Below are 51142 nucleotides of genomic sequence, written 5' to 3'. Positions count from 1 at the left end.
TTAAAGCGCTCCGCTTCCTCTACATGTACAAAAAAAATAATTTTTATAGCTTCATATTTAATAGTGATTTTTAGCCGGGACACAAGTGTTGATGGACCTTCTATACAGAAACTAAAAATTAATAGTCGGGGGCAAAAATCATATTAGTCACACAGTTTTAATGATTTGTCGTTTGAGTGGTCCGTTGTACACAACATAAATGTGAATTTGATGATTTTTTGATGTTAACTTTACGGATGAAACTTAATATAACAATTTGAAATATTAACCGAGTAAAATTAATAAAAATAAAACAAGAAAGAAACAAATTATTAAAATATTAAAATAGGAAACCGGAACAATTCCAAACTATTTATAGATTTAATGTAAAATCTGAATTTTTCTACTTCTTTAATTTTTTCAAAAAGTAATATCACGCGTGTTTTTTCAAGTTTTTTATATCTTCATTGCATGTTATTGTTTTGGGTAAACATTACCCATTTCCTATTCCAGTCGCCACCACTGCTTATGCTTGTTCTCTAAATTGCCGACAGGTGGCTCCCGAGTATGTATGTTTTGAAATGTCAAAAACATATGATCAGTTTTCGGTTTTCGGTGATTTATGGATAATTCTGTACAATTTGAGTAACTGTCATAGATTTTTCCAGTGATATTTCATGACTAATCATGGAACAAGAGGAACATTTATTGGCACTAAAAGGTGAACATCTCCATCAAAACGTAAGCATTATTAACTTAATGTTATGTTTTTCAGTAATGCGACTGACTCGCCCCACATTAGCTTGTTCTCTTCCTGTAACATGTGATAGTAAAGACTTACCAGGCAATTTATTAAACGCAGCACTCCAACAAGATCCCACTTCTGTAAAAGGATCAGAAACACTTTGCACAGGACAATTTCTGCTTTTACCTCAAAGTCCAGTAAACATTTACTTGGGAGAAACATTTTCTAGCTATATTTGTGTCTACAGTGAAACTCAACAAATTGTTAATAATGTGACTGTTAAAGTTGATTTACAAACGAGTTCACAGAGACTACCTCTATCAGTTAATCCACCAACTCCACAGCTGGGAATTAATGAGACAGTTAATGTGATCATTCATCATGAAGTCAAAGAAATCGGAAATCATATGTAAGTGAAAAAAAAACAACGAATTATTCATTAAATATACAGAGCGACAAAAACTAATCATTCGTTTTATAATATACAGACGCTCAGTTTATCTACATCATGCGTTCCACAAACCACTTCATCCAATTTCAAGTAATTTTTTTCATCCAATTTCAATAATTGTTTGAATACATACCTTCGAGAACGTAATGCTTTATAAATTCTCAGTAAATTTTAAAAAGAATGCCTTAGTTTGTAATATACAGAGAGTTAAATTTTCGATTTTTTTGCTTGTAGATGCAAAGTCTAAAAAAATTAATTCTAGAAATTTTTGCAAGACAATTATCGAAATTGTATTGGAGAGATATAGTAGCCAATTAAATACAATTTTTAAGGAAAATTTGATTGGCATTAATTGGCATTACTTGACACTAGGTACTTCAAAATGTCGGCTGAGTAATAAATTTCAAGTTATCTGGAAGTATGACATATTTTATTTTTTAAATTTAGGGTCAAAATAAAGCTAAACGGTTTTTTCTTGCTTCTCTATAAAGTAGATTGTAAGCAAACGTTTCGTTTAGTCATTCCAATTTTTTTATACTGACAATCAATATATCATTTTCTTCATATTTGGTCTATAACTTCGATTTGATGAATTAATACAGTACGTATTGAAATTAAAATAAAATTTGATTTTTGTGAGCAGATACATTTTACAATCGCTAATTTGTTTTCAGACTTGGAGGTAACTTTGGATTGTAAAATAGATATTTACATAACAAGTACGGAAAATGACCAATTTCGCACGAGTGTGAATGTTGATGCACGAGGCGCCAGCCAACTGCAGATATTACACGAATGCAAGAAAGACACTTCTGTCTAGTTATGTGTACTATTTTTCTTACGACCTCTTATCATCATGAAGAAACCATAAGTCTCGACAATACTTCACTTCTGTTTTCGTATATTATTAATGAAGTGAACATGTTCTCCAAAATTTTGAATGTATTATTGGATCAAAATGCATTTATAAAATTATATATTTCTGTACAGCATTAATACAGAGTATAAACAGTGTCATAATTTAAGAAAAATTAAAATTTGTCATTTGGTCGCCATTTTGAAATGTACCAAGAAACATTAATGAAGTATTTTTTTTTTAAACAATATTTTTTGGCTATTACATCTCACCAATACATTTTCTGTTCTAATTTATTCTAATTTCGTCTTCTAAAAATTAAAGAATTTATTGGTCTTTAATTTGATACTAAATTTAAATAAAATAAAAAGTGTACTAGAGAAAAGTATCTTAAAACTATATTTTTTGACTATTGATTAGTTGATTACATATACATAATATACATATTTATAGTCGTGTTGTAAAATTTTCTAGTATTTATTTATCTAGTTTATGCATGGTAGAAATAAGGGGGCGTCCATAAATTACATGAGACGTTTTTAAAAAAAAATTGACCCCCCCTCCCCGTCTGGTGAGATGTCGTGAGATTTTATTCAACCCCCTCCCCATCCCCCAATCTCACGCGAGATTTTTTAAAATGTGTGTTTCTTATGTAAATGCGTTGGATTTGTAATTCTAAAAAAAAAAAAATTTGCTTAATAGTGCAACTTTGCGGCAGCCGCATTGTCTCCTTGAAGAATAATATTTAATAGATACATATTTTGTGTACGATTTGGCTATATTTTATTAAAGAATCATGTTTTACTTAATTTAAAACTTTTTTCTCGCAGTTTTGCTGTTTCGAGCAAAAAAAAAATTGCATCATATTTGCCGAGACCCCCCTCCCCCAAAATAAGATTAGATGAGATTTGACTCGACCCCCTCCCCCCCCTTGAACACCTCACGGAATTTATGGACGCCCCCTAAGAAATTTCAACACTCTGAAAACTAAAGTATTCTGTCGAGATTCATTGTCATGAAATTTATAAAGTATCGTGTCCTCAAAGATACCAAAGTTTCGTTGAAAATGGATAAAACATTTTTTAGTTAACCCAGTTTACATAGATTTAGTCTTAAATAAAAAATAATCGAAGGATAGCAATGAATACGGAAAAATAGAGTAAATTGTCAGAAATCACTTCTTGCAATAAAACTTTCAATATTCGCGTTTTAAAAAAACTTTGAAGGAAGTTGCCTATCATAAGTATGTTTATAAATGTTTCTAGCATCAAGGGTGGCTTTGTAATTCCCGTCGTGCACTACTTTGTCACTTTGTCTTCATAGTCAATATAACTATCTTGAAAATTATTTATAATGTTACTTACGTCAACGACGTTTTAGTTACGGTTTTGTGTCCAATTTTTTGATTTTCAGGTTTCAAACCACAACTAGAACAGTTTTTTTTTTTCTCTAAACTTACTTTGCTCTATTATGATTGACTACAAACTAACTACAAATGTCAGCTGAAAAATCCAAACCCACATTTATAATAAACAAACGGCAAATTTCTTTGACATTTCATAACCACCCTTGATGCTAGAAACATTTATAAACATCTTGTACGTTGCCTACGCAAGAACAGATAAAATGGACACTCTGTATTGGTATTTCGTATTTCAGCCTCGTTTGCGAGGTTTCTTACCAGAATGCTGCAGGAATTCTAAAATCATTCAGAAAGTTCTTCAAAATACAAGTCCTTAAACCCCTTGATGTAAAAACCAAGTTCTATAATGCTGAAAATGACGACGTATATTTGGAGGCTCAAGTTCAAAACATCACCACTGAGCCAATTTGCTTGGAAAAAATCGCTCTTGATGCATCCCACTTATTTAAAGGTAGAAAAAAAAACACAAAACTTCACTTATTTATACAAGACTTTTAGTTACCTCTCTAAATGTGACGGAAACTGGTGAAAATATCTTTGGAAAAACTACTCTTTTGAACCCTCAAGCGATTTCTCAGTTTTTGTATTGTCTGTCGCCGAACGACAAGTTGTCTTCAGATTTAAAGAGTTTGAGTGGTGCTACTAATATAGGAAAATTAGACATTGTTTGGAGATCAAACTTGGGAGAAAGAGGGAGATTACAAACAAGCCAACTACAGAGAATGGTGAGATGTTACGAAACTAGACATTTAAAAACAATATTAAATAGATGCAGATTCAGAGTTCTTCAAGCACACTAACCAAAATTAAGCAGTTGATTAAGACCTTACTTGAATAATTTTTCAAAATTCCGTTTTGTAAGTTGCACTCTTAATTGTATAAACCATCTCCAAAACCTTTACATCATATTGTGTGGTTTCAGGGCCCCGATTATGGAGACATAAGATTATCAATTACAGAACTACCAAACTTTGTAACTGTGGAAAAATTGTTTAGTTTTAAATGCAAGTTGGTCAACAATTGGTAAGTCTCTCGATACTCGCGATCTTCACTCTAACATTAAATTTTAGTGAAAGAAGTGTTGAATTGATGTTATATTTGGAAAATTCCAACGCTCTCGTCTGGTGCGGTATTTCCGGGCAAAAACTCAAAGTTTTGAGTCCGCACTCCACCGAAACTTTGGAATTTAAAGCGATTCCTCTCATCCCAGGTTTGCACACTCTTTCTGGAATTAGACTAGTGGATACTTTCCTCAAAAGGACTTACAATTATGACGACTTGGGTCAAATTTTTGTGATAGTAAATGAAAATAATGAACAAGGGAAAAGTATTTAAAATTGTAATTGTTGAGTGTTCGATATTTACACAGAATAAATTGTTTTTATATTTCAACAATATTTTCCGATTGTTCATTTAAAAACAACAGGCTGAATATATCGTTGTAGAAACTGGGATAGTATTCACAGGCCCGTTTACAGTCAGGTGTCCAATTAATTTCGAGAAGTTTTGGTTGCATTTCTTCATTATCCCATTCTAGCATTAAATCAGCGGCGTAAACTGCTCTTGATTGGGGGCTATCCGCGATTCCAATAGGAGGCCCATCCTTGGTTGCACACTCCAGAGATGCTCTAAGCATGTCTTTGATGCGTTTCTCCACGTCTATCCACACGTGATTTGGGTATTGTTCTCTCCATTTTGTTTGAAACTCCGAACAGAGCATGTGCTTCAATGTGACTTTCTCATTGTAATTCATTACAGTGAAGTGTTTCTCGTAATCGTCGAAATCGTTTAACTCAAACGGCTTGTTAGCAAAACGCAGGAAAAATTCCTTGTACACGTAAGCCTGCAATGGTCTCGCAGTCTTCAGGAGAACAACGTAGCGGATGTCGAATTTTACCTTCCCGTTGCATTCAGGTCTGAAAAACAGAACGGGATTACTTATGTATTTCTGAGCTATTTTAGGCCCCGTCGCCGGGAGTCTCATGATATAACTCAAATTATCGGTGATGTGAATATCGAGACTCCGCGCCAAATTGTATGGTTTTATAATCCAGTAGTTGTCGAGATTTTCATATTGGCGATGTTGGAAATAACTCACGAAATTCCCAATTTCTGTCTTTAAATTGTAAGTTACCGGGTACCATTTTAGAGGCTCCAATGAAGTCTCCTCAGGATTCAAACATTTCCGACACGTCAATGCGAGCAAGTCTTTTACTGTTATAACGTACTCAAATGGAAACTGATTGACGAATTTTTCCGGTGTCTCGCTCAACTCAGCAAAGTCTTTAAAGTGTCTGGTAAACCAAAAGATATCAGCTTCAGTCTCGTTGTCAACCACTTGGAATTTATCGTCTGTCAAGTATTGTTTTATCAGGTCGTATTCAGTGAAGACTCTGTAGGTGTCTCTAGGTGAACTTTTAGTGATGTTTGGTAGGGTCTCTTTGATATGACCCCCAAGATAGTAGTCAGGTCCAGGCATTTCAGGTTTGAAGCTCCGCTGGAAATCTTTAGGTACCCAAGGTAATAACGCGGCGGATCTCTCATCTTCGCCCTTCACTCCTTCAGCAAAATCAACAAAAACAAACTCTTCTTCAGCGACATCTTTAATAGGAAACAATAAAGAAAACGTCGTTTGGGAACCAACATCGAAAAACGGAACAATTCTGTAGTTAGGCTCATCACTGTGCATCAGGGCAGATCCAATCTCATCCATTACATACCACACAGGCAGGCGGTCTTCAATTTCACGCGCGTTTCCAATGCAGTAAGTCCGACACACTTTCCAAACATTGGTAAGCAGTTCTTGCACAGACACGCCATCATCCAGTCCGAGAATGTTACTCAGCCTCGTCCGCAAAGACTCCACTTCCAGCAACTGCCGTTTAGCATGCTCAACACGAAACGTCCAGAAATGGTCGACCAAGTAAACATGTTTAGCCTCAGACCTGTTTACATCAGTGATAGCTTGAAGGGCCCAAACCGGTTCGTGTTGTTCACGTTCTTCTTCATAATGTACTTTCAACAATTGAAAAGTTTCACCAGCGTCGAAGATTTGCCTGCGAATTTTCTCGCTGAGCGTCTTCCAGTAAATTTCCGGGACGCCTGAAGATAGCAGCTGGTCTTTGTGTCTCGTCAGAAAAAGATCCAAGTCGGACGTGTGCCCCATTTCGGTCACTTTGACGTTAACATAACCAAGTTGACAGGACTACACGTGCGGATTTGGTGATTATTGGCAACCCTGGTTGTGTTATCAACGTGAGATCCCGTCTTCTGATTGGCGGAGGCGTGATTCAATTACCGCGCCAGAAGCGCAAAGCTGTCAAAGTTGTATTTTTGAGGTTATAATCTGTAGAACAAAAAAATCATTTTGATTGTGTTTATTTTTTTAATTAGATCACATTCCTATTCAATCATGGGCGTAAGTTGACCCTCATTTTTCGTTCTGTTTAAATAATTCAGGTTTTTTAGCGAAAAAGCAGTGCGAAAGGTAAAGAAAAGCGTTTAAAACGTAAAGAGGAACAGATTCGGATTTTACAAGCAATGTCTGTTGTGGATAAAGCGAATAAACTGGAAGATCCTTTGGAACCGTTTCCAGTGTTTCGAGATTTCAATAAGAATGGGCTTGAGGTGAAATTGTATACAAAAAGAGTTGCAGACTTGGATGAGGCAACTAAATCTTGGATATTTAATTTAACTAAGAAAAACATGCAACTGAAGTATAGTAAAATATGGGGGAAACACAGATTAAGTTGTTTTTTTGTAGATATGAGCAATGTTCATGGGGCTGGAATGATGCTAAGAAACAGGAAGAACTTATGGACGAGGCAGCCTGGTACTTGATAGCAGAAAGTGCAACAGATAAAACCTTGTTAGGATTTTCACATTTTCGTTTTGATTTAGATGAGGGAATTGAAGTTCTTTATTGGTAGGTATACTCAATTTTTTCCCATTTAGCTTCATATTTTTTTAGTTATGAGTTGCAATTGGAACCCACAGTCCACAGAAAAGGTCTTGGGAAGTTTATGATGCAGATACTTGAACTGATGGCCTTTAAAAACAACATGAGGAAGGTTGTTTTAACAGTTCTCAAAAACAACCATTTCTCTAATTTTTTTAGAGCTCTCAAGTAATTATTTCATTTATAAAAACTTCTCTTAAATATTTCCATTTCAGTTATGTGTTAGATGAATCTTCGCCATTAGATAATCCCGAGGAATCATTTCCTTATGAAATACTAAGTAAAGTCAATATTAGATTGGCAAATCAGATTTTACAAAGTATCAGCAATAAGGAAGCAAATCATCGTCATAATGGGGGTCATTGTTGTCCAGGCCATCATCATCACTGATTTTTCTCTCAAGTCCAAGATTCTCATTGTATTAGATGTAAGTTTAAAGTGGTTGTCTGCTTTGATTGTTTGTTTTAATGCGATCAATGCAGATTTGAAATACATGATTGAGCACAGCTTAAATTGTTTCTCGCCCGTTTTTATTGTTACTCCATTTCTAGTTCAAGTTTATTTTAAAATCAAGATCAGGTATAATTTACCTACGTTTCATGGCTCTAAATTGCCGTAAAACTTCGAATATAAGACACACTTTTGTTCTCCGTTTTTACATCGCGAAAATTGAGGTGTGTTTTATAGAATCATTTATCGCTGAAAATTTCGTATTTAGTATTTGCCTCAAGAATCAAAATTTGAAATTAACTGTTGAAAAATCGTTTTCTTATATAAACTTATATTTTACAACCAATTCAAAAATGTAATAATATACAGGGTGCAATCAAACAAATATTCAAATTTCCAATTATCTAGAGTATTTTTAAGAATTTTACTTAAAAGTAAACCTCGGCTCCACCAATACTAAAAATGGCGCATTTTTATTATCAAGTCAAAGAATTTTGAAAAATTAAAAAAAATAAATTTGAATACTATGTTATTTACAATCATGGCTAAAATTTAAAATGGTTTATTTTCTACATTTCTAGGATCTATTAGATTAAATTATACATAATTTCAAAATGGAGAACATTTTTATAAAATTTTCCATGCTTATTTAAATACTTTCTATTTTTGTATAGCATTTTTTATTAAGAAGGTGTATCTTTAATTAAAAGAAGATAATTTGAATTATGTTGTATAAAAATTTCAAGTCCGAATCTCCATTTTAACAAAGGTAACATGGGGTTGAAAATTGAACATAGGAATTCCTATAGCCACTGTTAAAAATACCACACTGTATATATATTTTTAAATTTTGATTTTATTCAAAAATCGACCATCGAATTTTATTTTATATATCTGAGCGAATTCTATGCAACAAAAGCATGTGGAAAGAAGCGACCTTCTGTTTTTCATAGTTTGGGAGACATTGAACACTGATATTTCGAAAATAAAAATTAATTATCCGAAATTTTAATTGGCCATAGCTTAGTTATTTGTTGTCGTACGTGGATTTTCAGCACGAATTTGGATTCAGTGTGAAATTCTGCGCAAAATAAGCCGTAATAAGACAAGTTTGCCATACAAATAAACAAGATATTATCGACCGAAATAGGTCTTCATAGGGTTATTTTCAAGGAACTTTTTCAAGGTGAAAATGTCTTTGAGTTATGTCTCAATGGAAAGAGCAGCAGTTTATAATTTGGCTAATTACAGATCGAAAGGACAAGTAGTTCCCGAGATGCGCTCATAAAAGAAAAGTTTTATCTTAAAGAATTATGAATAATTTTGAAAACATTTAAAACGTAGACCTCGGCTATGTCTCGGTATATATTTTATTTTATTTACGATTTTGATCCATTTTCTGACTAGGGTGGTAGTTCAAAATATTAAAATTGCAAGCTTCGGCTACATCTCGGTTTGTATACTAATTTATTCACAATCATGGCTAAAACATTGCATATTGCATTTTGAAAATTCGAGTGCGTCTTATTTTCCAGGTGACTTTTATGACCAATAAATTAATTAAAATTAACTCTCACTAATCGAAATAGCATGGTACAAAATGAAGTTAAAAAAAAATCCAAATTTGGTGTCTTGAAACATTTTTTTTAAACATTCCGCCAAAACCTAGGGACTTTTTGCATTCATGTTTACTTCCCCAACTCGAAAGATAAACATCTGTCAATCGCTGAAAGTGCGAAAAGTGAGGTTATGGGGGTAGCATTCAAGAAATGTTGTATTTAAACCTGTTTATCACATAAACTGTTGTTATTAGTGCAAAATGGGCAAACACTGGTGCTATTTTTTATTTATGCTATGGTTCACATATTTGATAGTATCGTCTATCCTGTTGTTTTCAAGAGGATTTTTGCTATCAAAAAACGCTCAAAATACGAATAATACGTGTCTCCCGTTGTCGGAAATTCCCTGTTTAACCAAAGAAACCACCATTTCTTCTAGTCACGAAACTACATGTAGCGATAATGCGAAATTATCGAATATTTTACAAAATATTGACAGTGCCTCTAGTATTTGCTTACCTCAAAAAGCTCGTATTATATTAGTGATAATCGACGCACTACGCTACGATTTCGCCGTTTTTGATGATACTTTGACAAATCCTGACTATTTCCAAAATAAATTGCCTGTTATTGATAAATTGTTAAAGCAGTATCCTGACTACTCGCGGTTGTACAAATTTATGGCTGATCCACCTACCACAACCATGCAAAGGTTGAAAGCCTTAACAACGGGAAGTCTTCCAACGTTCATTGATGCTGGCTCAAATTTTGCCACTAATGAAATCAATGAAGATAACATAATCGACCAAGTTTGTATCAAACCCATCTGAGGAGTGTCATACTAAACTGTGATCTTTAAGCTCATCACACATAATCTTAGTACTGTACTAATAGGAGATGATACATGGGATGGTCTCTACCCAAACAGATTTTTACGAAAGTTTCCATATCCATCTTTTGATGTTTGGGACTTGGACACAGTGGACGATGGTGTTAACTTGCACTTACGTGACGAACTGCATCAGAAGGACTGGGATTTACTAATAGCCCACTATCTGGGAGTTGACCATTGTGGACACCGGTACGGCCCAAGTCACCCTGAAATGACCAGGAAACTAACAGAAATGAACACAGTCATAGAGTAAGGCATCAACGTGCTCAAATTCAAAATAATCGTTATCTTATAGGAATATCGTTGAAACTCTTGACTCTAACACAATGTTGTTTGTAATTGGCGACCATGGAATGACAGAGACTGGTAATCATGGGGGCGACGCTGACGACGAAGTAACTTCCGCCTTGTTCATGTATTCAAAAAAGTCGTTATTTTCTCTTCAAAACCGCACTGAAGAGGTGAGACAAATCAGTCTTGTCCCCACAATGGCGGCTATCTTTGGGGTTTCCATCCCTTTTTCAAACCTGGGGACGATTGTCTTGGACGCTCTTCCTATCATCAACAGCTCGTACATCCAAGAATGGCAGTTTTCACTCTTTTATCTGTGGGGAAACGTCCAGCAGATGATTACTTACATTGAAGACTACGCGGAGACTTCTTCTGAAACGTTCAGCCATTCTGATCTACAAGGCTTCAAAGATAGATTTACGGAACTAAGCAAACAGCTCGGGAAAATCAACGAGGAGAGTTTTCAAGGTTTTGCCAATGAGTGTCTCACCTTTTTGGTCCACATAAGAGAGCGTTGTGAGAAAGTTTGGATTCAGTTTGACGCCTTTTCAATGACGAGAGGCCTCCTGTTCTTGTTCCTGTCTCTATTTTTTGTCTACATGATCACTGATGGCATTCCCAGTGACCGCTTGCCTGAAATCTTCATGAGTTCTTTCCTCACATGTTCGTACGCAGCTCTTTTTATTTCCGCGGGAGTCGCAGTATTATTGTACTATTTTAACTTCGTCAATAATTTGATTTCAACAGTATTCTTTTTGACGGGATTAATCTCGCAAGTGATGTTAGTCATGCTAGTAATTCAGAACTGGGAACTGATCTCTTTAAACTGGTACGAGTGTAGTAAAAAAGACCGAATCGTTAAACTAATCTGTCGGTTACTCTTAATCCTCCACTTGGGCGGTTTGTTCTCCAACAGTTTTGTCGTGGAGGAGTCTTCAGTGTTGTTATTTCTCTTGGCTACACTGATTGTCGTGGGGACCCTAAGCGCCTGTCAGGGCGACTCGAAGAAAAAGTACAAAATCAAGTGGAAGTTGCTGTTCACAGCTCTCGCAGTGTTGGCTCTCGTAAGAGTCTCCATGTACTTCTGGCGCTGCCGAGACCGCCTCGAGCAACCCTGGTGCTACAACTCTTACAACGCCTTCACTGCGAAAGCCGCAACGACCAAACTCCAATGGATCATCACTGTTATCACCTTAGGTCTCTTTGTCACCGTCACGAAGACGTGGCTGAAGAACTGTGGAAATCTCAACGGGTTCTCACTTTCTGTGTTTGTTCTTAAGTACGTCCCTACCGTTTTGGTCGTGTGTACCAGTGGGTATTGGGTACTGAACCGACTTCCCGTTGATGGAAAACACAAGTCTTTTGCGCCGTGGCAAGCGAATGTTATGGCGTGGGTGGTCTACGGTTTGTCGTTTTTGGGAATTTTCATAACCATCGTCAAACCGTTGTATGTTTATATCGTACCGGGAAGTACCGAGATTGAAAATCAGAGCAATGTTATCCCAGAACTGTTCCATAGAGTTAAAAAACTGTTTAATGAACAAAGTGGAGATGATATTCCCGTAGTCTGTGGTCTGGGTACTGCGTACAGTGCCGTTTTCATAGCACTGGGAATCTTCTTGTCACACTTATTCGCACTACTGCATGGAGATGCTGCCGCGTCGTCTACCATCGTGATGTTTATAACATCAGCATTAATTCTAGTCGTTACTGCAATAATAAGACTGCAAAGGGCAAGTTCAATTGGTGAGTGGTACCACTAAAAGAGTGTCATTATAATGATTGTATTCTAGAACAACTGTTCGAAATCCCGAATATTTCCGTGTTCATCTGGGTGATCTTGGCTCAGTACTTCTTTTATGGCACGGGCCACCAGCCCTCGTTCCCTAACATAATATGGGACGCAGCCTTCGTAGGTACGTCAGGAGTTTTCAGGCACAATTTCATCCTAGGAAGTTTAATAATAATCAATACGTTTTGCTCGCAAATCTTGATGGGACTGCTACTGCCATTACACCTAATTGTGCCATTTACTCTTTCTCTTATGATGCCATCCATGGTTCACAAGAATGTCTTGGAAAAAGAAAACTTGCGAGGAGAAGTACTGTTGTATGAACGTGGTAATTTAATGATGACTGTGGCTTTTACCACGTCGTGTAAATACATGATTTGTCACGGAATTCGGGTACGTATAATCGAAAAAGTAAATTTTGTTAAGTTTGGTTTGTAGGTGTTCGCTACGATGTTAACGGCGACTATCCACTGTCGTCATATGATGATTTGGAAGATTTTCGCTCCAAAATTTATATTTGAGTCAGTTGGTTTGTTTGTGACGCTAGCAATGGTTAATTTAAGTTTCTTAGTCTTGATAAGAATTAATTCGAAAGTTGATGGACTTATAACGTCTTTGAATAAGAAGTTTACCTAAACAAAATAAATTAGAAGTCTGATTCTTTTCCTAAATTTTTACCTGGTGATTCTTAAAGGTCGGTCATTTTATCTTAATTTAGAAAGCACATCATGAGAGAGGCAGTTTCCACTGGGAGTGTACCGATTATCCGGTGGATTGGAACGTAATATTTTGGTCATTGTCACAATTAATCATTCGTCCTTGGGTTTTCAATTGTGTTAAAGTTTATTGCCAGCATAATTTTCAACTTGAAATTGGTGAATTATTGTGGTATATTTTAGAAGAACTTGGGTCATTAATTTGGAAAACATTTGTACTGGAGAAGTAGAATGGTTTTCTGATTCCGAATAAGAAGTCTGTTCTACCCCATCAGGTTCGGATTCTGACACATTATTGAAAAGTGTTTTTTGCAGTTTTTCTTTAAATTTCCTGATAGTGTTGTGGAAAGTCAATTTTATAAGCCTATAAAATTTATCGCTAGGGTTACTACTTCCTACTTATGATATTTTTGAAATTCTTTTTTTGGCGATTTTCATGTGCAATTAATTTTCTATATAACTCAAGAATTATAACATCGATTTTTCATTGTAATGCTTCATTGAAAAGACTGAGATCTTGTCTTTTGATGCGCTGACAAGTGCATTGTTATCTCTATCGTTTAGAAGTTGCGGGACAAAAAAACATCAAAAAATTGAAATTTTTGTAATTTTTTGTCTATTTCATTAAACAATCAATGCCAATGCTCACAAAATCGTAATTTCTAGGCTTATACATATTCAGTTTTAATATTAATTAAAGTTTACGCAGCTCTAAGTAATACATTTTAGAAAACATTGTTAATTTGCTTATGGACCAACAAATTTAAAGGGTGGAAATTTTTGAAGGAAATTGTTCTAAATTTTCTGGGAAACACAATGGATTACTAAACACAAATTATCGCTAATCTCTCGGTAAGTTAGCTCAAAATGATGAAAAGAAAATAATGAAAATTTAACCGATGAAAAAATCGTCAGTTTTATGAAAATTTTATCTGGAACGAAGAAATTATCTAGACTGAAAACTTTATCTAAATTATTAAAAACTCGCCTAACAACTTTTTAACAGTTGTTGCATAATTTTTATTTATGATTTTCCATTCTGACCAGTAAAATCATTTAGAAACGCGAGATTTATTTTATCTAAAAACTACAATTGAATAAAACATGTTTTTTTCTTTATTATTTAACTCCTAAATTATAATAGATGTTTAACACCGCGTTAGACAGCAGAGATCTCAACTTTTGGAATGATGTATTACATTAAAAAATCAAAGCACCAACACGGAAGTTACCCAAAAAAGAAGTTTTTAAAAACCGTTCGTTTTTCGAAATTTTTATCAGTTTTTCTTAAATTTCTTCCGGCAACTTCTAGCTATGGTTTGTTGGGAAGGTTATTTAAATACATTTTTAATAAAGTTTTATTATTTTTCAAGTTGTTAAACAAAACTGAACGCGGTGTACAAAAAAAAACACAAACTAATTTTACAAATATCTGTGAGTTCTGACTTGATAGAGCAAAATGGGCTTTGTATTCAGTGGAAAATAAAACGTAACGACGTAAAATTTAAATTCTTCCTGCGATGACCCAGTTCCGCCAAAAACATCAAACTCGAAAAACCGCGAAATTTAAAAAAAAAACGATTTGCCGAAAGTCGTGATAGTCTGACTTTTCTAGGACCTATATTGTGTCCTTTGATTGTCTTTTAATTTGTCTTTGCTATACATATTATTGGTAGATTTTTAAGAAAAAACTATAATCTACCAGTCGCGCCCTGAGAACTATAAGGTTCTAACTAACATTTGCATTAAATTGATCTGTGTTTACGTTATCAGTGATATGTCCTTAATTTATTAAGTATTTATTTAAAAAAATTATAGGATCTATTAATATCATTTTGGCTTGTTAAAATATTAAATTAGTTTATTTTTATACTTGATAGAAAGTGTTTAAAAAAAATCGTAAAACAAACAATTTGAATTTTCACCAAAATCACTTAGAACCTTATAATTCTCACGTCGCGCAGTTCTCCTTTCATTTTCTACATTTTTCTTGGATTATCTAGATTTTTCTTGAATTTCCTAAGTTTTCTTAAATTCTTCAAAGATTTCCCGATTCTATTTAGATTTTTTTTAGATTGCCTCAATTCCCAATAAATTTTTTTTGGAATTTTTTCCGAGTCTTTCGATTTTTCTTTAGATTTTTCTTAGATTCTTTATGTTTTCTGCAGGTTGTCGTAAAGTATTCCTTACATACCTAAAACCTAAAACAAATTTTTATTCTGGAAAATTTATAATTTCCGCAAATTTGAAAAGATCAAAATTTAAGTTTTAGTACAAATATATTAATTTCAAATTTTGTTAACTTTATGGGTTAACAGAAATTGGGAATCGTAAGCAATTTTTATTGAAATTAACTCGAACTGACGAAAATTCGGTTCTTGATCGAGGTCTATTGAGAATTTATTGTATTCAAATTTTGCTTCATAATCTTTCCAATCTTTAGGAAAACAATAAGTATTCAACAAAAACAAACAAAATCTATTGAAACTTTACAATGAAATTCAGTTTTCAGTAAACAGCAAGTAAGATCACGTCTACTATTTTTAATAAGGATAATAAATTAAAATAAAATTTTCGATTTGAAATGGTCGAAATATTACTGAAATTACCTACCACGATATTCTGTAAATGGGTGTTGATGTGATAGGTAAGAGCGGTTTCCAATTGTCGAGAGTCGACTGTATTTCGATTTATTCAAGCCAACGAGTATTCAAACAGAATTATCGATAGTGGCCTGTAATAATAAATACCAATTTCAATTGTTTAAACAATCACAGACGTTGTGCACAGAACCGCAAAACTTTTATTACGCAGTTAATAAGTCAACCAACCAAAAGTGCTTTTTAAGAAATGGAAGACACAAAATCCTTACTAATGATGGTTTTACATAAAATTTTTCAAAACCAACCAAAAACCATCGAAAATACATTCCAATTAATTCATAATTTTAATAACGGAAAGATAGAGAAGAAAAACTACGAAAAGGTATTTCAAATAGTTGTAAACACTTCGCTAAAACTGTTTCAACTTCAGACTTTGAGGGCAATTTGTGATTTGATGAACGACGAGCTGCCATCACCGATATTAGTGTATATTTTGACTTTGGTTGACATGCCGCAGGATTTTGATTCTACGTCTCCCATTGTGGAAAAAATGAGAAAAACGCACGATTTCTTCCCGGAAATCAAGTAATTTTCAACATCTAACAATAATAAACCTTCTTACCTCACTATTTCAGTATTAGACCGCACTTGTTGGAATATTTAAACAAAATAAAACTAACGAGAACCGCGAAACCGCGCAAAGAAGAACCGGAAGTTTTGAAACAGAAGGAGGAAATTCCTGTTGCGAGCGTAAAGATTAGTGACGGATTTCTGAAACCGGTCAAGATTGTGAGAAGACCTAAGAAGGTTTCAAAGATTATAGGTAACGACGGTCTTTCAAAGAATCAAATAAAACTCTTCTCAATTAGGTTCCCCAAAGCGCCTTTTGGACATTTGCGCCAGTTACGTCGTGTCGAACGAAAATATGTTGAAGCTAATGTACCGAAAGAAGCAAATTTTAGCGTGGCAGTTAATAGACGGCAATACAGTTTGCGAAAACCAATTAAACCAATGTTACGATGTTGTAAAAGATTTAAATAAGAAAACGAAATGGTTGCGGGAAATTGAAGCCGATAACATTTCCACCGAAGTGTTGGCTGAAGAGTACAAAAATAGTGAAGTTTTTTTGTTGGAACCTTCAGTGTTGCAGAGGGTACAAAGAGACCCTTTCGTCTTGTCCGAAGAATGCGAAAAATCCATCGATGCGTTTTTTAAAATTGATTAGTTTTCTTAATTTTTCAAATGTCGTGTCATTTTAGTAAGGTTGGCAACATTTTTCATCTTGTTATTGATTCGAGTTGTGATTGGTCGAATAAAAACTCATCCACCAATAAGAGAGCAGTTAGACCGTTCGAAAAGATGGCTGCTTTGCCGTCACCGACACAGGTACTACCCGAAATTATTGTAAATATTCAAAGAAGTTTGAAGTTTTTTGCGTTTTATTCAATTTAAAAGTATTGTGTATTTACTTCCGGACCGTGTAGTGCGTTTTTTACATCTCGTGTGCTCTAATTATTTTTAGTAATAAAACATTTCTTATCACGTCTTGATTATGGCAGTGGGCGGTGTTAATGTAAAATATTTTATCAGTAGTTTATATTTTTCATAAAATTCGCTGAGATTTTCCGTTATTGTGGTGTAAAAAGGTGGTCCAAGGTTTTGTGTTGTGCGTCGGAATTTTGGCACACCCTCATAACACAACATTCAGATCTGTGTACTTGTCAAATGTTATTTCCAAAAATTTTAAGTGATCAATTAAACGTTTAGTTAAACAGTTAAAAATCAGTTGTACTTAACAACCACCAACGAGTTTTATAGTTCCTACTTGTGTGCTGGTCTTCTGAAGAAAGTAATGACTGCATTGTTTCAGGTGGCTGGAAACCACTGTGCCATATATGAGTCCTATTATAACGTGGTGAGTAAAACCCATCAAACGGGAAGACGAAGTGTGGCTAAATAAAGACCAAACCAAAGCATAAATCAATAATCATGTGTTGAACTTGTGAATAAAAAAACAGTAAATTAGGTGAAGTTTGGTACTAAAATGTAGCTGCAGTGTCGCATATTCAAATGTAAATCGTGACTAATCAATACTTAAAACAAAGCTCTAGTTTATGTGTCTTGTATTAACTTCGTCTTAAAATTTTAGGTGGACCCCAATGGGTTTGGATCAGTGGGAGGAATGGAAGCTGCCCGTTTTCTTAAACGATCCGGGCTGAGCGACGTGATCCTGTCGAAAATCTGGGACCTTTCAGATCCCGGAGGACGTGGTAGTCTTGACAAATCCGGCATGTTTGTGGCGTTAAAATTAGTCGCTCTTGTACAAAACGGCAAAGACTTGAGTATCTCTAATGTTAATTTGGATGTACCTCCGCCCAAGATGGGTGATATACCACTACCAAAACCTGTGAAACCTCCACCACCTAGCAATACTCCTCTAATAACTTCACTGCCTCCCACAGCAGTGGATTGGACAGTGAAACCATCAGAACGAGAGAAATACGATAAACTCTTCGAGTCCCTGCAACCATTGAACGGACTAATTCCAGGCAATAAAGTTAAAAATGTCTTAATGGACTCCAAGTTGCCGTTTGAGACTTTGGGGAAGATCTGGGATTTGGCGGATCAGGATAAGGATGGAATGTTGGATAGGCATGAATTTATCGCGGTACGATTCAACTGGACCGTTTCCACAGTCTGATTTGTTTTTGTAGGCCATGCATTTAGTTTATAAGGCGCTTGAGAAGCATGCAATACCTAACACATTACCTCCAGAACTGATGCCACCAGCAAAAACGAAAAACAGCCCTCTTGTGGCTGCCCCAATTCTCTCCAGAGGCTTGGATGGAGTCAAACCTGATATACCACCACCACCTGTTACAGCCCCAGTCATTTCAGCAATAAAACCAGTGCAAAGTGTGCAACCAACAATACCTTGGGTCGTCACTTCGGACGAAAAGGCTAAATCAGACGCTCTTTTCATTAAAAGTGACGTGGATAAAGATGGGTTCGTGTCAGGACAAGAGATCAAGAATGTTTTTCTCCAATCAGGTGTCCCGCAACATGTACTAGCTCATATTTGGTAAGAATTATCACTCGTTTTACGTAACTTATCTTATTTATTTTATTAGGGCTTTATGTGATATTAAACAGAGTGGAAAATTGAACAATGAACAGTTTGCTTTAGCAATGTGGTTCGTTGCGCGATGTTTAAAAGGGATAGAACCACCAGCAAGTTTAACACCAGATATGATTCCACCCAGTTTTCGCACCAGCAAACCGGATGGCCTAGTGGTAAGTTTATCTTTTTTGTACGTATGTAACACTGCGCACGATTTTTCTTCTGAAGAAGGCTTTCACAAATATTAACAGAAAAGCGGAAAATATCACAACCGATCCCAGTAACATTATGTGATGGTTGAAATCCAGGGACAGTTTTTTTTCGACGATTAGTCGCACGGTTCCGGATAAATCGTTATGTTGCCAACAGCTAAAACAAAAATGTACACTTTTGTATATTTTAAATTGTCATTACTCAGTTATTTCTTCCCAGAGAATTGTCACGTTGGTTTTAAAAAACCAGCGGTGGAAGATACGACATTCCAAACATTTGAAATGTCGCTTATAATTATGTTTTGGCTGGCTCTTATTATGAAATCGATCCGTAGAAATATCTATTTCTTTTATTTCCGTAACAATTGACAAGCCGATTATGAAAAAAAAAACAACAATTAAACCGGATGACGCGGTTACTTTTTCATTTCCACAAATTTTTAGGCACGAGTGTACTACCTTCAGTATTGTGGTATTAAAACATTGAACAAATTTATCAAATACCATGTGGCGTATTTAGGTTAAAAATCTCTTTATCCTGGATATTTCTTCTAGACACAAGGAGGAGAAGATAATAATAAAATATGTATGCAGTATTAGGAAAAAGGGTCTTTCTCAATTTGAACGGGCAATAAAAAGTACTAAATTATCAATAATAATAAATTATTGCTTGATATTGTCATATTAAATCATTTTATCATGGTAAAAGTTCGTCAAATATTGAAAATTATTTTAGATTTTAGTTGCATCAATTTCATAGGCGGATTAAGGTCGGTCGAGATTCAGGTCACTGGAGAAAATATTAGGTCTTTTAAAACATTTTCTGAATTCCGTGTGAATTGTCGATATATTTTTTTTTTTGCTCAGATTGTATTTGGAAGAACTAGATATTTTTGAACTTTATAGATTCTCCTTATATTTATTCGACATTATTTTCACCTTTTTTAAATTCTTTTTAGATTTTTAATAGTCTATAATTTCTCTTTTGATTTTTATTTAGATTGGACCCTCTGGTTTCCCTACATTATACTATTTTTTTTTAATTGTGCTTAAATTCTTACTAATTTTTGTTGAATTCTAGACTTTGTTTAAATTATTTTTCTATTTTCATCAAGTTCTTTGTGATTTTATTTAATTTCACTTTATATTCACCAGTTTCTTAGATTCTTTATTTTTTTTGGATATCTTCTAGATTGTCTTTGTCTAATTTCTCTCCGATTTTCCAGATTTTCTTTGTTTTTTTGGTCATTTTATAGCATTGAATTCTCAAAAATTAGTTGCATTTAAATTCTCTTCTGCATTCTTCAATTTTCTTTTATTTTTGACTTTGTTCATTCTTGTCATTTCTTTTAATTATTTTTGATGTTTTTTTTTATAATAAATTAATGAATGATCATAGAATTTACATTTTTTACGTTCCTGAATGTTCTATATTTCTAAAATGTTCTTTAAATACTTTGAATTATCTTGATCATCATTTTGGATTTTTCTATGTTGATTTTCATTGAATTTTGATTTCAAAATTTACTGTTTGCTTTTTATCTTTGGATTCTCTACTCTGTTTTATTGTACTTATTTTATACTGCAAAAATTCTTCAGGATTTCAATAACATACTATACCACCTTCGTAACATTGATGTTTCAGTATGGTACTTTTAATATCAAACACTCTGTATACTTTGTAATTTATGTAGATCGTCTACGTACTTTTAAGATTTGGTATCCTCCGATGCTCTAGTTTTTCTTAGAATTTTCAATTTTTCTTAGAATGTCTACAACATATCTACAATTTCTTTTTTTTATTCTCTATATTTTTTTGACCTTATGTGGTATATTACTTTTGAATAAAATTTTAGTCTGCCAAACTCCTAACAATAAATATTACAGAATCAATCATCATTAAATCTTTCGTCAGTTTTACCAACATTGTTTAGAGAATAACGGTACCAATGACAGCCACTCACTTTCATTTTAGACCACAATTGTTGATTTGGCTTTCGTGATAATCAAAATTGATTGCGCTAATTACTTAAATTGCTTTGTGGTTTGTCACACCGTGAAGCTTGTATGACTCAATTCAATTGTAGTGGCATGTCTATAGTTAAAATTGACAAAATACGACAGAATTACACCTTACCTGTAGATACTGGTATCCGAAACTTTGGCTTCCTTTATATGTAACTTATCGCTAATGCTTATATACATTCGTCCCTTTGATTCCGCGGATAGAATCTCCGGAATTAGTTTTTTCGACCCTATTTGCCACTGTATAGAAGCGTCAGAGTTTAAGTTTCTGCAATTATGATGTTATCCTGGTATTTTATTTGGGTCACCTACCCTGGACACGTCAGCGCGACCTTTTTCCCCTTTTCTGCGTATTGTAGGGATCTTTCAACAGAAGGTTGCATTGAAGGTATTCCTTGCAGAACTGAATAAATTCCCGCGGAATTATTAGCCCTTTCTATGACGTTACCATTTTTGTCTTTTACTTCGAATACTTGATTCCCAGGACAGCTTATCTGCATTCATAATTTGCAGTTCTCGGTAGAAACCAGACACTGTTACCTTGCAAAATCCCGTCATTATCTCATTCTTGCGATTAGTAATCGAATGAAGTTTCTTGAAAGAACGTGGAGTTATGTGAGAATCGCAAGGCAAACCGAATTTAAAAATGCGAAGTAATTCGTAATGATCGGTTTTGATAGTAACAGTCTCGTTACTGTTGCTAACAGGGTTTTTTTCATATTTGAGAATACAATAACCGACTCGATGTCGTCTTCCGATTTGCCCACATTTGTTGCAAGATGTCCAAGGAGACCACTCTGTATCGATCATTACATTGTAACCATTAATAACTTCCGGTTTTTGCGGATGTGGTTCTGAGGGCGATTCAAGGGAATGCACCTGAATAAATCAGTCGCATTAGCTTTATAAGGGACTTTTTACAACCTGTAATAAATCTTCATCTCGACCTTCAATTACTGTTAGGAAATACGGAGGAGCTTCCGCTTCACCGATACGACAGACGTATTGCCCGCTGTTCTCCTTCTGGAGATTGTAGATCTGAAGAGTTCGATTAAGTGGTGAAATTAAAACATTCTCTGAATAGTCGACGAGCTTGAGCTTTGTCTCTTCTATTCCAGCCCAGTACCACTCCACGGAGTCAGTTTTTTCGGTTTCTTCCGGGCTCAAACAAAGCTTACAATCCAACCTAATTTAACAGTAATGGGCGTGTAAAGAATTGTTGTTACCTGATTGAAGTAAACTCAAAAACCTGCACAGCTTCAGGTGTTATGGAGTAGTCGCGCCCTAAGCTACTATTTTGAGCCACCAAGCACGCATAGTATCCACCCCATTTCTCTTGATTTATTTCAAGATATTTCTCATTCGTACCAGGGAATTCAGTCAGATCAAAACCCAAAAAGTGCGAGGATTTATCCTTTCCGAACTGTTTCTTGTACGCGTCTTTGGTTTTTTGCTTTAACTTCTTCAGGCTGTTGCTAAAAATCGCGCCGAGGGGGTGAATTAGAAGAAGAATCGTGAGCAAATATTTGATGTTCATGCTGACAACCCCTGTCAGTTTGTCATGTTTAATTTTTGTTGTTTTTAGGAAAATAACAATACGAGATACTCCAATCCTGAACTGGACATGATCAGCAAAGATATTGAAGAATTAGCACGAGAGAAATTGATTTTAGAGAACGACATCGCACAAAAAGAAGCTGATATTAAAATTAAAAATGGAGAAATTAAAAGTTTGCAGGTAAGATGTCCCTTGAGGATTGTGTAGCACAGCGCTACCAACATTAGGAACTAAAATCTGAAACGGAAGAGTTTTACATTTTTTCTTTAATTTCACAATCTTAAGAAATTAAAAATATTGACACAAGTGTAGCAAATTTAGGAGTCGAGATAACGTATCACTCGCTCCAAAAAGTTATATCTCATCCTTGACAGATAAACAATCAGAGCGTGTAAGATTACGGTTGAATTTAATTTTGGTTGTGTATGATTGACCTTTCTAGAATTATAATGGTACTGTAAATTAAAATAACTATCACTTTTCCGGACCGTGGAATCTTCGTTTCATGGTCGCTCAATATTTCATTATACAAATCATTCAATAATGAGGAAGTTGACAGACTTGGAGGACGATATCGAATATACGATAGCAATTAGAAATGGTAATAGGTACAGGGTGTTCTAATATGGCCGTAAAAACACACAGAAAGATCAATTTCCTGTAAAAAATAATTATTTGTGGACCAAGGATGCGATGTGAAACTTTTCTGACTAGTCGGGGGGTTTTGCGGACGAACTCCATGCAAGGAACGTTCTGTTCAACATTAAAATGTTGATTCTTCATCTTATAGTTTTTGTATTTGTTGACAGAGTGAGCTGGACACGTTGGCTGCAACGCTCAAACAACTGGAAAACCAGAAAGGTGAAGCCCAAAAACGCTTAAATGATCTCAGATCTCAGGTAATCTTTTATTTTATAACGCAACAAGTGTGTTTTGCTTGGCTAGCTTCTGTTTTGTATGTTGCTACAATACGTAACGCTTGCACTTTTCTAACAGAAGAATTTACAACAAGCATGCAAAACCTATTTATTTAATTTCTTTATCTTTAAATTACTAAGTTGTAGGCCATTTTTAATAGTTTAGTTTGGCATGTTGCCTTTTTAATTTACTAGAGAACTGAAATAGACCGGGAGATGGAATTAATCGTAAAAGAAATTGAAGAAGAGACGACAAAGGTAAGTTTTTCACCAAATAATTTGTAAGTGTGCTGAGCGATGCTATTTATGGTGGTGGTTGATTTTTTGTATGTTTTTTCTTTCACCACGACTTTTGTAAACTTTGTCTTCACGTCTAGTTTGATCTTTCAGGTGGACAAATTGAGAACTCAGGCGTCGGAGCAAGCGGAGGCTGTCGCCGCGCAAGAATCGGAGTTGAATTCTAAGAAACAACAACTGGAAGGTCTTCGGCAAGAGGAACAGCGGTTAGAAGACCAAAAGAAGGAGAGTGATATGAAACTACAAAATCTTACATCGAAATTACAAGATTCTCAACTTAGTATAAGCCAGGTGTTATTTCGTGTTTTTTGAAGTTTAGGACATGTAATGGTTGATTTTTCGTAGGCGAAAGCTTTAATTACTCAATTGCAAGAGCAAACCCGACAAATGAATGACGCAATTGAGGCGTGCGATGCTTCTATTGTGTCAGGGGATGCTACTGCTGTGGGTGATACAGTCTTGAGGATTAAACCTGATTTTCGTGACCCCGAGTATACAAAAATGCTGAATGAAAGTAACAATAAACAGGTACGTTTTGAGTACCTTTCAGTGCTTCATTTTTGTCCTATTAAATAATATACTACTCTTTTACAGAACGGCTTTGGAAGTGCCAAGGATGATCCATTTAGTAATAAACAAAACGGTTCATTAAACTCATCAGGCTTTGGAGACGATATTTTCAATAATGGTTAGTTTTAGATAAAGTTTTGGTTTATGATAATCTATCTAATTCTATTTCAGATGCTTTCAAAAATTCTAATGCTAATGCCTTTGAACAAAGTGATCCATTTAACTCTGCCTTTTCAAAAACAAACGTAAGTTATCTTTTTTCTATTCTTTAAGTTGTCTTGTAGCATTTCGAATCAAAGTTTAGAAAAAATTAAAATTGAAATATTTGTGTTCTCGTTTATAAACTTGTAGTTGCTCATATTATGAATAATTAATAAACGCGAACTTACGTGCTTATAATGAATTCTGATGCAATAATTTCTTTTAATGTTGGTACTATACGAGTCACGCGAAAGTTTTTTCTCTGATAATGTCGTTTATAAAGTTACGATAAAAAATATAATGCTTCAGCTTGACACAGTTACGATACTGATCACCGGTCAAAAGTTTGAACAAGTTTTGAAGATTCTTTGTTTATTAAATCTGGGAAATTTTGGCAACTGTATCTAATTTGGGTTTTCAGATTTAAGAACTTTGGTTCTCTCTTTCCAATTCCTCATGATGACTCCCGCACGTGCCAAGTCTATCTTTGCCTCGTCCAGCCATCTTTTTTTCGGGCGACCTCTTCTTCTTTTCCCGCCAGTTCCTTCTTCAAGACATTTTTTCGTGACTCTGTAGTCGGGCATCCGTACGATATGTCCTAACCAGCTTGTTCTCTGCGCTCTTATTTTCTGGCTGATTCCTGAATTTTTGAACATGTCCATGACGTTTCGGTTAGTTCTTCTCCTCCATTCCCCGTCCTTTGTCTTAACTCCCCCGAATATCTTCCGTAGCATTTTCCTCTCCCAAATTTCAAGCTTTTCTTCGTCTCCCTTATTAAGTGTCCAAGTTTCACATCCGTATAGAACGACCGGCCTTATCATTGTTTCGTATATTCGAATCTTAGTTGCCCGCGATACGTTTTTTGCCTGCAGCAGGGATGTTAGTGAACCTGCTGCTCTACTTCCCTTCAGTATCCTGTTTTCAATTTCCTTTCCTTCTTCTGCTTTACTTGTTAATTTTGCTCCAAGGTACACAAATTCCTCTACTTTTTCAATTTTATATTCTTTCTTCTCCGTTTTTAGTTCCTTGTACTTCTCGGTCTCTGTAGTGCTTGTTCCCATCTCCATATATTTCGTCTTCTGTTCATTCATCTTTAGTCCAAACTTTGCAGCTTCTTGTTCGAATTTCTTGAAGCTGTTTTCCAGTTCTTTCCTTGATCTTGTAAGAATGACCAAGTCATCGGCGTATGCTATACATTGTTGTTTGTGATGATAAATTAATCCCGTTGTCTGTATTTTACATTCTCGTACGATCGCTTCCAACACGAAGTTAAAGAGGTCTGTTGACAGTGGGTCACCTTGTCTTACTCCTTTTTTTATTGTGAATTCTTCTGAAAATTTTCCTTCTATCATTACTTTGCTTTCTGTGTTCTTTAGTGTCATTTTCACGAGTCGAATTAATTTTTTTGGGATTCCTAGTTTTTCTAGCGCTTTATACATTTTTTCGCGGATGATCGATCATATGCTTGCTTGAAGTCGATGAAGAGCATGTGCAAACTCAGGTTTTGTTCGTTGCTATTACTCTGAATGGTCTTCAGTGTAAATATTTGGTCGGTTGTTGATCTTCCTGCTCTAAAGCCTCCCTGGTATTCTCCTATTGTTTGTGCTTCATATCTTCTCACGGGTCGATTTCAAGTCACTGCGTTAACGCAAATTTGCAACCGTTGCCAAGGTATGAGCAATGTGATTGGCGTTGCTATGTTGCAAATAGGATTTGCAGTAACGCAAGTCACACTTGAAATCGAGCCCTCAGTCTGCATCTGATGATTTTGTCACTATTTTGTATGTTACGTCTACCAGCGCAATACCTCTGTAATTTTCGCACTGGGTCTTGTCTCCTTTTTTTAGTATTGAACATATAATAGCATTGTTCCATCGTTTTGGTATTTCTTCCTCCTTCCATATTCTAAGTATGAGCTGCTGAATTTTTTGTAGCACACATTCTCCTCCTCTTTATAACATTTCTGCAGGTATCCCATTTTCGCCCGGACTTTTATGTGTTTTCAGCTCTTTGATTGCTTGTCTTATTTCTTGCTCTGTTGGTTCTTCGACGTCTTCTTGCTCTGTTGTTTCTTCAGTGCTTTCTTTTTTCTTGTTTATATCTGCCATAATTTTTCATTTGTTCTTGTTTGTCTTCGCTTAGTAGGTCATTGAAATATTGAGCCCATCGCATTAATTAATTTTTATAATTTTATTGGTTGCTTCTAATCTGTGCCAGAGTTGCAATGAGCAATTAATGAGAACCTTAAATATTAAGGTTTACCAATTGTGAGAACTTGGCGTGTTCCGGTTTTCAAATTTACAGATTTCCGTTTTGTTAGGTTTTCACCTTACCAACTGTCTAGAATCTGAAAGCTTTAAAACCTGAATTTTGTCGATAATTCTAGGAAACGGCATCTTTCTACATGTCGTAGTTCATGGAACATTGAAATTTCCGGAAAAAATTAACGACATAGACTCCCGCTCAAAAGTATTTGCCCACCAACATTTTTTTAAGTAACTTCAAAATATTTTTTTTCTTCCGCTTTTGTTTGGCGTTTTTCATGTTTTCATGTTTATACAGGGTGTCTCAGAACTGGTGACCCAGAAAAAAAAGGCTTGTGAAGGCAGTTCTGAACCAAAATTTAATATTTTATGCTCTCGAATACTATTAAACTTAAGCAATTTTTGTTTTGAAATTTATCTGTATTGCTGTCGGCACCCTCTCTTGCTCTGTGGGTCACGAGTTCTGGGACACTCTGTATACTTTATTGATGCTAACAGCAATTTTTTTTTGATTTAGAAAATATCAATTTTTTAATTTTTTTAATGTACTTTTAGAAATTTTGAAAAAGTCATCGTCTCACATTTTTACAATTCATCAGCCTATAAATATAAAGTGAAGGTCTTTAATTTAATAACTTCTTAAATTTGTGAATGCGGAAGTTTATCGTTCAAGTTTTTCTCAAAAAATTAGTGACAGTTTTGTACAGAAATGGAGAAGGAAGTTAAATTAGGTGTCGAAACGTGTGCAATGATTACCTCTTACCACAGAATCAGCAGAAATAACCTCGAAATCGCAAAAGAATTAATAATATTTTTAAGTGTGCAAAAACTTTTGAGCGGTAGTGTATATTTTCCTTTGTAATTTGAGCAATTGAATTTTAGAGTTGGAAGATCGGGTTTTCAGCAACCAAAGCGCGTAAAAAATGTTGCCGAAAACTGCGTTGCCTTTTCTATCTGTCATAATTTCGGAACTATCGCAATCTCCAGAAAATAATTCCATGGAAATAAATTTACATTCTGATTTGAGTAATTGGATATTTGAATCGAGATATGTAAAACCGCGAGAAAAAACGATGCCAAAAACCCCATCGTTCTAAATGTCATAATTCCGGAGATATGGAATATTGAAAATCCCGGAAAAAAAATCCACCGAAATAGATTTACATTCTAATTTACACAATAGTTGTTTTTTTTTCGAATTTGGGATAATGTAAGACCGGATTCTTACCAAAAAAAACGCGAGAAATACGATGGCGAAAACTGTATCTTCATATCTGTCGGAAAGCTAAAAATGCTAAAAATTAGCATTACACTATAATTAATAATTTAAGAAAAAGCAAAACTTGAAATCTTCAATCTAAAGTAACTTTTATAAGCCCGAAAGCCCTGAAGTATTAGAACGAACGAGAATCTTAAAACATTAAAAGTTACTATTTTTACAGGTGCTAGAATTTGCAAATTTCACGTCTAACAATAAGTTTGCCTAGGTATTGTATTGTCAGAAGTTTTTTTCATCCATGAAATCTAAATATAGAATCTTAAGTTCCTTTATAACGCTCAATTTCTAAAGAGTCGAGAGTTTTAAGTGGTCCTTCAGTGAATTGATCTGAAATCTTTTGAATTATATTTTTCACACTAAATGCTTAAGTTTTTTGCCGTTTTCGATTTTTCAGTTGCTTTTACTAATAAATCGCTAAAGACTCGTTTTATTTACCCAATTTTGTATCAAACAGTGGAATTTTTCTACATATTTATAAAAAATTATAAACAGATATTACCGATTTTTTTGATGTCAGCATAAGAAACGCGTCTTCATAACAAAAACTATAAAGTAGTAAACATACTCAATACATACAGGGTGTACCCGAATAAAGTGCAAAGATTTTAACCCCAATATGAGACAAGACACTTTGACATAATGACCAAATTTCACATTCCGAAACGTCACCGTTTCTGAGAAAAAAATGATTAAAGTTTTTGGTGGTGCGTCACTGATGCCTTATTTTATTATTAGGATAGGCCAGTTCAATGTCAAGTTCAGTCCAGGCCATCGAAAAGTTGAAAGAAAAACGCTAATAAACAAGTAGCAAAAAATGTCTTTCAGTCAGTTTAACATTATATATGGTGGAGAAATGTTGGTTTTACAGTGCCAAATTGATCAAATTTGGATTATTTTCAGTTTTTTTTTTATTCTTTGTCAGTGGTTTCTTAAAAAGTATTGTGAAGAACCTAAAGTTTTAAAAAGTGTTTTCTTTATGGATAAAACTGAATTGGATCATCCAAAGAAGGATCATTTTTCGTAATTATTTAAAGTAACTTTTCCATTTCGTTTCAAATTAAAATTTCAGTTTGATGGACAAAGCAAATCGGAAAAAAACGCCTTCTAAACTAATGAAAATACAGATTGGCCCTTTTGGGGGCTAGATTTATTTAAAACAAATTAATTAATAAAATAACGAATAAAAACTGAAATTGATGTAAAAATTTGTAAATTATGTACTATTTTTTACAGGACGATGGTTTTTTATCCGATCCATTTGGAGAAAACTCTTTTACCAACACGACGAAATCGGATCCATTCGACGCCTTTGGCGACTCTCGTAAAAGCGTCGATGCTTCAGCCGTGGAGGTAAACCCACAACTCACTTTTATAAACTTTGACTTAATTTTTGAATAAATGTAGGCTGACAAGGATCCATTTGGTTGTGACCCGTTCGCGGTTCTACATGCACCTACAAGAGACGGCGCAGCGCCTCCACGACCAACAAGCCCTAGTCCAGCTTTACCGCCTAAGAAAAGCAAACAACCTCCCCCAAGACCCGCACCCCCTCGACCGTCACAACCCCCCAATGCCAGGAAATCATCGCAAAACGACTTATTCGGATCAGACTCGTTTTCATCAGGTGGTGGAGGTTTTGCTGATTTTTCGGATTTCGAATCTAAGGTAGGATGAAGAGGGGTGGTTTTTGCTAAATGATGAGATTTTAGTGTTTGCACTATAGTCCTGTGAGCACCCCTCCTCAAAACCTGTTACAAGATCCTTTTGGCCCTCCGGTATGCTTCCTTTGTTTCCTATTTTTATTTCATGTTTTTAATAATTTGTGTTTTTGTTTTTTTAATCATTGGTTTGATTTTATTTAGTTGTCGAGTTATGGCCCACCCATTTATGCATGTCGGAGCAAGTATAGTTCTAACTTATTTACAGGAGCCGATCCGGGCCTTTTACTAACACTCTCACACTGCGTTTGCAGCCTTAATAATCTTCACATCTCCTCTTCAGTTTTCCACTAAGCCGACCATCAAGGTAACTCCACAGTCTAAAGGTTTGGATTTCACGGACGACCCATTCCGAGATTACCGCTACGAGGATCCATTCAACATCAAATTTGACGACGAGCCACCAGATGTCCCAGCCGCAGAGGGCGAAGTTGATGCTTTCGGTTGTTCAAAATTGACGAATTTCAACGACAAGGATAAGTTTGATCCATTTGGGCTGAATGGAAGACAGTCGGTTCCTCTACCGACCACCGGTGTTAGTGGCAAGACGACAAAAACAGGACATGATCCATTTTCGAGTGCTAGTGGTCGAGCGTCAGCTCCGATTCGGTCAGAACCAACAAGTGAAGAGTTTCAGTTGGAATGGGCTGCTCGTGAAAGCCTCAGAATTGAAGAAGATAGAAAAAAGAGACAGTTACAAGAACAGGCAGATTTAGAATTAGCTATCAGTTTGAGTAAAGCTGAAAGTCAGAAATCTTAGCTCGTGTCAATAATAGTTATGAGCTTGAAATGGTATACATTGTTTAAGAGTTTTATTTAATTTCGCTTATTGAATGTACATGGACATATCATTATCTTTTAATTTCGTGTAACGTTGTATCAGCTGTCAACGTCATGATTAAACTGATTATGCCTGTGCCTCTTTTACATACTCATATTCACTATCACACAACTACAAACTTCCAGTATTTGAAACGTTATCAAAGTGGCAATATGTGTTTAGCTTATATCCTCTCACTATTGTCGAGGAAGTAATACAGTATTTTTAAGACTCAAAGAACTTGTTTATTTTTATTGTTAATTCTCACTGGAGATTCTTTAGATCAGTTATTGCCTTTTTTCAATTTAGTCATGTAAATATTTATGTTATTAAAGTACAATATAATTGTTTCTTTTTTTTGTTTTCCCGTTTTTGTTTCCGTGTTTCCTGTTGTCACGGCTCTCTACATTAAATCAGTGATAAACTAATAAATATAAAATCTTCCACTTTTAGTGTAAATATTTGTTACTTGATATTGTGATTAGTGTACGAAAATGTTGATACTTGAACATGTAATTCCTTCATTGGCTTCTCTTGTAAACTTGACAATAGTCATCTCTGATGTAGTAACAATAAGTGTGCGGCATTAAAAACTAAAAAACATGACAGTCGTGGTTGGCCATTTCGCTCTAGTACTTCAATAGTTACTTTTTCATTGTGTTATCATAGCAAAGACTGGAAGCGAACTTACTTATCATTACATGGGGTTAAATAAATGGTGCCTGTGGGTTAACTGGTTAACCCACGACTGGCAATTTTGCATTGCCCTGTTACCTATTATGTAGATTGTAGAGAAACTTGGTTTATAACGACCACAAATTTAGACTTAAGCTAAGAATAACTAGAAGAACAGTTGCAAGGAATAGTGCTTGTTATCATTTATTGTATAATGTGAACGATTATTTGTGATTTTCACCTAAAATATTGAAAACGTTTCACTTTGTACAGTGTTATTACTTTGAGCATTTTATCGTAAATTTATAGATTTATGCACTTGTAAAATTGTTGCACTTAATCATGTATTAATACGTGTGTAGAATAATGGTGGCATGCTAATTTTTCGTAGTGTCAGAACTGATCTTATTTTCTACAATTGACCACTGATTGTTTAACACAATAATGTATTTAAGTGTTACAATAACATATTTGTTGAGTGTTAGCTCCACTTAATGTAATTTTTAAGAAACCATTACGTCATTATGTAAGTAAAGACACTATTTGTGATGTAAAGTGGATTTTTATACTCACCTGCCATCACATTCACAGACGCAAAATTTTGTTTTTGTGCAAGTTTGTAACTGTAGCAAAAGAAGTGATCTTCATGTCTTCAACGTGAAGGCAATTTAATCCTTCAACATGTTCACAATAAAGGAGTTTACTGTTTCATTTTCTTAAATAAACGCAATCAGATAGTCAAGGGCACGCAAAAATTATAAGCCCATGTCTAATAACACTAGAGATGTAGAAAAGAATCTGTTAACCATTTTCGATTTGAGCGGCACACGGAAAAACCAGAAAGTGGTTTGGTCTATTTACACCACGCCTTCCAATGGACCAATACAAATTTGCACAGAAAGACGCGATGTCAAGTGCAAGATTCAGTTTACCTTTTTTTCACAGAGTTCAATTCTAGTTGACAAAACCCTTATTTAGTCAACTAATTTTGTGAAAATTTTGTACTGGAGAAGTGGAATGGCTTCATCCGACAATGCACATTATTTGATAAAAAATTGGCGTAGTTCCTGGAATCCTGGGAACAAACTATCCGCAAGTGAAATGGATAAAACCCATTTCGTGGAAGAAATTGAAAGATTTTTAAAAGAAGTTGCACCATTTATGGTTAGTGCCACCGCTAGTAGTTTTCGATCCGATCAACGACATTGAGGATATTTGTGAAAGGTGTAAATTGTGGTGGAGCGCTTGTCTGCAGCAAGCACTAGAGACTGTTTAAAGGAATTTAAAGCTGACAAAAAATTACGTATTGCACATATTTTAAAATTATAATTATCGAGAAAGTTTCAACGTTATGTGATCAAAATATCACATGTCAAAAGTATCCGCCAAGGATTTTTGTTTTTGTTTTGCGAGATGATAAGAATCTTTCTCATAGAATGAAAATTAAGAATAAAACTTCTACTAAGGAAATTATTGATGAGGTATAAAAACTCATGTGATGTTGAAAAGATTAAATCTCTCGCGCTTTTAGAAGTAAATTTTGATTAGTTCAAAAATATTAAGTTTAAATTTTTTGCTTATGTTATGATTTTTTTCCGAAAATTTTTGAAGTTGCAATAGGTTATATCTTTTGAGATATGAAGAATTTCCAAAATTTGTCTTTTTTGTGCCATAATTGTGTACTTTGGCACCGTTGAAAAATAAGTAGAGAAGAACAATTTCTCCAAATTTTAGATCTATAGCACTTAAATTACAAAAATTACAGATCTTACAATTAAAATTTTGAAAATGTTTGTAAACCTTACAAGAATAAAATTTTCTAAAATTTGTCTTATTCGTGCTATAATTGCAGTATACTTTGGTACAGTTGAAAAAAAGTTAAGAATAAAAACTCTGGTACATTTCTTTGTCTCAGCATTAAAAGTACAAAAATTGCTGCTTCGAAGAAAAAATTTCTAATATTTGTATTTTTTGTCCTATAATTATGTACTTTGGCACAGTTGAAAAATAAGTTGTGAAGAACAATTTCAGCTGTAGCATTTAAATTACCAAAATGACAGATCTTACAAATAAAATTTTGAAAATGTTTACATTCTTAGAGAAAAAAAGTTTACAAATCTTTAATTTTTGATGGAATTAAGTTAATTAAGTTAATTAAGTTGAAAAATAAATTAAGAATGAAAACTCTCTTAAATTTTATTGTTCCAACATGAAAAGTACCAAAATTACCCTCGTTTTTAAAATCAAAATTTTCAAAATTTGTTTTTTTTGTGGTATAATGTATTTTTCGCCACAGTTAAAAATCAACTAGAGAAGAACGACTTTCCGAAATTTCAGGTCTATAGAATTTAAATTACAAAAACGACAGATCTTACAAGTAAAATTTTGAACATTTTTGCCTTCTCAAAAGAATAAAATTTTCCAAAATTTGTTTTTTTTTGTGCTATAATTGTGTACTTTGGTATAGTTGAAAAATCAGTTAAGAATGAAAACTGCTAAATTATTCCAACATTAAAAGTACCAAAATTGCAGGTTCTAACAAAAAATTGGCGATATTTTGGCTCAAAATAAAAATTTCAAAAATTTGTCTCTTTCGTGGTATAATTGAATACTTTAACACAGTTGAAAAATAAGTAGAGAAGAACAACTTTCTGAAATTTCAAATGTATAGCCTGAAAACTACGAAAATGACAGGTATTTTAATTAAAATTTTGAAAAGTAGGGGAAGAGCACCGAGTATTAAAAATACTTGCTTTTAAATTGTATTTGAATTGTACTTTACTGTCTAGGTTTAAATTACAAAAAATACACGATTTTTATTTTATTGGCAAATTTGTATTTTGTCATAAATTTTTAATGCTCTGAAAAACGGTTTCCTGAATAAGTAACTGAAAATAAGTCGTAATTAATAAAAATCTAGTCAACTACGCCCTTCAAGACAAGGTGTTTATAAATGTTTTAGCATCAAGGGTGGCTAATAAATTTGAACCCACATTTATATTAAGCGACAAATTTCTAACGAGTGGCAAATTTATTTGACATTTCATAGCCAGCCTTGATGCTAGAAACATTTATAAACACCTTGTATAACATTCAATAACATGGTTATTTAATATTGGATATCTAATATTGAGGGGGCACCAAAGTATCCAATATTAGGGATTTGCATTAGCATTCTTTGTTTCGGAGAGAAAAAATCGCTATTCACTATGCCAGATTATTAAATTTTTATTGATTTTTACTGTAAAACAAACATTAAATATGATTTACTTACGCAATAACTTAAATTTTATAATAAATAAACGTATTTAATTCGCACAAACAAAATATTCAAATTCGCTCTGATGTTTGTAGCATTGCTATCGAAACGCGCGTTAACATTTTTTGACAAAATTTGGTGTTTGGGAATAAATTGTATTTTTGATAATTTTTGTCAACACCAAGACAACAATTTTCTTCGACTTTCGTGTTGTTATTTTCGCCATATTGAAAAAATGATACGTGCGAAGAGTTTATGTCCTGACATCATGTCAAACCGCTGTTAATAACGTTGCAGTAACTAATGGCTCCTTTTTCTAAACTGAGTTAGGGTGGTATCCAATATTAGGAAACAGTGCTCTTCCTAAAACTGATTTTACGAAAAATTTTATTTGGGGCGAAAAAATATCTGGATTGATACGAAAACGTAGTTGCAAAATTGAAAAAAACAAATGTGAACCCGGTGTACACCAAAAAAACTTATTTTACAAAAATCTTCGGACTCCAGTAAAAATTTTAGTGTTGTAAGTCCACATACCAAATTTCAAGTCAAAATTCGGAGTTACTAAAAAGCGTAGAAGTAGTGAAATTTCAGCACTTTTTGTACTTTCGCTTCTTTTTGTTGTTTTGGTTGTTGAAGATTGTAGTTTCGTGGCAACAACATCGACAGTTGTCACATTTTTCAATTCATAATCACAGCAAATATGAAGAAGCTTCTATTTTTATTACTGTTTTTATCTTCTGCCTTCTGCCAGAAACGAAGGGATCTGGAATTTGATGATGTTGAGTATGTTATACAATTTGTGTTCATATTTATTTCAATTTTGGTAACAGTTATAATCCGCCACTTCCTGCTGGTGAGTAGAACTTATTTTTTTTTATATCTTGACTCAGTTTTAATACTTCCACAGTATTTGGATTGTTTCATTCCCTCTTCTGCGTTTAACATACTTCTTGGGCTACTTTGGGGAATTGGATCTTTGTACGTTCCATGGATGAGAATTATGATCATTGTTTCTACGTGTCTCTTTGAAGTCTTCGAGGATCTGATTCTGCCGGGTTTGATTTTCACCACCGCTTTCTGTATTGACTTTCATGCATTCAGAAAATCGCAGACGCAGCTTTTGATCATTTCCTTTCCAAGTGAGTTAATGTTGATTTGCGGATATTTTGCGCCTTTGGATTTCTTGTTCTGAAATTCCATGTCTCGTTACTGAAAACTTAATTCACGTTTTAGATTAGGTATAGTTTTTTTCAGGAACTGAAATTTTACAATTTTTACTTGAATTTCTGTAAGTAATCGCTGGTTGTTATGTTATTATTTTGACGATCTCAGAACATTTAGAAAACAAAGTCTTGTGAATATTGAAAGAAACTAAATTTTTAGAATTCTCTTTGATCTTTATTAGAACATTAGAACACAACAAGAAATTTTACCAATCGAAAGGAAAAGTCATTTTTTATGCTAGTTTGACTTTTGAAAAAAAAATTGTGTTTGTTCAATTCTAGCACTCATTCGATCGAATTTCGAACTATGTGTCGATAAATTTGAGGGAATGAAGAAGTTTCGAAGCTTTGTTGTTGAAGACCTAACTAGTAAAAGTTTACTATCCGAAATTTTAATCGGCCACAACTCAGTTATTTGTTGTTGTACGTTGATTTTAAGCTCGTATTTGGAATTTTTGCGAAATTCTGCGTTAAACGAGCCTCAAAACGCGAGTTATATCTCCAAAATTAACGAGATATCGACCGCACAAGTTTGACTTACGAATAGTACTCATGCATTTTTTTTCAACCCAATCAAATTTTCGACTTTCGGAAAATCTAAGACCGAATTTTTAACTAAAAAATCGCGAGAAAAACAATGGTGAAAACCGTATTTTTTCTCTGTCGTAGTTTCCGAGATATGGGGAACCGATATTTTCGAAGTTTCAAAAATTTGGTCCTCTGGCGACAACCCAAAAACTACGTTAGAATACACAACATACATTAAAAATTCGCCTAGTTTTGGATTCTGCGTTAAATAAGCACAAATAACTTAAGTATGCTTCAGAAATGAATGAGACATTGAGCGTAAGCTGTTTTCAAGGGGTTATTTTAGTGTGATTTGAGGCGAAAACGGCATTTAATACTTTTGATCATACATCAATCAAAAGAGAAGCTCGAAATCTATCAACTAGTAAAATCTCAGGTCGGTAGGTTAAATAGTTTAAGAGGCGCAGGCAGTTTCTATCTGTCGTAGTTTCGAAGTATTTAAAATTTCGTAATTGAAAATTCACTATTTGAAACCTTCATTGCCCATAACTCAGTTATTTGATATCGTACGTGGACTTTGAGCCCGGATTTGGAATCTGTGTGAAATTCTACGTAAAATGAGTCCTGATCAGGCCCTAGCCGAAACCTACTTACGCCCATCTCATACAGTGTTCAACTAAATTTTTAAAACAAAAAAACACAAATAATATAATTAACCAAAAAATATCAAATATGCGGGGCATGTCAAAACCGTATCTGATATTGCTGACAAATTTGACAATGTTTTGGTTGTTGGTGACTACAATCTGCCTAATATTACGTGGGTGACATTGGATGGTTTTCCAGGATTTGTTCCGTTATCATCTTCGAGTACAAATGCTAGTTTAGTTATTGATGGGTTTTCTTCCTGTTCTTTAAATCAATTCTGCAATGTTAAAAATTCTAGTGATAATGTTTTAGACTTATGTTTTGCAAATTTTGATGTAAACATTTCGCTCTCTGACTATCCGCTTTCAGTAGTCGATGCGCATCATCAACCTTTTGTTATAATATATGATTACGTTAGTTGTCAATCTAATGATACAAACATTGAGTCATCTTATTTTGACTTTAAATGTGCTAATTACTTGGAAATTACTAATTATCTTCAAAACTTAGATTGGATTGCACTTTTAAGTGACTTACAGAATACTGATGATGCGATAGATATGTTTTATAAGCATTTACACATTGCTTGTGATCTTTATGTGCCGCTTAAACGTAAGTTAAGATCTAGTTATCCTACTTGGTTTAACTCTATAGTTATTAAATTAATTAAAGGGAAAAAACTTGCTCATCGTAACTTTAAGAGGTCTAATAACCCTAACGATTATAAATTGTTTTCTGATTTACGAAAATTGTGCAGAATTCATATTTAAAAGGCCTATGATGAGTACTTGTGCCAGGTTGAAAACAATCTTATTATCAATCCCAGTCACTTCTGGAAGTACGTAAAAAGAAAATCAAAATCTAGTCATGTTTCATTACCAATAAAGTATAGAGATAAAGAGTTCAGCTCATATTTCGACGCTTGTACTTGTTTTAGTGAATATTTTTACTTCATGTACTCTGACGCTTCTTGTTGTGACTTTAATATTGTTTACGATCACGTTGTTAATATCAACAATGACCTATACATAACTTTTGAAGATGTACTTACATCATTGTCTGGTCTGAATGTTAACAAAGGTCCAGGTCCTGATAAAATACCTCCAATTCTATATAAAGAGTGTAAACAAGATTTAGCACTGCCATTACAGATCATTTTCAATATTTCTTTAGCTGCTGGTCAATTTCCATCCTTATGGAAACAAGCTTACGTAGTTCCTGTGTTTAAATCTGGGTCCAAACGCAATGTTGAAAACTATCGTCCTGTGTCTATCCTGTCAACACCGTCTAAGGTTTTTGAATCTATTGTTTCGAAGTATATCTTTTCTAGGTTTAAAAACATTATTTCCATAAATCAACACGGATTTTTTGGCAAGCGCTCGACAATCACTAATCTATTAAGTTTTACGAAAGTAGTTATTGATGCTATCAGTGAGGGTTTAGAAGTACATACAGTTTATACAGACTTTAGTAAGGCCTTTGATAGACTTAATCATAATTTGCTATTGAAAAAGTTAGCAGCATACGGTGTTTCGGGAAGTATCTTAAATGGTTCAGGTCCTACTTATGTGGCAGGTTTCAAATGATTAAGTTAGAGTCACAAATCTCGGATAAATCACATGTGCCTTCAGGTGTCCCTCAAGGATCTATCTTGGGTCCTCTGCTATTTTCAATTTTTGTAAATGATATTAGTAGAGGATTTATTTGTAATTTTGAAATGTTTGCTGATGACTTAAAAATATATAATGTAATCAATAAAGTCAGTGACTGTATAATGATTCAACATGATCTGTTAGTCTTATCTGAGTGGTGTAAAATTAACTCAATGTTTCTTAACTGCGACAAGTGTCATGTCATCAATTTTAGTTGCAAGATCTATCCTTCTATGCCTTGTTACACTATCAACAACAAGCGTCTAGGTATTTTGCCAGTAATCAAAGATTTGGGTGTGATGCTGGATTGTAAACTAACATTTACTTATCATTACGAAACTATAATTTCTAAAGCCAATAAAACATTAGGATGTGTAAAAAGATTCACTAAAGAATTTAATAATGTTAGAACGATAACAGTTTTATACGTTTGCTTTATTAGATCTATTCTTGAGTATGGTAGTATCGTGTAGTCTCCTTACTATACAGGGTCCGGCAACAGTTGTGTCCACCCCTAAAATCGTCTTTAATTTTAAAGATAAAATTTTGAAAATTTGCATACGCTCATAGTTGACAAAGCTCTAGAAGCAAGAAGCAAAAAGAAAATTTCTTTTTTTATCACGGTTTGTTTGGCGTCGCGACGCTTAAGAAGTATAATTTTTAGCGATTTTTAAGTTTTTGCGAAAATATTCGCGAATTCAAATTTTTTTCAACATAACTGTGACACAAATATTTGAGTTTTTATTTTAAATCTAATGCAAATTGTGTTTAAAATTTTCGAAGAAAATGTTGATTTATCAAGTTAGTTTTCAAAATTATGACGGCGCAGTGGCAAACTACGTTTACACCAAAATTTCACAAGTCACTTCATTCACCTGTATGAAGGTCAGTTTTGATTAACTTGGGCATGTTGCACTTTATGGTCACCAGAAATCGTTAATTAACATCGACAAACCGACAAATTTGCCAAGTAAGACCTTGGTTACAATTTAAAACGAACCAAAGGACACATGACATTTGTGACACAAGATGTTGACAGTTGAGTGTAAACGTGGTTCCCAATTTTGACGTAATGAAATTGGAAACTAACTTGATAAAACTGCATTTTTTCCTCAAATTTCGAATACAATTTGCAGTAAATCTAAAATGACAACTGAGATATTTTTAACACATTTATATTGAAAAAAAAATAAATTAGAGGTTGATTTCAGAAACCCTCACAATTAGCTAAAAATTACATTTTTAAGGCGTCGCGACGCCAAAACTATCAGTGATAAAAAACAAATTTTTGCGTCAGCTTCTAGAGCTTTGTCAACTTTGAGCGTTATCAAATTTTCAAAATTTTATCTTTAAAATTACAGACGATTTTGGGGGTGGACACAAGTGTTGCCGAACCCTGTACAACCCATATAAACAGAATCGAAAGTGTTCAAAATAAATTTATTTACATTATTAAAAGTAAGTTACCCTTGTCAATACAAAATTCAATACCTCTTTGTAAAGAATATTTTGGACTTAAAGAACTACATGGTCGCAGAAAATTTCACGCTGTATGTTTTATGTTTAAATTGTTAAATAACATGTGTGATGCTCCGAATATTCTGAAATTCCTTAATTTTAATGTCCCTATTCGTATCACCCGTTCCTCGCCTATGTTTTATGAATCTGTGTACATCACAAATTATGCGTCGTCATGTCCACTAAATAATATGATGAGATGGTGTAATAGTGTATCTAGTGAGATAGATTTCTTTAATATCACTTTTCATCAATTTAAAAGAAGATTATATAATTTTTGTTAACAATCGTTTAATTATTTTTGTATTTAATGTAAAGAACTTTTTTTTTGTTCGTAAATAAAGCAATTATTATTATTCAGTGTTCAATTAGGGCCCGACTTCAAGTCAGTGGCACAAAATTGCGTTGGCGCAGTTGCTAAGGTAGCATCAATTTGATTGAAGTTGCTAAGGCGCAACTCTGATTTGCAATGCCGCAAGTCAACATGAAATCGAGCCCTGTGTCAGCAATTTTTGTCAGTTCAAGGATCGTGATTGGCTACCATATCTTCGTCTTTCGCCTTAAACATTTTTTATTTTGAAATTTTGGTTTCGAATGGCTGTCTGCAGATGTCTGTTTACCATTCTGTAAAAATGTTACAGAAATTTCATAAATTGTGGGCCAGTTTACATTGAGATTCACCCTAATCGCGTATTTAATTTGATGATTGCTCACACCAAAATTAATAATTATTAAATTTTAAAGATTTAAGTTACCCTCGGTAAACAAAGCCCTGATATTAGAAATATTTGCCTAATTATTATAAATGTTTTTTTTTTATTTTGTAAAATACATCTTTACAGTTCTTATTAATTTATTCTTTTATTAACTACAGGTGCCCGGAAAGTCGCACACCACCGTGATAGTGTTTTATCGGACAATGCCATAAATCATCAGAAAAATGTCTAAAAAAAATCCATGTTGTCAATTTTTTGAGATCTGATGGATTCAAGAGTAAAAGTTTAATTCCAAAATTAACAATTTCTGTGCAATAATTTTACGTTCAAATGAATTTGTTACATTTTGCGCAGTCATGGTTAAAAAAAAAATCGGAAAAATTTTGTGAAAAATGGCTCAAAACTGTTATTTCGTCGTCTAAGCGGCATTATCCGCAAACTCAGTTGTGAAAATATTTTGTCACTACTTTTTTCAGATGAATTTTTTGCTGGAAATTTACTGGTAGAAATTATTTTTTGTATTTTTGAATAGATCTAACCCTAAGCCAAGATTTGATACCAATTAATCATTGAAAAAAATTACTTATACTGCAAAAAAAAAACCAGTTTTTTTTTACGCTCCTGTATGACATTGTAAAAATTCAGATTGCAGATTGCGGTATTTGCCGCTTAGACGACGATTTATTATGTGTTAATTAATACTCCCTCAGTTTGGAAATAAGTGTCCGATTTAAACTTCTTATTTTGTTGAAAATAAGTGTCCACTTTTAATATGATTGATTTACGTAACTTTACGACTCTGACGAAAGGAAGATACAACCAATAATACGTTTTTCATATGTTATTTGATCCATAAACTTATCTGTTTTAACATCTTGGACATCCCTTGAAAAAATCAGATGATATGATTGTACTATCGCGGAATCAAAATTTTGAACATCACTTTTTGACATGGCAATGTAAAGCAAGCTTTATTGTCATTGTCAAAGTAAATTTCTGACACTTGGTGTACTGTCTATAAATTTTAAGGTAATAAAAACAATGGACAGTTTACAATTTTAAACATCAATCAATTTGATGTTCGAAATTTTGATTCCGCTGCTGCTACATTTTTTTGAACTTACCATAAATCAAAAACAGGTCGATCTTTCATCATTAGAAAACATTTTGCAAGATGCGCAAAAGGTTTTAAAATTTTCGAAAATAACATGTCAAATAATGTCATTGCTGTCAGGAGTGTCAAATTTCATGCTAAATTAAGTTAACGAAAGGTATCAAGTTATTCATGAAAATTGTATTTTTGGTTGCATTCGATAGTCGTCAGGGTTGTCATGCTAGATGATTCAGTCTGTACACAGGGTGTTTCTGAGATGCTTGGCCAAACTTTACCAGCACATTCTACCAGTCACACAGATTTAAAAAAAAAAAACAAAAAAAAAGTTCAAAAATTCTCGAGTAATTTAATCTTAAAATAGTAGAAAAATTTTCAAGGAGGGTACTTTTAAATAAATGGCAAACCAAAATCAGTAACGTATGATTTCATTTTAGTAAATGTTTTATTTGTCATTCACAACTTCACAACTGTCAATTTGACATCAAATTAATCTTACTCCTATAATAAATTCTCAAAATGTCTTTCTTCAGCAACGATACATCCATTACATCGTCTTATCATTGATTCACGAACACGTTCTAATACTTTAGGAGTATTTCGAATTGCCTGGAAAGCCTGTGTGATGCATTGCTGAAGGATCTGACGGGGTACGATAAACAGTTTCTTTAAGATGTCCTCATAAGTAAACATCAAGAGGATTGCTGTCTGGAGAACGTCCAGGCCATTGCACTGGTCCTCCATGGTCAATCCAACGGTTGGGATAATTAACATTTAAAAAATTGCGGACATTAACACTAAAATGCGCAGGGGCACCATCATGCATTAACCACAACTGTCTGCGCGTCTCCAGAGGTATATCCTGAAGGAGTACCGGCAAGTCATTTTCTAAAAATTGTCGGTTTGTTACTCCATTTAATGTTGGCGCACATTTACAAAATAATGATCCGTCAAAAAATTTAAATTTTTTGCTATAGTCTGTCCAACGAATAAATAGATGACAGTTTTCTAACCAAATCTGCGCGATAAAAACTAGTACCAACAACCGCCAAATTTAAAATAGTTGTCATGATACTAATTTTAAAATTCATTATTTTTACTAAATTTACTGCTATAAAAATGGTTCCTATTACTTGATTATAGAAAGGGAATCAACAAACTGACTAATTCGGTGTTTTGTCATTAATTTCTAACGTAGGAAAACCTCAAAAACCCTCATTTTTTACACACTTTAAAGCTGTGTGCCAGGTAAGTCCTTCTATAGTTTGTACGGTGAGAGATTGAATGACAGAAAAGTCACTAAATCTACGCGATAAAAAGTGTACCAAACGCGCGAAATTTAAAATAACAAAATAACCCCAGTTACTGACAACCCTGTCAACCCATTTCGCATAGGAATTTAGTGTTTTTAGTGTATTTTGTAGCATAATTTGCTACCAACCTATATGTCAACTGTCGAAATATTCCAATCTCTCACCGGATAAACTATACCAGGAAATTGAGAGGCACACAAAACTATATTAACAGTCCAGTTGTTACAAATCTTTCATTATTAACATTCTAATTAGGAAACTTCGGTCAAGTTGACCAACAGATCTTGAATCTACTTATCATGAAACTTGCAAAAGACAATTTGTACAAGAGAAAAAGCGAAAAACTAGTAATTAAACACTATTTTACCAACAAAACTCAAGGAACAGTGCAAAAAGTGGATCTTAAAGTGGTCAAGAATGACGAATGTCAGTGAATGTCAAATCATTGACAAATTTCTAAAAAAGGCGGGAAGGCGTAGTTGCATAACCAACTTAAATCGAGATTAATATCCCCAAAAAGACGGAAAATTCTAGAGTATTTCAAGTTGCCATGTTTCATGCCATATAATTCAAATCATCCTATTTACTCGCTGGATTTACTATAGAGATGTTGATAATTTTTATAACTAAAAACGCTCCTAGGTAACAAACTGAATCTACTATTGAAGTCATTGTTCAAAAGTACACTCCACTGCTACTACTTTTAAATGTTAATAACTCAAGAGCGAGACCATTTTGAAACTTGACATTATAGGTTTAATTTACTTTGTATGACTTGTAAAAGATGCTGTTAAAGTTATGCCAAGCATTTTAGAAACAACCTGTATTTTTGTAATTTATTATAAAATACTTTAATACGTACGTATAGTAAATTTTGTTGCATTTTTTTCTACAACTTTTGTTTCTTTTCCCCCAGTTGCTGTGGGTTGCGCCTGCATCATCGGAATGATGATGAAGCAAGTCTTTGAGACCAAATGGTCATTCGCCGAAAGTATTCTCTTAGGAATAATGTTTTCCTCCATTTATTCAACCGAAGTTCAGCGCTACCTAAAAGAAACATCTTCGGGTGTAAAAAACGTAGCAAACCTTCTGGAAGGAGAGACAATTCTGACTGCAGTAACAGCAGTTAGTTTATTTAAAATCGTCTATCTCCACATCACTGGATATATTGTCAAGTGGTACCAAATCGTATTAGGAATTGTCAGATTTATTGTATTTGGCGTACCTTTGGGTTCATTCTTCGGGTTCCTGGGCACTGGTATAATGAAACTCGCTTTTAACGATACCAACGGCCTTATGCTCTTCACAGTAGCCGCGTGTTACCTGAGCTATTTCCTCGGCGAATATGTCGGTTGTGGAATTATTACTAACACGTTGACCGCGATTGCTTTAGGCCGAGAGCGTCCGTCTCTGTCCAAAGAAGTGGAGCAAGCTCTTATCGATTTTTGGAAACTGATAAGTGGTTTGTTTGAAAGCATCTTTTTGGTAGCTGTTGGCATGATAATTCCCGTGTATATTAATCAGTTCCGTATAGAGGTTGATGAGTATTTCATCGTCTTAGTGACGTATCTTGTGGTTATCATTACCCGCTTTGTGGGGTTCTTTCTATTTTCACCAATTCTAAGTCGATTGGGATACGGAATTTCGTTCCAGACGATGATTATTTGCGTGTGGGGCGGTTTGAAGAGCCCACTTTGCATCAGTCTCGTCTGGCGATTCGTACATTTCAACAAAGGAACAGAACATGAGGAGTTGTTCTTTCTTAACATCGCCGGTGTATATGTGCTGATGATTTTGATCAACGCGAGCTTTTTACCATTGCTCTTCCGTGCTATTGGGTTGGCGGACATTCCTTTGGCAAAGCAGATCAACATGAATACTTGTCTAAAGGCAATCAATGAAACAAGGATGCGACTTGTTTCTGTTTTGAAGATGGACAGGTAATAACATTATTTGTGTTAACAAAGACAGTTTTATTTCTCCAGGATGCTGTCCGACGCTAACTGGCCAATAGTCTTGAGTTCCACGACTTTGAAACATCCGTACCGGAAGATCATTTCGAAAGATATGAATGAAGATGAAGACGACGACCAAGATGACAGTGTTTTTGAATATGGTTCTACGTATTGTTCGGATTGTCGGAAGACCATTCCTAACGAGCCCACGCCGAAAGAAATGCGCGAGATGACTAAAGAGGCCAAAATGCGTTTGTTGAAGCACAAAAAAATGACCTATTTGCGGCAATACGAAAATGGAATTATTTCAATAGATGGGGCGAAAATTCTACAACAAGCCGTTGAAACCGCGATGGACAGCAAAAACTTAGTTATCGAACTCGATGGACTCTTTGAAATGTTCTCCAAAAAGGTAAAAATACTTTCATTGTAACCTTTCTTTCATTGGTTTTGCAGAATTGGTTTTCACACCTCATGCAACGAACTTTCATCAAAATTCTTCGAACTAAAAGCTGCGATTACAAGAAACCTACGAGAAAATTTAATAAATCTTGTTATCGGCTGATTAACAAGATTCTGTTTTCGGTTTGTGTGCATCTTGTTGTTGTCCTCAACATGGCAATCATCTCCATTGATTTTCAAATGAAGAGAAAATTCTTAACGTACCACTTTATAGTGTTGAAAACACTTTTTGCCATTTTGTATATGGTTGAGTTTGGATTAAAATTGACTGTATGTTATATGAACAGCATGAAGGAGGCACTTAGAATGTACTTCAGGTAAAGTTACCATATTTTATCTACGATCGTGCAAAAAATCGGTGCTGTTTGTACATATTTTGGTTTGAAAAGTGGCCGTTTAGTGCTTCTTGTACACTTTCTGCTTAGATACGACAAATCAGCTGTCAAATTTTATTTTTAGGCGACTTGAGTTTAACTTAGTTTAAATGGAATTTTTAGGCCTCAAAAGCGACTTAAAAGTAAGTCTTTTTTTGGCCGATTTATGGTGGCGCTATCTATTTATAGTTTTGCATATTACATTAAGATATTACCCCCAATTTTATAATTATTTGGGTAAAATCGCTGTAAAGTGCATCAAAGACGTGTTGCATTATGTAAAATGAACATGTCTAGCACTGCTGCTCCAACAACTTAATTCAACAACATCAAACCTAATTCATACAAGGTGTGAAGCTCCACATGCCAAAACTGCAAATGTAAATAAAGAAAATACGAACTTTTCTGAAGAATTCATAAATGATTAAATCAATAAAACATAAATAAAAATTAGTTAACTTGTAAATTTAATGATGATCTTGTACGTAATACGGCCAAAAAATGCCATTTTGCCCTCGCCTTCTTTCTGGCCTCGGCTGTCGTTTCGGCCATTAAAAAAAGGCGCGGCCAAAAAAGAAATACTTTTTGGCCTTGGTACACAACTAATTATTGTTTGACGTATAATGACAGGCGGTATTAATGAACTTTTTTTAAAAACTGATTTTTTACGCTTAAATGCTGAATTTAGGAAACCAACACTCATTACAGGGTTGTACTCATTTTCTTTCCTTGAAAGGGTACTTCTAACCACCAACACAATGCTACTCGACTCACTCCTTCCGGAACACCCTAATCTAGTCAGGTCCGGGCTTAGCACAACTGGGAAGTCATGGAATTCTCGCAACAAAACATATTGCCACCTGCCTTATCGGCCTTAATCATTTATAATGGAATAACTTACCGGAGGAGCTTCGCCCCCTGCCCCATCGCTGGATAGCGGCTCGGATTACTGGCACTGACCCCATTTTCTGCAACCGCAGGACACCCATGTCCTTACTCCGACCCTGGGGAGTTACTCGAACGGCTGGTCTGCACCCACGTCCTGGTAGCATTTCGGCATCTTTTTCTTTCTTCGAGTACGGTGAAATCTACCATCACCGTACCCACCCGCGTACTGGAAATTGTACCCATCCAAGCAATAATACCCGCGTTCTGGAAATTATCCCCATCCAGAACGCAACTTGGAAATTATCCCCATCCAAGTCACCATACCAGCGTCCTAGAAATTGTACCCATCTAGAACGCTACTTGGAAATTGTACCCATCCAAGTCAATACGCCAGCGCTTTGGAAATTGTGCCCATCCAGAGCGCCACTTGGAAATTGTGCCCATCCAAGTTATTACACCACCGTTCTGGAAATTGTACCCATCCAGAACACCTACACGTACGACACTTATTCTACCCTTCACTTTTACCGCCCAATTCCTTACTGACTTAAGCCACACATTCTGGCGTCGTTTCCCCCTACTGAGGGTGCGCATAAGTTACTGAGCCAATCCAAGGGCTCTTTATTACAGCATTAATGACTCCCAGTTACGTCATCATCATTATTACAAATACCACATTTTTATCGTCTTACATTCGGCCAACCTAAGAAAAATTTCGCCCTCGAGATGGTTAGTTCTCAACTCGCTGCTCAAACACACTTTGCCAGTGCTCAACATGCTAACGCTCCTACTAGCGTCTATCTCTCACCCTTTGGTGCAGCTCATACTGCTTGCTACCTTGTCGTCCACTATCGCCTTTTCCCTTCACCACATGCTACTATCAACCTTTAAACCACATTGTTTTTCATCTTTGTTTTTCTCATTGTACTAGTACTAGATTTTCAACTTTTGAGGTGATCACCTATTTCATTTTGTTTGGCCAACTCAAGATTTTTGTCTTTTTCTGTTAAAAGAAAAATTCAAAGCTAATAAATTTTGCCCCAAATGAACCTAAGCTAACGTAAAATTGCCTAACCTTGAGTCCTAAACTAGAAAAGATTTAATTTTCCTAACCATATTCTCTACAATCTTTCATGTCTACAACTTAAGGTTCCGATCTTAAGGTTCCAATTCGACGATTCTTTTGGTAATTCCATTAACCATTCCACTCCTTTACTCTTCATTTATCCATGTTCAAGAGTTCCAGCCTTTTTCACAGCCCACATTTCCAATTTTAAAAGTTCATACTTTTATTAGAAACTTTCCACCATCATTTTCAAACCACTTGTCGTAAACTCCTGCAAATCTCCTGACCTCCTTTGAGTTCCCAAATTCCATCCAATATTTACGACAATTTGTTCCTTTTGCGGTAAACCTTTCTTGTTATGGTCTCATGTATCTTCACAGATTGTCGACACGGCAATACTTCTTGACATTGTCCATTAACTTTAACAACACTTTGTTGACTTCTAGATTTTCATGCTCAGATTGGACCATTCCATAGAAATTTGGAATTTCTGCGTTTCTGTCACCCCTCTTTTTTGGAGTATCTTCATCAGAAGGATGAGTACTGTCACTCAACAGTTTAATGTTGCCAGAAAAGAAACTTCTTAGACTCTGACGTTTAACAAAGTTCTGTTGAAGGTAAAAACTTCATCGCATGCTGATGTTCTAGCTCTACCATCCATTGGTAACGATCGCCAATACTGTTGTCGAAATTAGCGGATTAACTTATCTAAACATTCTGTTTGCAAAGAATGTTATTTTTCAACTTCAAAGAGTGTTTCTCTTTCACTCCAAAAAGTATTTCTCTTTCACTCCAACTATTTGGAGGTTTCAGTAATTTCGCTTCCATTTAAATTACTGCCAGTTCGTGAAATCCGAAACTCCCCAGTTCCAGTTGAATTACTTTCAATCAAAGGCGGTACACAATTAGTAGTGTATCAACTTCGCATTCTGTCCGTGACAAGCCTTTTTCATTACGGATCGTGCTTTTCTTCCGGTACGACCATGTGTCACACGTACGCCACTGTCTTGCCCTAGCGATTCGATCTCCAAGAAGAATCAGCTGCTCAATTTTGTACACTTTTATTTTTCAATTCCTTGTCGGTCTTGTGATGTTTTTCTCTTTTCGAACTTCCCTGACGTACACACATCTTCAATCAATTTTGCTGATTCCATTAATTAATTTCACCTAGATGAGAAATCATCTAGGTGAAATTAAATGGACGAAAGTCCATTGACCTTGAAACGGGTGGCGGCACCTCCACCATTTCGCCCACAATTGTCCTTTGTTGTTGAGTACTTTGTTTTGCTGAAGTCAATTAGACTGTCGTAGTTAAGCCGGTTATCATCATACAGTAACAGTCAAACAATTTACTCCAACACTGATTAATTTATCAATTACATTTTCTAATGATCTTGATTAACGATCCGCCAATGCTCCTGGACTGTCGCGCGTTCAAGTTTGACAATGATGTTAAAAGCAGGTGTTTCCTCTTTTCTTGTAAAAAATGATTTCCCAATCAAGGTAACCAAAACTCATTATCAAATGACGCCGTCACGATTTATGCAGAAGTGGCGTCTCAACTGATCCCATTCTTTTCTCAAATCCTTTAACAAATATTAAAACAATTCTTTAATCAAAAGGATTTACATTAACACTCTATTCGCATTGCAATTGACGAATAAAAAACACGAATAAAGAAAAAAAAGGCACTTTCAAAGAAATTTTCGTTGGCTTCTGAGTTAAATTTGTGACAATCCATGCAAATTCTTCAATTTGCTGATGTAGATTTAAAGTCTGAAAGTGTGCTTGAAATGATAAATAAACAGGAAGAAAATGTTCTGAGCAAAACTGCGGTTGCAGTATGCAATTTATTGTAAATTCAAAATTAGGTACATTCTATGAAATTGGAAAAAAAAATTATGATACGCGGAAATTTTATTCACTAAAAACTTTTCTTATGATTGAGACTTTAGTTTATGAATTTACTAAATTCTCCTTGGGTTATTGTCATTTCTTTAGAGTATCTTTAGACTCTATTTAAATATATTTTTCTCGAATTCCTCAAATTTACTTTGATTCCCCCAAATTCTCATTCCATTTTCTTAGGATTTCATAGATTATCTCTGGATTGTCTATAATTTCTCTACAGATTTTTCTTAATTAACAATTAACTTTTTTTTTCTAGTTTTTTCAAAATCTGGGGAAAATATTAATACAAAATTTTACAGACAATTTGTTTAAAACTGAGAATATAAACAGAAATTTTTAACAAGGTTATTTAAAAAAAATTAATTAGTCATTGTTACTATAAAAAGTCGAAAATCGATAAAAAGTAGGGGAAAACAGGGTAATGGGAGCCTACTAAGGGAAAATGTTGATAAAACAACATTTGTTAACATTCTTATAATTTTTAATTAGGAACTCTTACATTCATTATTTTAAATTTGAAAACAAAAAATCTTTAGGGCAAAAGATAATCGAGTTAAGACGAAAATACGGGAGCCAATCACGATCGCTGAACCGACGCGACGACGGCCAGAGGTATTGCAAGGGGTTTCTTATGATTGCTAGGATACCCAAAATAGAGAGTACTGTTGTCCATTTGTCAGGCTGACATTACAGTCCTGTTGCCTAGGAAATTGAAATAGCCTTTAATTTCTCCGCCATTCTACCTATGCAAAAGCTTTCGGGATTGGTTGTCAGTTTTTCGTCCTTCGAATACTATTAAGCTTAGACTAATTTGGTTTTTTAATTCGCAGCCTGTATTGATGACGGCATCTTCCCTTGCCCTCTGGGTCATGAGTTCTGGGACACCTGTATTTCAATCACAAATATAATAAATTACAATCATAGGTTAAGGTCCAATAATGATTTTACAAAAAAAAGTCAATCGCTCAAATTACCCGACACATGCGGGTAATGAGAGCCCACTTAACGTTTTTTGGGAAATTGGGCCTTAATATTTACTTTGCCCCGAAAATTCAACTAAACATACTTTAAATGAGATTTTAGTTATTAATACAATGAACTATTTGTAACACAAATAAAAAATAAATATAGAACATAACTTCA

At 34.5% G+C, this 51142-nt stretch overlaps 8 protein-coding genes across 12 annotated transcripts; 6 read left to right on the top strand and 2 right to left on the bottom strand.

The window, feature by feature from the left end:
• The first annotated feature begins 527 nt into the window (after positions 1 to 527).
• On the top strand, positions 528 to 4851 carry LOC148180344 (trafficking protein particle complex subunit 13). Of its 2 annotated transcripts, XM_088037019.1 has the most exons (7): positions 528 to 594; positions 638 to 700; positions 755 to 1133; positions 3691 to 3905; positions 3953 to 4179; positions 4377 to 4477; positions 4525 to 4851. In XM_088037019.1, exons 2-7 carry the CDS (start codon positions 667 to 669, stop codon positions 4787 to 4789), a joined length of 1221 nt encoding a protein of 406 aa, XP_087893145.1. In that variant the 5' UTR covers positions 528 to 594; positions 638 to 666; the 3' UTR covers positions 4790 to 4851. The 2 variants fall into 2 exon arrangements, with proteins under 2 accessions (XP_087893145.1, XP_087893137.1); XM_088037011.1 differs by having other exon boundaries at positions 528 to 700.
• TTLL12 (Tubulin tyrosine ligase-like 12) lies at positions 4779 to 6691 on the bottom strand. Its single transcript, XM_088036998.1, has one exon. It carries the CDS (start codon positions 6618 to 6620, stop codon positions 4836 to 4838), a length of 1785 nt encoding a protein of 594 aa, XP_087893124.1. The 5' UTR covers positions 6621 to 6691; the 3' UTR covers positions 4779 to 4835.
• A 24-nt stretch (positions 6692 to 6715) lies between these two features.
• Positions 6716 to 7919, top strand: Naa40 (N-alpha-acetyltransferase 40). Its single transcript, XM_088037030.1, has 5 exons — positions 6716 to 6872; positions 6923 to 7170; positions 7218 to 7379; positions 7425 to 7580; positions 7628 to 7919. The coding sequence occupies exons 1-5, from the start codon at positions 6867 to 6869 to the stop codon at positions 7800 to 7802; spliced, it is 747 nt and encodes a 248-aa protein (XP_087893156.1). The 5' UTR covers positions 6716 to 6866; the 3' UTR covers positions 7803 to 7919.
• Positions 7920 to 9542: 1623 nt separating this feature from the next.
• Positions 9543 to 13054, top strand: PIG-O (phosphatidylinositol glycan anchor biosynthesis class O). Its single transcript, XM_088044831.1, has 5 exons — positions 9543 to 10230; positions 10282 to 10562; positions 10609 to 12350; positions 12398 to 12789; positions 12835 to 13054. The coding sequence occupies exons 1-5, from the start codon at positions 9682 to 9684 to the stop codon at positions 13030 to 13032; spliced, it is 3162 nt and encodes a 1053-aa protein (XP_087900957.1). The 5' UTR covers positions 9543 to 9681; the 3' UTR covers positions 13033 to 13054.
• Positions 13055 to 15962: 2908 nt separating this feature from the next.
• On the top strand, positions 15963 to 16940 carry LOC148180340 (uncharacterized). The gene is made up of 4 exons (XM_088036718.1): positions 15963 to 16097; positions 16146 to 16300; positions 16351 to 16538; positions 16585 to 16940. The coding sequence occupies exons 1-4, from the start codon at positions 15963 to 15965 to the stop codon at positions 16938 to 16940; spliced, it is 834 nt and encodes a 277-aa protein (XP_087892844.1).
• Positions 16941 to 17034: 94 nt separating this feature from the next.
• Positions 17035 to 31047, top strand: Eps-15 (Epidermal growth factor receptor pathway substrate 15). 4 transcript variants are annotated; one of them, XM_088036846.1, is made up of 15 exons: positions 17035 to 17101; positions 17586 to 17630; positions 17865 to 18383; positions 18430 to 18797; positions 18847 to 19009; positions 22659 to 22811; positions 23441 to 23530; positions 23744 to 23806; positions 23939 to 24136; positions 24191 to 24373; positions 24440 to 24533; positions 24587 to 24660; positions 29393 to 29509; positions 29564 to 29824; positions 30161 to 31047. In XM_088036846.1, the coding sequence occupies exons 1-15, from the start codon at positions 17075 to 17077 to the stop codon at positions 30635 to 30637; spliced, it is 2832 nt and encodes a 943-aa protein (XP_087892972.1). In that variant the 5' UTR covers positions 17035 to 17074; the 3' UTR covers positions 30638 to 31047. The 4 variants fall into 4 exon arrangements, with proteins under 4 accessions (XP_087892972.1, XP_087892993.1, XP_087892986.1 ...); XM_088036867.1 differs by having other exon boundaries at positions 30132 to 30225; XM_088036860.1 differs by having other exon boundaries at positions 30086 to 30175.
• LOC148180339 (Ig-like V-type domain-containing protein FAM187A) lies at positions 19016 to 22610 on the bottom strand. Its single transcript, XM_088036876.1, has 6 exons — positions 22300 to 22610; positions 21998 to 22259; positions 21614 to 21952; positions 21386 to 21567; positions 21186 to 21341; positions 19016 to 19205 (listed from the first exon to the last, which is right to left on the bottom strand). The coding sequence occupies exons 1-6, from the start codon at positions 22608 to 22610 to the stop codon at positions 19016 to 19018; spliced, it is 1440 nt and encodes a 479-aa protein (XP_087893002.1).
• Positions 31048 to 44288: 13241 nt separating the features above from the next.
• Positions 44289 to 45643, top strand: LOC148180337 (sperm-specific sodium:proton exchanger-like). Its single transcript, XM_088036603.1, has 3 exons — positions 44289 to 45283; positions 45329 to 45553; positions 45613 to 45643. Exons 1-3 carry the CDS (start codon positions 44289 to 44291, stop codon positions 45641 to 45643), a joined length of 1251 nt encoding a protein of 416 aa, XP_087892729.1.
• The last annotated feature ends 5499 nt before the right edge of the window (positions 45644 to 51142 follow it).

The sequence above is a fragment of the Gnatocerus cornutus genome, chromosome 1, assembly GCF_029298725.1.
Source record: "Gnatocerus cornutus isolate USDA-ARS CGAHR chromosome 1, icGnaCorn1.1, whole genome shotgun sequence".
Classification (NCBI taxonomy): domain Eukaryota; kingdom Metazoa; phylum Arthropoda; class Insecta; order Coleoptera; family Tenebrionidae; genus Gnatocerus; species Gnatocerus cornutus.
The sequence above is the reverse complement of the archived record's forward strand: the minus strand, read 5'-3'. Positions and strand labels throughout refer to the sequence as shown.

Excerpts from the sequence above, each read along its gene's own strand:
- Naa40 (XM_088037030.1), top strand. Across the intron at positions 7,171-7,217 it reads AAGAAAAACATGCAACTGAA|ATATGAGCAATGTTCATGGG; the intron begins GTATAGTAAAAT and ends GTTTTTTTGTAG. Across the intron at positions 7,581-7,627 it reads AATTTTTTTAGAGCTCTCAA|TTATGTGTTAGATGAATCTT; the intron begins GTAATTATTTCA and ends TTTCCATTTCAG.
- TTLL12 (XM_088036998.1), bottom strand. The coding sequence starts at position 6,620 with ATGGGGCACACGTCCGACTTGGATCTTTTTCTGACGAGACACAAAGAC.
- Eps-15 (XM_088036846.1), top strand. The coding sequence starts at position 17,075 with ATGGCTGCTTTGCCGTCACCGACACAG. Across the intron at positions 24,137-24,190 it reads CTCAACTTAGTATAAGCCAG|GCGAAAGCTTTAATTACTCA; the intron begins GTGTTATTTCGT and ends GATTTTTCGTAG. Across the intron at positions 29,510-29,563 it reads TCGATGCTTCAGCCGTGGAG|GCTGACAAGGATCCATTTGG; the intron begins GTAAACCCACAA and ends GAATAAATGTAG.
- LOC148180339 (XM_088036876.1), bottom strand. The coding sequence starts at position 22,610 with ATGAACATCAAATATTTGCTCACGATTCTTCTTCTAATTCACCCCCTC. Across the intron at positions 22,260-22,299 it reads TTTGAGTTTACTTCAATCAG|GTTGGATTGTAAGCTTTGTT; the intron begins GTAACAACAATT and ends CTGTTAAATTAG. Across the intron at positions 21,568-21,613 it reads TAATGACGGGATTTTGCAAG|ATAAGCTGTCCTGGGAATCA; the intron begins GTAACAGTGTCT and ends TTATGAATGCAG.
- LOC148180340 (XM_088036718.1), top strand. The coding sequence starts at position 15,963 with ATGGAAGACACAAAATCCTTACTAATGATGGTTTTACATAAAATTTTT. Across the intron at positions 16,098-16,145 it reads AGAAGAAAAACTACGAAAAG|ACTTTGAGGGCAATTTGTGA; the intron begins GTATTTCAAATA and ends TTTCAACTTCAG. Across the intron at positions 16,301-16,350 it reads GATTTCTTCCCGGAAATCAA|TATTAGACCGCACTTGTTGG; the intron begins GTAATTTTCAAC and ends TCACTATTTCAG.
- LOC148180344 (XM_088037019.1), top strand. The coding sequence starts at position 667 with ATGGAACAAGAGGAACATTTATTGGCACTAAAAG. Across the intron at positions 4,180-4,376 it reads CAAGCCAACTACAGAGAATG|GGCCCCGATTATGGAGACAT; the intron begins GTGAGATGTTAC and ends GTGTGGTTTCAG. Across the intron at positions 4,478-4,524 it reads TGCAAGTTGGTCAACAATTG|TGAAAGAAGTGTTGAATTGA; the intron begins GTAAGTCTCTCG and ends ATTAAATTTTAG.
- PIG-O (XM_088044831.1), top strand. The coding sequence starts at position 9,682 with ATGGGCAAACACTGGTGCTATTTTTTATTTATGCTATGGTTCACATAT. Across the intron at positions 10,231-10,281 it reads AAGATAACATAATCGACCAA|CTCATCACACATAATCTTAG; the intron begins GTTTGTATCAAA and ends GTGATCTTTAAG. Across the intron at positions 12,351-12,397 it reads GCAAAGGGCAAGTTCAATTG|AACAACTGTTCGAAATCCCG; the intron begins GTGAGTGGTACC and ends ATTGTATTCTAG.
- LOC148180337 (XM_088036603.1), top strand. The coding sequence starts at position 44,289 with ATGATGATGAAGCAAGTCTTTGAGACCAAATGGTCATTCGCCGAAAGT. Across the intron at positions 45,284-45,328 it reads TCTGTTTTGAAGATGGACAG|GATGCTGTCCGACGCTAACT; the intron begins GTAATAACATTA and ends TTATTTCTCCAG. Across the intron at positions 45,554-45,612 it reads AAAGAGGCCAAAATGCGTTT|ATGGGGCGAAAATTCTACAA; the intron begins GTTGAAGCACAA and ends TTATTTCAATAG.